This window comes from Hyperolius riggenbachi, chromosome 2, assembly GCF_040937935.1.
Source record: "Hyperolius riggenbachi isolate aHypRig1 chromosome 2, aHypRig1.pri, whole genome shotgun sequence".
In the NCBI taxonomy this organism is placed as follows: domain Eukaryota; kingdom Metazoa; phylum Chordata; class Amphibia; order Anura; family Hyperoliidae; genus Hyperolius; species Hyperolius riggenbachi.
This window is the reverse complement of record NC_090647.1, coordinates 550,495,884-550,556,831: the sequence shown is the minus strand read 5'-3', so window position 1 is coordinate 550,556,831 and position 60,948 is coordinate 550,495,884. Positions and strand designations below refer to the sequence as shown.

General features: G+C 44.9%; 2 protein-coding genes across 2 annotated transcripts; one reads left to right on the top strand and one right to left on the bottom strand.

Annotated features, from left to right (window-relative positions):
• Positions 1 to 468: 468 nt before the first annotated feature.
• LOC137547351 (zinc finger protein 665-like) lies at positions 469 to 17,831 on the bottom strand. Its single transcript, XM_068270860.1, has 5 exons — positions 17,686 to 17,831; positions 7,022 to 7,204; positions 5,789 to 5,886; positions 5,173 to 5,671; positions 469 to 3,111 (listed from the first exon to the last, which is right to left on the bottom strand). Exons 2-5 carry the CDS (start codon positions 7,050 to 7,052, stop codon positions 1,361 to 1,363), a joined length of 2,379 nt encoding a protein of 792 aa, XP_068126961.1. The 5' UTR covers positions 7,053 to 7,204; positions 17,686 to 17,831; the 3' UTR covers positions 469 to 1,360.
• Positions 12,238 to 45,199, top strand: LOC137547352 (zinc finger protein 345-like). The gene is made up of 6 exons (XM_068270861.1): positions 12,238 to 12,284; positions 32,864 to 32,980; positions 37,880 to 38,051; positions 38,168 to 38,265; positions 40,216 to 40,636; positions 43,568 to 45,199. Exons 3-6 carry the CDS (start codon positions 38,018 to 38,020, stop codon positions 44,647 to 44,649), a joined length of 1,635 nt encoding a protein of 544 aa, XP_068126962.1. The 5' UTR covers positions 12,238 to 12,284; positions 32,864 to 32,980; positions 37,880 to 38,017; the 3' UTR covers positions 44,650 to 45,199.
• Positions 45,200 to 60,948: the final 15,749 nt, after the last annotated feature.

Genomic DNA, 60,948 nt, shown 5'->3' with positions numbered 1-60,948 from the left:
AATAAACAGTTTTTGTTTTTGCAGATGAGTAAATGATGGTATCTGTGTCTGAGCTAATGACTGTCCCTCATTCCTTGTTACTAGGATCACCACATTTGAGCTTATTGTGGGACACTATCTCACTACTGTATAGTATGCAGCCTTACTACCACAGCAGCACAGCCTTGTGTTGTGTACGTATGTATACAGGCTGTTTCCTGTAACCAGGCTGGGACACTTTCTGTGAGCTGCAAGCCTGCATACTCACTCCCTCGAGAATGTACTCCAGTGTCTATGGATCCTCCTACTTCTTGAAGTCACATGATTACAATGGATGGATTCTCCCAGCAGCTACATCCAGCGGGGAGAGGAAGCGGGCTGTAGTGGAGTTTGCTAATCACCTTGAGCCCAGGAAATGGATGTTGTGTCCAGTGCTTTGCCTCTATATGCCAATTATATCCACTTACCATCAGAAATATACAAAAGGAGTCAACAGTAAAAACATAGCATTTAATTACTTCTGTTCATAAAATGTGAGAAGACATAATTAAAAGCCTATTGCATAAAATATTGTCCCAGATGAACATGAGAAAGGATGCACCTCCTGATCCGCTTTCCACGTGTGTCATGAGATCCTCAACCTTTCATCGGTTTCATGAAGTCTCTGATCTGTGAAAATAAAACTTTCTTCTAAATTATTTCCCACCCTCAGGACAGGTTAAAAGGCTTCTCATTGGTGGGAACGTTCTGGCAAACAACAAATTTAGTACATTTACGATAAAGACAAAAGAAATACAGAGAGCCCAATATAGTGTAGTATGCAAAACAAAGGGTTGGAAATGAAAAGTATATAATGTATATACTCACAAACATAGGTTACCGCCTAGGTAGCCACTGTATAGGCAGGTGAGGAGATTAGACCTGTCCTCACTCAGGATTAAAAGTCGCTCTCTGTAGCTAAGGACATAAGGGGCAACAACCCTCCACCAGGGGAGGATATTGGTAATGTAAGAGTGAACAGAGGCGCCAGCAGGATAAAAGGTACTAAAAGGCTTAAAATCCCTCAGGAGGTGGTGGTGGACTCGCCTCCCCGAAGCAGACAAGATACCGTCAGTTTTATGACAACAGGTTTATTAATATACTCCAAAAACAAACAGTGCAACGCGTTTCACGGGTATGTTCCCGCTTCCTCAGGCAATAAGCAGATAGGAGTACACAGTATAGTCTCAAGGTCACGAATAGCTCCTCTGTGAACATTTTATCCTGCTGGCGCCTCTTTTCACTCTTACAATTTAGTGAATTTGTTCTGGTGGAGTTCTTACCCTGGCAACCAGCATGAAGTATCTCACCGGTAACCGGTATGATCCCTCTGTCTAGCGTTTCACAAGGTTTGACTTGGCACTGAAGGATTTCCCACACTCTGAACAATAATAAATCCTCTCACTAGTGTGATCTGGTTGTTAAGCAACAAGCTCTGATTTGTTTGACTCCCCCCACTCAGAACAAGCACAGAGCTCTCAGCAGTGGGATTTGTAGGTTGAACAAGAAGATCTGACTCTGATTTGAATGATTTCCCATTAGTAAAAATCCTCTTAAGAGTGTGAACTTTTTGGTGTCTAACAAGGATTGACTTTATTTTGAATGATTTCCCGCACTCAGAACAAGCATAAGGTCTATCCTCGCTGTGAACACTCCGGTGTCGATCTAGGTGGGACTTTGTTACAAATGTTTTGTCGCACTCAGAGCAAGCGTGGAGCTTCTCACCGGTATGAAGCCTTTGGTGTTTAATGAGGGCCGGCTTCGAAGTGAATGTGATCCCGCACTCTGAACAAGCATAGGGCCTCTCACCAGTGTGAGTTCTCTGGTGAGCTTCAAAACTCGACTTTAATCTAAAGGATTTCCCACACTCGGAACAAACATAAGGCATCTCGCCAGTGTGAAGTCTCTGGTGTCTAACAAGATCTGCCTGTGCTTTATACAATTTCCCACACTCAGTGCAAGCATAGGCCGTCTCACAAGTATGGAGTATCTGGTGAGTAACAAGCTCCAATTCTGTTGTGAAGGAATCCCCACACTTGGAACAGTAGAGTTTTTCATGGACTCTTTGGTGTCTAAGAAGATCTGTCTTTAATCTGAAGGATTCCCCGCATTCAGAACAACTAAAAGGCCTCTCACTTCTGTGAATTCTCTTTTGGTGTCGAAAAAGGTCTGATTTTTCTCTAAATGATTTATCGCACTCAGGACAATCGTGAGGCCTCTCCCCCGAATGAACATATCCATGCTTAACAAGACCGAACTTTGCTTTAAATGATTTCCCACACTCAGAGCAAGCATAAGGCCTCTCACCACTGTGAACCCTTTGATGTTTGATAAGGGCTGACTTTGCTTTGAAGGATTTCCCACACGCAGCACAGGGATATGGCCTTTGACCAGTGTGAATTATCTTGTGAGCTTCAAAGTTTGCCTTGAATCTGAATGATTTCCCACACTCTGGACAAGTATATGGCTTTTCACCGGTATGAAGTCTATGATGCATAGTAAGTTTTGACTTTGTCTTGAATGATTTCCCACATTCTGTACAAAAATAGGGCTTCACACCAGTATGTTGTCTTTGATGAATATCAAGATATGATTTTGTGGTAAAGGAATTCCCACACTCTGAGCAAATATAAGGCCTCTCCCCAGTGTGGCGTCTTTGGTGAATAACAAGGTGTGATTTTGTTGTAAATAATTTCCCACACTCAGAACAAGCAATCTTTCTATTAACTGTTGGGTGATGATTTGACTTGGACGATTTTCCAGACTCAGGACGATGACGGGGCCTCTCGCCAATGTGAACTCTCTTCTGGTGTCTAAAAAGGTATGACTTTTCTTGAAACAGTTTCCCACACTCTGAACAAGCATAAGGTTTCTCAGCAGTGTTATCTCTCTGGTGGCTATCGAGTGACAATGGCGCCTCAGGTGTGTGCGCCTGATTAGTCAGATCTGTTGCTGTATCGGCTCTTCGAAATGACGGATGGACATCTGTAGCAACATCTTGTGATTGCTCATTAGACTCCTCACCACTAGAGGGAACCGTTCCACCAACTGGACCATGGCACTTTAAAGTCTTCTCAACATTGTGTCCCCCTGCTGGAGGGAAAATAACACTGTTACACATATTATTATTATTATTTAGTATTTATATAGTGCCGACATCTTAGGGCCCCGTTCACATCACAAACGCGGATGACCATGCGTGCGGAACGCAACACGTACGAACGCACGCCATCAACGTTTGTGTGCGTTGCGTGGCTGATCCCATCACTGAAAAGTGAATGGGACAGCCATGCGTTTTTACAAAAAATGCGTGCAGCATGCGTTCACGGACCGCACAGGTCCAGAACGCATGCAGTGTGAACATCAGACAGTGCACTCTATGCTCTGTCTGATGTCGTGCGTGTCGGCCACCTGCACGCGTTTCCAAAACGCGGCTGGAAACGCGTGCAGTGTGAACGGGGCCTTACGCAGCGCTGTACAGAGAATATAGTCTTGTCACTAACTGTCCCTCAGAGGAGCTCACAATCTAATCTCTACCATCGTTGTATGTCTATGTATGTATCATGTAGTGTATTTATTGTAGTCTAGGGCCAATTTTAGGGGGAAGCCAATTAACTTATCTGTATGTTTTTGGGATGTGGGAGGAAACCAGAGTGCCCGAAGGAAACCCACACAGACACAGGGAGAACATACAAACTCCTTGCAGATGTTGACCTGGCTGAGATTCGAACCAGGGACCCAGCGCTGCAAGGCAAGAGCGCTAATCACTACGCCACCATGCTGCCCACATATGTCTAACATATGTTACCATTTCATCTTCTGTAATCAATAGTCATGTCTGTTGGCTTAATAGTTACCAGTGTCGCGAAAGTGTCATAGAAGTGGGACAACCAGACCAGATCTGGCTCACTGATAAGCAATGTACACTAATGACATTAACAAATCATAAATTGGAGATGGATCTACCTCCACCTCAGCTGCTACAAGGAGAATGGAGATGGACCTTTCACAGGGTGTACAGTATCTATGACTTATTTGTTGGGTGCATTAGGTGATGGAATTAGAAGTTCAAAGTTCCTAATGCAAAAAAATAGACATACTTACCTATGGAGAAGGAAGGCTCTCGAAAGAGCCTTCCCTGTCTCCTCTTGGCGTTCTCATTCCAGCACTGCTCCCCATTTAAATTTGCAGCCTCCGAGAGCCCTAACTATGTATTTTTTTGCGGGGAAACCACTGCCTAATTATATTTTTTTTGTGGGGAAATGCTGCCACATAATGTGTATTTTGTGGGGAAATGCTGCCACATAATGTGTATTTTGTGGTGAAATGCTGCCACATTATGTGTATTTTGTGGGGAAACACTGCCTAACTATGTGTATTTTGTGGGGAAACACTGCCTAATCATGTGTTTTTTGGAGAAACACTTTAAATAGGCTTGGGGATGACCCGTAAAGGGGTACATGTGCTGAAAGGGTTGACAACCATTGCTCTATAGGATTCAGACCCTTCCCTCTCCATAGATAAGTATCTGAACTTTTTGTGCAGCGGCTGCAGATGGAGACTGAAGGGAAGAGGAGCGCGGTGGCTGGGGTCATGCAGTGGAGGACAGAAGACAGAAGAGGAGAGGAACGTGGCAGCAGGATCGGTAAGTGCTTCCCTGCGCACTGTTCACCAAATATTCCGGATGTAAGATGTACCCACTTATCCCCTACAGTTGTGGGGTAGAAAAAGTGCATCTTCTGAAAAATATGGTAATAATAATTCATAGACATAGGCTAAGAAAATATCTTTTTAATTAAATGCAGCCAGATAAAAATTTCCAGAACTGACACTAAGTCCAGATGGCTCTTCCTTGCAACCATGGCAACAGAACTCTGTTGACTCTGAAGTACGGCTGTCATGAGACTGTCCAGAAACTCCCACCTTGCTGCCGCTGCACAGAGCAGGAGCCTTTGCAACCCATTTCAAAACCTGCACTAATCCATTGGCACCTCTACTTACGCTCCAGTTTCTGTTAAAAGCACAGAGGCATGTTATGTTTTATATGCAATAGGGTTTCCCACTAATCCTTGTAATGTGCAGAGCTGGACATCAACATAACGTGGGGTTCCCCTTTAAACTTTTATATTGCTGTAATCAGTGATAATGACTCACCTGTGTTGATATCTGCAGGAAACTCCTCCTCTTTAATGTTCTCCATCTTTTCACCGACTCTCACGGGCCTCCAATCACTCCTCACATAGGTCTCTTCTTCTTCCTGTTTAATGGTCTGCATCAGGTCACCCTCCACACATTGCTGATCACTCCTCACATCCTCCTCTTTAATTGTCCTTATCATGTCACCTTGTGCCGGTAACTGCTGATCACTCCTCACATATGTCTCTTCTTCCTCTTTAATTGTCCTCATCGTGTCACCCCCCATCACAAACTGCTGGTGATTACTTATATACGTCTCCTCTTCTTCTTCTTTAATTGTCCTCATGATTTCACCCTCCTCCGTGGACCTCTGATCACCCCTCACATACATCTCTTCTTGCTCTTCTTTAATTGCCTCCTTCGCTATATCCTCCTCCAGAGACCTCTGACCACTTGAGATACAAATCTCTTCTTCTTCTTCTTTAACCTCAATCTTCACAGCAGTCAGTTCCTCACACTAGACCCACAAGATGAAACATACATTTTTACACACAGTCATTATGAATAAATTTACTCAGCACAGACCATACAATGTCATAGTTTGGAGTCTCTGGTGACCCTCAGTTCCACCTACCTGATAATGGTCTGGGATGGTGGGATCTTTCTGTGTACAATCACGGGAATGAAGAGGACCTGTACATCCCTCTGGTGGGTTTCTGTTACTGGATCCATCTGCAGGAAACACACACACTGTTTTAAACCTGGATCAAACAGAACTCTTCATTTTCCCGCCCCGTGCAGTCTCACCACCCACGGACATCTATGTCACTGTCAATGGTAAAATTATCTGCCCAACCACACAAGCCCGCTACCTGGGTCTCACACTGGACTCAGCCCTCTACTTTACCCCCCACATCCAACCCATTGCTAGGGCCTGCAATCACCATTTATGCAACATCTCCAAGATCTGCCGCTTCCTGACACCGGACACTGGAAACTCCTTGTCCATGCCCTCATCATCTCCCGCTTGGACTACTGCAACCCCCTCCTGTCAGGCCTCCATCAGAACCGCATCACCCCCCCCCCCAACAATCCATCATGGACACAGCAGCCATACTAATATACTCCACCCACCGTTCTGTCTGCACAACTACCCTATCCCCTACCTTCACTGGCTTCCAATATGCTTCAGAATCAGCTTCAAAATCCTGACCGACCTACATCTCTGAACTGGTCAGCAAATACACACCTGGCCGCCCACTCCGCTCCTCCACCAACCTCCTCCTAACCACCCCACGCATCTTGCACTCCCATGCACAACTGCAGGACTTCACTAGGGCTGCCCCCATCCAGTGGAACTCTCTTCTGCTTCCGATCAGGCTTGCCCCCTCCTTCAACACCTTCAAAAAAGCCCTCAAGGAGGCCTACCCTACCTCAGCGCTGCCCTAACTCTTTCTGCCAAGAACCTCTCAATGCAGCCCCCCTCCTTTCATGTCACCCCCCCCCCCCCCTTTAGATTGTAAGCCTTTGGCAAGGCCCTCTCCCCTTGTGTATCATACTTGATTGTGCACTCTACCCACAGAATAACAAGAACTTGTAATATTGGGACCACAGCTCCAGTCTATGATCTGGCATTGTGTATCCTATTGCTTATTATTAACTGTATTGTATTTTGACCCCTATTATCATTGTCTGTAATCTTATTTATTGTACAGCGCCGCGTAGTTTGTTGGTGCTATATAAATCCAATAAATAATAATGATAAATACATTGTGTATGTGGTTATCAGATGATGGGCGGGGGGGGGGGTCTAGGTGGAGCCTCCATTCTATTCTCTCCTGTACAGGTAATAAAAGTCTCCTCTTACCCGGTGATGTGAGGGGCGGCTGATTCTCCATCCTGGTGTCCTTGTAGAGTTCCTTGTGTCCTCCTGTATATTCCCCTTCCTCAAATGAGGAACAGATGCTGACACCTTGTCCTTTTAGTCACATGACTAATTGTCATCCATCCTCACTGATGTGGACATGTGATTTTTACAGGACACTCCTCTCTGTAGATGTAAAAACAAGGTAAGAATTACCAGAACTGTGATAGAATATGTTTACACCACTTCCATCCACAGATGCCATTTGTCAGATAGGGGGCGCTGTGCAGTGACATTATAAAGCTGGATAGTATTAAAGGACAACTGTAACCAGAGGGATACAGAGGCTGCCCTATTTATTTATTTATTTTTAAGCAATACCAGTTGCCTGGCTGTCCTGCTGGTTCTCTGCCTCTATTACATTTAGCAAATAGCCCCTGAACAAGCATGCAGCAAATCAGGTGTTTCTGACATTATTGTCAGATCTGACAAGATTAGCTGCATGCTTGTTTCTGGTGTGATTCAGACATTTTTGCTGCCAAATAGGACAGCAGGGCTGCCAGGCAACTGGTATTGTTTAGAAGAAAACAAAGGACAACTGAAGGGAGAGGGATCATATAGCGCAGGGGTAGGGAACCTTGGCTCTCCAGCTGTGATAAAACTACAAATCCCAGCATGCATTTGCCTTTATTAATCATGACTGTGGCTGTCAGAATCCTGCAATGCATTGTGGGACTTGTAGTTCCCCAACAGCTGGAAAGCCAAGGTCCCCTACCCCTGATATAGAGGCTGCCCTATTTATTTCATTTTAACCAGTTCACCACTGAAGGGTTTTACCCCTTGAGCACCAGAGTGATTTTCACCTTTCAGCACTCCTTCCATTCATTCGCCAATAACTTTATCACTACTCATCACAACAAAAATGATATAATTTGTTATTTTCTTTGGGTGGTACATTATGCTAAGAATTATTTTATTCTAATTGCATTTTAACAGGAAAAATAGGAAAAAATTGAAAGAAATTATTTCTCAGATTTTGACCATTATCGTTTATAAATAATAAATGCTACCATAATTAAAACCCACGTATTTTATTTGCCCATTTGTCCCGGTTATTACCCAGTTTAAATTATGTCCCTATCACAATGTATGGCGCCAATATTTTATTTGGAAATAATGGTGCATTTTTTCAGTTTTGTGTCCATCACTATCTACAAGCCCACAATTTAAAAAATAACAGTAATATACCCTCTTGACATACATATTAAAAAAAAGTTCAGTCCCTAAGATAACTTTATGTATTTTTTTTAACTGTCATTTTTTTTAACTGCAAATATTTATATTGGGTATATATGAGAGAGTGTGGGAATATACTAGTTAATTAAAAAATAAGTGTAGGTCTTTTTATTTAAAAAAAATGTATAAAGATGTAATTTTACTATTTGGCCTCAAGATGGCCTCAGTCCATTTTTTTAATGCGCCCTGCAAGCATACTATTACGCTTACAGGAAGTGAATGGTGAATGGGAAACATTTTTTTTTCTTAGAATAATCGCGGCTTCTCATAGAAGCCGCCGATCATTGCAACGGGGACTTAGATCAATGGATGGAAACTTTCCCATTCATTGATCTCTGGGCTAACGGGTGACGGCGGAAACATGCGCACGAGCGAGCAGGAGCGCACACAGCGGCGGTAGCGGCAGAGATATGTATATATCTATGCCCATGGAGCTAAGATTAAATCTGCAGGGACGTAGATATACTGTACCTAATACGTTAAGTGGTTAAGCAATACCAGTTGCCTGGCTGTCCTGCTGATCCGGACCTCTGCCTTTAAAACTTTTAGCAATAGACCCTGTACAAGCATGCAGCAGATCAGAGGTTTGGCTCAGTACTGCCCATATTCGTGTATGAGCAGCTAAGGATTTATGTGCAGGCACAACTGTAGGGTAATGCAGGAGGAGCACCTCTGTTTACAGCATAGGAGAAGGATGAGGAGACGAGCCGGTGACAGCCGGGTGCTCACCAAAACTAGCCAGTTAGAGCATTCGGCTAAAAGAGCCTGGGGAGAACACTGAATATATAATGTGTGTGTGTGTGTGTGTGTGTGTGTGTGTGTGTGTGTGTGTGTGTGTGTGTGTGTGTGTGTGTGTGTGTGTGTGTGTGTGTGTGTGTGTGTGTGTGTGTGTGTGTGTGTGTGTGTGTGTGTGTGTGTGTGTGTGTGTAGGGTGGTGCTTGTGCGAGGAAGGCGGAGCATGTCACATTGGCAGGGGTAAGTGGAAAGAACAATGGTCTCTGCCAGTGCTCAGCCTAATTGATCCTCTGGGCTGATCGCTGGCCAAGGAGTTTGGGCTGTAATACAGATGCTAGATTCCTGGCAGAGGTGGGCATTACATCTAGCGTGTGTGCAAGACTTAAAGAGAAACTGTAGTGAAAATAACATAATGAGTAATAATGCTTATTTTTTACAATATTCATTTATAGATTATTTAGTCAGTGTTTGCCCATTGTAAAATGTATCCTCTCCCTGATTTATATTATAAGATTTATCACATCTTTAGTGCTGTCAGGTGATCTCTGCACAATGATTGTTTACTGAGAGTTCTAAAGCCAGTAGAAAATATACCTGAGCTTGCAGAATGCTCTGGCAGGAGAATTCTGTATAGCTAAATAGCCTAGGCTAAACATCACTGGGAGGCAGGGACGGATCTGGGGGGGGGCAGGCGGGTCTCTTGCCCCAGGCGCAGTTTGTTGAATTCTTAAAAAGGCAGCAAAATGAATGGCAGTTCGGGCGCCAAAACCTGACCTTTAGGCGCCAACACCTGACCTTGCCCCAGGCGCAACTTGGTCTGGATGCGTCCCTGCTGGGAGGGCGTGGTTACATACCAATATCATAGTTCCCAACAGTTGTCCCTCTGTCCCTCTTTGCTCCTCATTTCCTCTTTCAGAACTGATGTACAGATCTAGGAAAATATATGTTTTTTATCTACTGAAGAATGTGATTAATTGACTGTAAACTTTATTGCCATGCTTTACATTGATATAGTTCCTATTTTCAAATGTTAATATGAAGGAAAATGCCCCCCCCCCCCCCCCCAAAAAAAAGGACCAGTGTGGTTTAAATGACGAAACAACATATTTTTCTTGAGAAATCTTTATGGTGTGTGTGATTAGGGGTGTGTCAGCGGTGTTATTGTGGGTGTGGCAGAGGTGGGGCTTAAGTGTCCCTCTTTCTTATCTCGAAAAGTTGGGAGGTGTGCCATATACAGCAATATATAGCTATAGGAAACGGTTCTGTTGCTGAAACCAGGAAAATGACCATAAAAGTGGGTATCCTGAACCATTTACTGCATTCTATGTTATGCCACTACAGGGACTCTTTAACAGTAGATTATAGAGTTGCTCTTATTTTCCCCTAAACGATGACAGAAAAGACTAGCTGCCATCTACCTTCACGCCCCTAGAGATAAACAGCAAACTCCTGAGACAAAACAGAGACTCATTACAGAAAGACAATGGAACTAGCCTGAAGGCTAGCGACGCATCTGTACGGCGTCTGCCATGAGCTGAGAGATTGTGTCCCGATACCTGCCCGGCGACATTCCTCATAGCTGTGTATCAGGCTTTAAAGGACCAGTATCGTGAAAATCGTAAGATTTCTAAAATAACGTAAATACATACAAATAAGAAATACTTTTCCTCCAGAGTAAAATGAGCTATAAATTACTTTTCTCCTATGATGCTGTCAATTACAGTAGGTAGTAAAAATCTGACAGAACCTGACAGGTTTTAGACTAGCCCAGCTCCTTATGGGGGATTTTCAGGGCTTTCCTTATTTTCAAAAGCACTTAGTGAATGGCAGTTGCTCCGCCCAAATGCCAAAAAAGTGTGCAAACAGGTAGGGGGGCAGTCTGCATCTTTATATAAATCCTTTTCAGGAATTGACCCTTTAGAAATAATAAAGGCCATGCGGAGAATCCCCCATGAAGAGATGGGCTAGTCCAAAACCTGTTGTTCTGTCAGATTTCTACTACCTACTGCAAGTGACAACATTATAGGAGAAAAGTAATTTATGGCTCATTTTACTCTGGAAGAAATGTACTTCTTATTTGTATGTGTTTACATGTATTTCACATTTTACAATTCTCGCAATAGTGGGCCTTTAACTCACTCACAGTCTGTTATTAGGGCAGGGAGTGGAGTTTGATCTGAACTGAAACTTTCACCACTGTGGGATAGTGTTGTCCGGATCATGAACGATTCGGATCTTTGATCCGAATCTATTTTATGAGTCGATCATCCGAATCATCAAAATGAGTGATTCGGATCACAAAAAGGGCGGGGCCAGGAGCGACACGCCCCCTCTCAGCGGGTAGCAGCGGGGTCCTGGAAGCAGAGCAGAGATGGATCGCTCTGTTGGAGGGGACTCAGGGGAGCCAGCCTTGCAGGGACAGGTAGAGGGGACATGGGTGCCACTGCCAGATATGTGTAGACCACACATACTGGCTATAACGTGCTGCTCATTACAGGCTGTCTGTTCCGTAGTGCTGCACAGTGAACACATTGGAAACTTTTGGCTCAGCACAGCTCAGTAACTTTGCAGGCACTGTGATTGCAGCGTAATATGATCCTCCTGCACTCGCTCTAAACAGCTGCACTACACTTCTGGGAATGGTTTCTTTCACTGTGCGACCTTTTCTTTCAAAGTGTACAGATGAGCATATAGGTGAAATATATGTAAAGCATATGACTTCAGCATGTGGGTATTACGTGCAAACATTTCTGCTCTCTGCTCGTCCCTCCTCCCTTCTCTGTCCACTCCCTGCCCTCTGTCCATCTTCTCCCCTTCTCTGTGTGTCCACCCCCCTCTCCTTCTCTTGTCCACAGACCTGTCCTGCTAGTCATTTCACCCCCCCCCCCCCCCCCCCCCCCCCCCCCGAATGCCTCCGGTAGTAAAATGATCCGAGATTCGGATCAAAGATCCGGATCTCTTCAATGATCCGATTCGAATCATCCGGATCATTGAAAAGATCCGAACTTCCCATCTCTACTGTGGGAACGGCTCTGTGACGACTACAGCACAGGAAGAGCCTGAACAGGAAGTGTACACAATCAGGTGACTCCATTCAACAGACCTAAGTCATGTGGTTGCTAGGCAACAGTACACATGATTCAGTCTCCATGTGACTGGCAGCCACCAGCCCACCAGTACAGCATTGCTGTGCCCACCTTCTGTGACTTCCTATTCAGCTTAAAGGAAACCTGAAGTGAGAGGGACATGCTGGCTGCCATATTTATTTTCTTTTAAAGGACAACTGTGAGGTTGCATTCACAGTGGGACATTATGGTCGCGTGTTATAAAGTCTTATAACGCAGCTTACCGCACTGCAATGCTAATCCTTTGGGCCGTTCACAGTGCGATATTAAGTCGCGTTGAAAAATGTTGCGTTGTGGTAACTCACTGCTTGCAGTGCATTACCTCTTAACGCAGACCCGTTACGACTTTAAAGCATACCTCCCAACATTTTAAGTGTCGAAAGCGGGACACTTAGGCCACGCCCCTGGCCACGCCCAACCCCCTAGCCACGCCCACTATTTTATTTTATTTATTTTTTATTAAAAAATTTTAATTAATTACTCCCGAAAGGGAGGGTGCCAGTGGGAGGGGGAGGAGGGTGGTGAGGGTGGCCGAGGGGGGGGAAAAGAAAACCCGATCGAGGCACCAGCCCGGGGATGCATGGATGCCGCATGGACGCTATTAAGCTTCTCCCTCCCTCCCTCCTAATGTGCCCCCAGTGTCCCCTTATGTGATTAATTAGGGGGGTTGTCAGTGGAGGGGGGGAGAATGCCCGTCACCGTGGGTGGGGAGGAGGGTGCCACTTTTAGGTGGGGGGGGGCGCCTGGGCAGAGAATGGAGGCGGAAAAACTGATCGAGGCTCCAGCCGCGGTACTGAGGGATGCGGGAGCCCGGCTTCAATACTTCCTCCCTCCCTCTGTGAATGCCCCCTAATGTATGTCCGTGTGCCCCCCTCTCCTCCCCTCCCTATAGGCAGAGTGAGCGCAGCGGAGCGGGCAGTCGGGTCCTCTTACCGCTGGCTGATGCACGCGTACTGTCTCTGGCATCCGACCTCCATGTGCTTCCTGTTTACTATGACGTCACAGGAAGCACATGGAGGTCGGATGCCAGCGGTAAGAGGACCCGACTGCCCGCTCCGCTGCGCTCACTCTGCCTATAGGGAGGGGAGGAGAGGGGGGCACACGGACATACATTAGGGGGCATTCACAGAGGGAGGGAGGGAGGAAGTAATGAAGCCGGCTCCCGCATCCCTCAGTACCGCGGCTGGAGCCTCGATCAGTTTTTCCGCCTCTATTCTCTGCCAGCCGTCGGGATTCGAGAGGGGGGGCCCGGGATAGCGGGAGGGCCCCCCCAAATCGGGAGAATCCCGATGAAAACGGGACGGTTGGGGGGTATGCTTTAAAGAGGAACTCCAGTGAAAATAATGTAGTAAAAAAGTGCTTCATTTTTTTACCATAATTATGTATAAATGATTTAGTTAGTGTTTGCTCATTTTAAAATCTTTTCTCTCCCCGATTTACATTCTGACATTTATTACACTGTGACATTTTTACTGTGGGCAGGTTATGTAGCTGCTGCTAGCTGTTCTGGCTGTTAGAGACAGCTGTAAGCAGCTATTCCCTGTCTGTGAACATTGTTGCATTGTGGCAGTTTGCCCAGAGTACCGCGGTACTCAGAGCTTCTTGTGGGAGGGGTTTCAGCACAAAATCGGTCACACAGCGCCCCCTGATGGTCTGTTTGTGAAAATCATTATATTTCTCATGTAAAAGGGGGTATCAGCTACTGATTGGGATAAAGTTCAATTCTAGGTTGGAGTTTCTCTTTAACGTCACCTTTAAACGCCCCACTGTGAATGGGAAAGGAATATGGAAGCTGCCATATTTATTTCCTTTTAAGTAATACCAGTTGCCTGGCTGTCCTGCTGATCCTCTGCCTCTAATACTTTTAGTCATAGCCCCTGAACAAGCATGCAGCAGATCAGGCGTTTCTGACATCATTGTCAGATCTGACAAGATTAGCTGCATGCTTGTTTCTGGTGTCATTCAAACATTACTGCAGACAAATAGACCAGCAGGGCTGCCAGGCAACTGGTGTTGTTTAAAAGGAAATCAATATGGCAGCCTCCATATTCTTCTCACTACAGTTGTCCTTTTAAACAATACCAGTTGCCTGGCTGTCCTGCTGATCTCTCTGGCATCAGTATTGTCTGAATCATACTAGAAACAAGCATGTGGCTAATCCAGTTAGGGCACCTGATCGGAATGCTTGTTCGGGGTCTATGGCTAAAGGTGCATACACACATACAATTTTTATTGGCCAATCACTGACCAATTTTACCACTTCCATGCATTATGAGGACCAACAGATATTGAATCCTATAAGGAGATTGTGTAGTTAAGCTCTCATGTGACTCTCAAAGTCAGGCTCGTTTCTAGAGGCAGGCAAACCGGGCGTCTGCTCGGGGCGCCAGATTCACTGAAAGCAGAAGTAAGAAAAATACTACTGCTGCACCATCTTTCTCAACCTCAGCCCAGACAATCATTCTTAAAGTGGACCTGAACTCAGAACTTCCTCTCTGCTGTAAAAGATACGCAACAGCATAATAAACTTTAAAGGAGTACTGTAGGGGGGGGGGGTCGGGGGGAAAAATAGTTGAACTTACCCGGGGCTTGTAGTGGACCGCCGCAAACATCCTGTGCCCACGCAGCCACTCACCGATACTCCGGCTTCGCCTCCGGTTCACTTCTGGAATTTCAGACTTTAATGTCTGAAAACCACTGCGCCTGCGTTGCCGTGTCCTCGCTCCCGCCACCAGGAGTGTATTGTGCAGGCCCAGTATGGTCTGCATCTGCGCCGTACGCTCCTGGTGACATCAGCGGGAGAGAGGACATGGCAACGCAGGCGCAGTGGTTTTCAGAGTTTAAAGTCTGAAATTCCAGAAGCGAACCAGAGACGGGGCCGGAGCATCGGTGAGTGGCTGCGCGGGCACAGGATGTCTGTGGGGGACCATTAGAAGCCCCGGGTAAGTTCAACTCATTTTCCCCCAATCCCCCTACAGTACTCCTTTAAAACATTTCTTTGTTACAGCTGATACAAATCCTGCAATAAATCTGCAGTGTGTCTACTTCCTGCTTTCATGGAAACAGACAAATTGTTAACATACTGTGATTACCAGTTAGGTGATCTGCCCAGGCAGTCAGCTGGCACAGCTGTGATTAGTCCCAGATGAGGGGGAATACGACAGGCTAAACTCTCTAAATACATACAGGGTGCATTTCTCTATGTTTTCCTTCTGTCCTGTGCAAGAGGTCAGGTCCGCTTTAAAGGGATATGGAGGCTGACATGTATTTCCTTTTAAATAATGCAGATTGCCTGGCTGTCCTGCTGATCCTCTGCCTCTAATACTTTAAAGGGAAACTGAAGTAAGAGGTATACGGAGGCTGCCATATATATTTCCTTTTAATCAATACCAGTTGCCTGGCAGCCCTGCTGGTCTATTTCTCTGCAGTAGTATCTGAATAACACCAGAAACAAGCATGCAGCTAGTCTTGTCAGATCTGACTTTAAAGTCTGAAACACCTGATCTGCTGCATGCTTGTTCAGGGGCTACGGCTAATAGTATTAGAGGCAGAGGATCAGCAGGGCTGCCAGGCAACTAGTATTGCTTAAAAGGAAATAAACATGGCAGCCTCCATATACCTCTCTCTTTAGTTCCCCTTTAAGCCAAAGACCCTGAACAAGCCTGCAGATCAGATGTCTATGATAATCTGACAACATGAGGTGCATGTTAGTTTCAGGTGTGTGATTTAGAATATACTGACCAGAAAGATCAGCATATGAATTTCCTTTTAAACAATGCAGATTGCCTGGCTGTCCTGCTGATCCTCTGAACAAGCATGCAGACTAGGTGATGTGAATGATGTGTGATTCAGACACTACTGATGTATGAAATATCAGCAGGACTGCCAGGCAACTAGTATTGTTTAAAAGGAGTTTAAGTACGGAAGTCCCCTGTGCTAGGTACACACCATACAATTTTCTGGCAGATTTACCTGCCAGATCGATTATTTTCAACATGTCCGATCTGAATTTCGTTTCGATTTTACGATTGTTTTACTGATCAATTTTCTAATCAATTTCCGTAGAAGTGAATGGAAATTGATCAGAAAATTTATCAGAAAAATGATTGGAAATCGAAAAATCGATCAAAATTCAGATCGCACATGTTGGAAACAATGTATGTGGCAAATTGCGCACACACCCAGCCAGCGTGCTCCTTTTCCACTGAGAGAGTTTTGCTTCAAATCGCAAAACACTAACGATTTTTAAATAGCTAGGGTTGCTGCTTTGAAATAGGAATCATGGAAAGTGTTTTCCACTATCGCGATTCGATTTTCTGTAAAGAGCAATCGTTTTTTTGGATCGATTTTACCTGTGATGGTGCTTGAATGTTAAAAGATAAATGTATAATCGCAAACGCATATACAACGTTAATGAAAAATCGCAATCGCTTGCGTTTGTGCTTGCATTAGGCGATTGCTAGTGGAAAAGAGCCGTAGCTAAACAAAAGTCGATCAAAGCCCGATATACGCCAAGCCGATTGATCCCTGTCTGACTGGCATTCGATTGGATGGTGATCCTTTCCTCCCCTTCACGCCAAACTCCTTTTTGAAAGAATTTAGCATATTCGCAGATTCAATAACAGTGATAGAACTTAGAAATCGATCAGACAAATCAATGCGTGTATTAAAGGGGAACTGAAGAGAGAGCTATATGGAGGCTGCCATGTTTATTTCCTTTTAAGCAATACCAGTTGCCTGGCAGCCCTGCTGATCCTCTGCCTCTAATACTATTAGCCATAGCCCCTGAACAAGCATGCAGCAGATCAGGTGTTTCCGACTTTAAAGTCAGATCTGACAAGACTAGCTGCATGCCTGTTTCTGGTGTTATTCAGATACTACTGCAGAGAAATAGACCAGCAGGGCTGCCAGGCAACTGGTATTGATTAAAAGGAAATAAATATGGCAACCTCCGTATACCTCTTACTTCAGTTCCCCTTTAAGGTGCACATTAACGATATAATATTTTCCTCAGATGTGATCATTCGATCAGATTTGCAGGATCATAAGTCGTCAGAAGGTAATTATCATTTGTTCTTTAAATCCAACATTGTGATCGACAAAATTCTGTACTCAATCGACCATAGAATCCTTTTAGGCCTGGGATCCACCAAAAAAGCGCAAAGTGCTATTGCAATCGCTAGTGATTTGTGATAGCGTTTTGCAATCGATTTTGGGAGCGATTCCCCTGCTCCTATGCAATACATTAGAATGGAAACGCTCACAGAATGCTGCATATCCTGCGATTGCGATTTCCCCAATTGCAATCGCTCTAGTGGAATCTGTCCCACCCATATACATTGGCAGAGCGTTTAGTGTAATCGCTAGCGATTGAAAGCACTCCCTAAACGCTCAAAAAAACGCTCTAGTCGGTTCCAGGCTGTGTGGTCTTCTGTACGATTGTTAAAATCTGATGGAATGATCGCATCTGAGGAAAATATTGTACAGATAGGAACCTGGAGGCAGACTTACAGTGACAGACGATGGACGAGTCCTGGATGTTTCTGTGGTAATCACAGAGCTGCTTCTTCCTGTGTCCTCCAGCAGGCAGACTCCATCTTAGCTTCCCTTCCCAGCAGCCAGCACGCACACACACAGTCACGGCTTGGCCCTGCCAGAGCAGCCCCTCCCCCCCCTCACGCCACAACAACAGGCGACGAGGTGCGCGCGCGCACAGCTGAACTATTGTTCTCTGCCCAGCTATTCAGGCTGTCAGCAGGGAGTGGCTCCAGCCCTGGGCAGGACGGAACAAAGACTCTCGCCTGAACTGGAACATTCCGGAAGCAGAGACGGACAGCTGTATACACGTTAGATTCTCAGCAAAGGATTATCCAGCGTGTGGGGTGGAGGAGGGGGGCGTTGTCCTGAGCCAAGATAAAAATAAAGCAGCAACAGGCTTAAGGTGGCCACTAACGATCCAATTTCTAGCGAAAAATCGTTTGAGCGATCAGATAATTCTAATCGGAAGAGAAATCTTTCAGTACAGCATCAACAAACCAATCTTTGCTTCCTATCTATCATAACCAACAAGAAAAAACTAACTTTGGTTCGACAAAAATCCAATCGGACGACTTTTTTTTATAATCGTTCGTAATCAATTGTGCCCATCAACTGAGATTATTTACAATCAATCTAATCAGAATTTCTGATCGCTCTAATGATTTTTCGCTAGAAATTGGACCGCTAGTGATCCATTTCTGGCGAAATATCGTTCGAGCAATCAGATAATTCTGATCGGAAGAAAAATTTTTCACTACATCATCAACGAAACAATCTTTGCTTCCCATCTATCACAACCAACAAGAGAAAACAAACTTTGGTTCGACGAAAATCCAATCGGACAACTGTTTTTATAATCGTTTGTAATCGATTGTGCCCCTTAACTGAGATTATTTACAATAAATCCGATCCGAATCTCTGATTGCTTGAACGATTTTTCGCTAGAAATTGGACCGTTAGTAGCCACTTTATGCTAAGTGCAGACTTAAGTAATCGTTCATAACAGCATCTTAATGATCCAATCGTGTAAAGAATTTTAGCAAATGATCATTAAATATAACAACGAACGATATCTGTAAAAGGAAATTATGGGCTGAATTGGATTAAATGGAACGACGATCGTTACAAAACAAAAGTGTGTGTAGTTCTTTACCGATAACGATCGTCACAAGGGAATGTAAGCATACGTCAGAAAGTAACATTTCTACTACTTCCTGTTTAGCGCAACTTCCTTCTGATCTTTTTATTGCTAATGTTTACTATTTGAACTATAGTTTGTATTAGACTTAAAGTGGACCTGAACTCAGAACTTCTCTCTTCTCTAAAAGATACACAGCAGCATAATAACCTTTAAACAAAAAACTGTAACGATTGGTGTCAACACGCAGAGAGAATCTAATTATTGGTGATCTGCAGAATCACCAGTAATGCAGATATACACCAGATTATGGATGATCTGCAGAATCACCAATAATCCAGGTATGTCTAACCTCTGGACACCTGAGATGTGAGTGTTTGGTGTAACAGTAGCACTTTGAGTGAGAACCACCAGAGGAGCTGGAGGTTAGAAGACTGTGGGTGAATCCCTATAGGCTAAAGGCTCCCTAGGAGAGGGGCCTAAGCTCGGTTGCAGGATGCCCTGCTGCTAAGATGAACAGACTTGCCCTAACTGGATGTGAGATCCTAGCTCTCTACACCCTAGAGGCGGGCAAGGAAATACAAGTACACAGTGCTAGTCTTGGGTGTGAGGTCCGTAGTCACAACACCCTGGAACTAGTCTATCTCATAACATAGAAATGATACAGTATCCTAGACTCGGGTGTGAGGTCCGTAGTCACAACACCCTGGAACTAGTCTATAGCATAACATAGCATTGACACAGTATCCTAGACTTGGGTGTGAGGTCCGTAGTCACAACACCCTGGAACTAGTCTATAGCATAACATTGAGACAGTAATCTAGCTCAGTGTGAATTCCCAGGTCCTTCCTGGTTCTAACACACTGTAGGATCTGACTAAGGTCTGTGTGCTAACACATGAAGCATTCGCAACGGCAGACAACGTGAGACTGAGGGACGAGTGCTTATATAGTGCAGCCATTCTTAGACTGTTAATCGCAGGGTTTTCAAACTTGCCGCACTTGGTCACTAGGTGAATGAGATTAAGATTCAAGAAAGTGGGTGGAGCCTACAACAGCCAATCAAAATTCACCTATTGATTTTCAAGGGGAATATTTAAACTGCTGTTATTCTTTCACTGTTAATGGCAGAGGCTTCAAACTTGCTACAGTCGGTCATTGGGTGACTAGGGTTCAAATTCACTAAAGGGGTGGAGCCACAAACAGCCAATCAGATTTCCTTTGTGGATTAACTGCTTCCATTCCCACATTTTTGATGCCAGGATCCTGAAAGCTCACAAACTTGGTCATTGAGCGACTGTGTGTTCAGTTTACGAAAAAGTGGGTGGAGCCAAAAACAAATTTTACTGGGAAAATAGAAACTGCAGCCCTTCTTACACCGTTAATGACAGGGATCTCAAACTTTGCACGGTTGGTCACTGGGTGGATGAGATTAAGATTTTGGAAGTTGGGTGGAGCCTACAACAGCCAATAAAAATTCACCTTTTGATTTTCAAAGGGAATATTTAGGCTGCTACCATTCTTATACTGTTAATAGCAGATGCATCAAACCTGATACAGTTAGTCACTCGGTGACTAGGGTTCAAATTAAAAAAGGGTCGGAGCCACAAACAGCCAATCAGATTTGTTTATTTTTCTTTTGATACCAAGGACCCCAAAGCTGATAAACTATGTCAAGGTTAGAAAAAGTGGGCGGCGCCACCAACTTAATTTTTTACATGGCAGGGTTCCCAAACTTGACACAACTGGCCACTGGGTGACTGGGATGAATATTCAGAAATGTTGGTGGAGCCTACAACAGCCACTCAAAATTCACCAATTAAATTTCAAGGGGAATATTTACATTGCTACCATTCTTACACTGTTAATGGCAGAGGCCTCAAACCTGATACAGTCAGTCATTGGGTGACTGGGGTCCAAATTCACTAAAGGGGGTGGAGCCACAAACAGCCAATGAGATTTGGTAGATTGATTTCAGCCATTCTGTTATTGGCAAGGTTCTCAAACTTGACACAGTTAGCCACTGGGTGACTGTGACTAATATTCAGGAAAGTGGGTGGAGCCTACAGCAGGCAATCAAAATTCACCTTTTGTTTTTCAAGGGGAATATTTACATTTCTGCCATTCATACACTCTTAATGGCAGATGCCTTAAATCTGGTACAGTGAGTCACTGGGAAACTGGGGTTTAAATTCTGAAAAGGGAGCGGGCAAAAAACAGACAATCAGATTTGTTTAATTTCAATGGTAAAATGCAACTTATTGATGCCAAATACCCCAAAGCTCATAAACGTGGTCATTGAGTGACTGTATGTCAAGGTTAGATAACGTGGGCGGAGCCAAAAACAACTAACTTTTTAAACTGCAGCTATTCTTACACTGTTAATGTCAGGGTTCTCAAACTTGACACAGTTAGTCACTGGGTGACTGGGATTAATATTCAGAAAAAGTAAGTGGAGCCTACAAGAGCCAATCAAAATTCACTTATTGATTTTCAAGGGGAATATTGGAACAGCTGTCATTCTTACACGGTGAATGGTAGAGGCCTCAAACCTGCTACAGTCGGTCGTTAAGTGACTGGGGTTCAAATTAACTAAAGGGGCGGAGCCACAAACAGCCAGATTTCTGAACTGGATAAAGTGCTTTCATTAGCACAATTTTGATGGCAGGAACCGGAAAGCTCACAAACTTAGTCAATGAGTAGTGACTGTGTGTCAAGGTTACAAAAAGTGGGTGGAGTCAAAAACTGTTTTTTTTGGGGGGGGGGGGGGGGGGATTGTAAACTGCAGCCCTTCTTCACTGTTAATGGCAGGGTTCTCAAACTTTGCACAGTTGGTTACTGGGTGACTGGGATTAATATTTAGAACAGTGGGTGGAGCCTAAAAAAGCCAATCAAAATTCACCTGTTGATTTTCAAGGGGCATATTAAAATAGCTGCCATTCTTGCACTGTTAATGGCACAAGCCTCATACCTGGTACAGTTGCTCATTGGGTCACTGGGTTCAAATTCAGAAAAGGGGACAGAGCCACAAACAGTCAATCAGATTTGTTTCATTTCATGGGAAAATACAAATTATTGATGCCAAGGACCTCAAAACTCACAAACTTGGTCATTGGGTAATTGTGCATTAGGGTTAGAAAAAGTGGGCGGAGCCAACACCAGTCAAACACATACATGGTCAACGCCGGGTCATCAGTGGGTGGAGGCAAATACAAATTTTACTAGGAAAATGTAAACTGCAGCCATTCTTACACTGTTAATGGCAGGGTTCTTAAACTTTGCACAGTTGGTCACTGGGTGACTGGGATTATTATTTAGAAAAGTGGGTGGAGCCTACAAGAGTGAATCAAACTTCACCTATTGCTTTTCAAGGGGAATATTTAATTACTACCATTCTTGCACTGTTAATGGCACATACCTCAAACCTGGTACAGTTGGTCATTGGGTGACTGGGATTAAATTCAGAAAAGGGGGTGGAGCCACAAACATCCAATCAGATTTTTTCATTTCAATGCAAATTATTGATGCCAAAGCTCACAAACTTGGTCATTGAGTAATTGTGTGTTAGGGTTAGAAAAAGTGGGCTGGGCCAACACCCGGGCAACGCCGGGCAATCAGCTAGTATTAAATAATATGAACAGTGGGCAGTTAAGGGCAAGGCTTCTGCTCTTCATAACACATACTCTCATTGGTGCCTTTCCATCTACTACAGACAGAGGCCCCTGGATGACCACTGCTAGTGACATCCTCAGCTAGTCCTTTGTAGTCAGAGAACTGACCCCCTGCAGTTTGTTGCTCCCTGCCAGATAAGCTGTGTCACCTCTGGCAATGGAACTAAGGAAAGATTACAGCAGCTTCTCTATATGGTGGGTGGCAGCTGTGACATTCTGATTCTGCCCTCTGGGTCTACTTCAATGAAAAGCTAATGTCTTCAATTTGTATGCAAAGTTTAATGCAAATTAGTAGCTTGGAATGCAGCCAATCAAATGGTGGAGCCGCAGTCACATCTAATCAATTCTATTTCAGAGGACTATGATGGAAATTAGATTTTTGGAGGGGATGTGAAAGTCAGAGAAGTTTAAAGTCCCATCTCCCTGTCTTTTTTTTTCTTCTAACCCTGCTCTCCTTAACTAACTTAAAAGTTTACCTGTGAGACTATAAAAGGGAACAATTACATACTTGGCAAGACACAGACCATTATAACGTGTTTTGCTCCTGGCGGACCACAAAGCGCCAGAGCTGCAGCCACTACAGTGCGCTCAGGCATTCAAAGTGTTATGGAGTGTTGCCCAAGGTCTCTTTACTAAATAGATTCTGGCTTACTGAACAGAAAGAGACAAGTTTCAAACTTTGGTTTCCTGCAGCAGAGACAAAGCCCTTGACCATTGCACTATCCAGCCAGTAGAGGGCTTCCCCACCATTCTTCACTCCCCCGAGCCAGCGATGGGACCCTCTGAGCATATTCGACAAAGGCTTGTGAACGGCCACGCCTGCACAGTAGCATGGATCCACTCATACACAGCTTATTCCTCCATGCACAAACGGGAGCGTGCTACTGCGCAGGCGTCACCAAACGGGAGTGTGCTACTGTGCAGGCGTCACCAAATGGGAGTGTGCTACTGTGCAGGCGTCACCAAACGGGAGTGTGCTACTGCGCAGGCGTCACCAAACGGAAGTTTGCTACTGCGCAGGCGTCTCTGGATCACCAAGGGGCATCCCTCAACTGACACAGGTTTGCTTTAAAGAGACACTTAACGAAGAATGCCAGTGAAAATAACATAATAAAAAAAGTGCTTCATTTTTACAATAATAATATATAAAAGATTTAGCCAGTGCTTGCCCATTGTAAAATCTTTCCACTCCCTGATTTACATTCTGACATTTATCACATGGTGACATTTTTACTGCTGGCAGGTGATGTCAGTGGAAGGAGATGCTGCTTGCTTTTTTTTTTGGCAGTTGCAAACAGCTGTAAACAGCTATTTCCCACAATGCAACAAGGTTCACAGACAGGAAACTGCCGGGACCATGGTCCTCACAGTTTCCTGTGGGAGGGGTTTCACCACAATATCAGCCATACAGACTCCCCTATTGATCCGTTTGAGAAAAGGAAAAGATTTCTCATTAGAAAGGGGGTATCAGCTACTGATTGAGATGAAGTTCAATTCTTAGTTACGGTTTGCAGCTGTCTGCAAGCCAGATAACTAGAGAGTAAGGTGTTGGAAGCCCTGGGGCACCTGTTAGTCTAATAGCAATCAGTGTGTGACGGCTGGGGTGGGTAGGAGGGATGGAGGGGCGCACTTTGGTGTCTCAACCTTGGCTGCTGGAGGACCTTGTTCCGGCTCTGCCTCAGCCTGTCTCTGAATCTGCAGCAGGGGCGTAGCAATAGGGGGTGCAGAGGTTTGCGACTGCATCAGGGCCCTTGGGCCAGAGGGGCCATCCCTCAACTGCAGTATTAGCTCTCTATTGGTCCTGTGCTCATAATAATCACTTCTATAGATACTTTGAATAGTAACAAACAAACACAGAACATTTATATTGCGCTTTTCTCCTGCGCCAGAGCTGCAGCCACTAGGACGCGCTCTATAGGCAGTAGCAATGTTAGGGAGACTTGCCTAAGGTCTCCTACTGAATAGGTGCAGGCTTACTGAACAGGCAGAGCCGAGATTTGAACCCTGGTCTCCTGTGTCAGAGGCAGAGCCACTAGTAGTAATCATCAACAAACTGCTCCCCATCCCCTTCTTGCACCTCTGACACTGTAGTTGCCATTGGCAGGTTTTGCTGCCCCATATCAATTGTTATGTATAGAGTGCTTGGGGGCCCCCAATATAAAACTTGCATCAGGGCCCACAGCTCCTTAGCTACACCACTGATCTGCAGTTGTCCGGATCATGAATGATTCGGAGCTTTGATCCGAATCTCTTTTGTGAGTCGAATCATCCAAATCATCAAAATGAGTGAATCGGATCGCAAAGGGGGCGGGGCCAGGAGCAGCATGCCCCCCTCTCTCAGCGGGCAGCGGGGTCATGGCAGCAGAGCAGAGATGGATCGCTCTGTTGGATGGGAGCCAGCCTTGCAGGGACAGGTAGATGAGGGAGAGGGGACATCGGTGCCACTGCCAGATATGTGTAGAGCACACATACTGGCTATAATGTGCTGCTTATTTTCGGCTGTCTGTTCTTTAGTTGTGCACAGTGAACAAATTGGAAACTTTTGGCTCAGAAGCACAGCTCAGTAACTTTGTAGACAGTGTGCTGGGCTAGAAGGGCAGGCACTGTGATTGCTGTGCAATATGATCATCCTGCACTGCTCTAAACAGCTGCACTTCACTTCTGGGAATGCTTTGGGGAATGCTTTCTTTCACTGTGCGACGTTTGCATTCAAAGTATACAGATGAGCATATAGGTGAAATATATGTAAAGCATATGATTGCAGCATGTGGGTATTGTGTGCAAACAAACATTTCTGCTCTCTGCTCGTCCCTCCTCCCTTCTCTGTCCACTCCCTGCCTGTCTCTGTCCACCATCCCCCCTTCTCTGTGTGTCCACCCCCTTCCCCTTCTCTGTCCACCGCAGGGAAAGTCCTGTCTTGTTAGTCATTTCACACACACCCAATGCTTCCCTACTAAAATGATCCGAGATTCGGATCAAAGATCCGGATCTTTTCAATGATCCGATTCGAATCATTGAAAAGATCCGAACTTCCCATCTCTAATCTGCAGTCACTAGCTACTTGTACTGAAGATGCCTTAAAGGATACCCCAACTGAAATGTGACATAATGAGATAGACATGTGTATGTACAGTGCCCAGCACACAGATAACTATGCTGTGTTCCCTTTTTTTCTTTCTCTGCCTGAAAGCGTTAAATATCAGGTATGTAAGTGGCTGACTCAGTCCTGACTCAGACAGGAAGTGACTACAGTGTGACCCTCACTGATAAGAAATTCCAACTATAAAACACTTTCCTAGCAGAAAATGGCTTCTGAGAGCAAGAAAGAGGTAAAAAAAAGGGAATTTCTTATCAGTGAGGGTCACACTGTAGTCACTTCCTGTCTGAGTCAGGACTGAGTCAGCCACTTACATACCTGATATTTAACGCTTTCAGGCAGAGAAAGAAAAAAAGGAACACAGCATAGTTATCTGTGTGCTAGGCACTGTACATACACATGTCTATCTCATTATGTCACATTTCAGTTGTGGTATCCTTTAAAACAGTTTCTCTTTGAATCATTGAGCCAAAGAAATGTTCAGAGCAAATCAGTCCCAAAAGCCACTGTAATCTGACCCCTGAGTGAGCTGGTGCCTGGGAGGAGTTTGTTCTCTCACTCACTCTTTACAGCTCAGCAGCTGCAGTTCCTGATAGAGATGGGAAGTTCGGATCTTTTCAATGATCCGGATGATTCGAATCGGATCATTGAAGAGATCCGGATCTTTGATCCGAATCTCGGATCATTTTACTACCGGAAGCATTCGGGGGTGAAATGAACAGCAGGACAGGTCTGTGGACAGGAGAAGGGGAGGGGAGTGGACACACAGAGAAGGGGAGAAGATGGACAGAGGGCAGCCAGGGAGTGGACAGAGGAGGGACGAGCAGAGAGCAGAAATGTTTGCACGTAATACCCACATGCTGCAATCATATGCATTACATATATTTCACCTATATGTTCATCTGTACACTTTGAAAGAAAAGGTCGCACAGTGAAAGAAAGCATTCCCAGAAGATAAGTGCAGCTGTTTAGTGCCGAGAGCAGGAGGATTATATTGCCTTTCAATCACACTGTCTGCAAAGTTACTGAGCTGTGCTGAGCCAAAAGCTTCCAATGTGATCACTGTGCAGCACTACGGAACAGACAGCCTATAATGGGCAGCACGTTATAGCCAGTATGTGTGCTCTACACATATCTGGCAGTGGCACCAATGTCCCCTCTCTCTCTCATCTACCTGTCCCCCCTCCAACAGAGAGATTCATCTCTGCTCTGCTTCCAAGACCCCGCTGCCCGCTGAGATGGGGCGTGTCGCTCCTGGCCCCGCCCCCTTTGCGATCCGAATCACTCATTTTGATGATTCGGATGATCGACTCATAAAATAGATTCGGATCAAAGATCCGAATCGTTCATGATCCGGACAACACTAGTTCCTGATAGTGGTGGGAAGTCCGCTCTTTTCAATAAATTGATTCATTTGATTCAAATCATTAAAAAGAACCGAATCATTTGATTCATTTCACTGGGGAGGGTGTGGCTAGCAGTAACTCGACTCACAGGAAAGAACCGGCTCAAATAAACCAATCACTCATGAACCGGACATCACTAGTTCCTGATTCATCCATTGAACTGAATCGAGTCTCACTCCACTCACAAGGAAGAACCAGTTCAAATGAACAAATCATTCATAAACAGGAAAACAGTAGTATTCAGGGGAGGAGGGGGAGGAGACTGCTGGGGAAACAGAAGTGGTGTCTACAGGCACCGCATTTATATATATATACCCTCCTATATAGAGTACATGATGTCCCCAGAGGTGGCCTGACACCCCTTCCCCCACACTGTCTCTCCTCAGCTGCTTCAAGACAGCCCCCCCCCCCCCCCCCCCCCCCCGCACACTGGGAGTCATTGTCACTGCTGTGGTGTTTGACAATACATCTCAGTGGTAAATTATACAAATCCAAATCCAAATCCAAAAAAGCTTTATTGGCAGGACCAAATACATTTAGCATTGCCAAAGCAAAATAGAACATTAACGTGGGGGGGGGGGGGGGGGGGGGGTTGTGGGAATAAGGGAAGGACATGGGTATACAGTCCATAGGAGGATGTACGGGATGGTATGGGGGGGATGGGGTATATAGTCCATAGGGGAGGGGGGTATAGGCATACAGTCCATAGGGGAGGGGAGTATGGGGTTATACAGTCCATGTGTTATCATGTTCCTCTCAGTTGGTGGCAGGCCGTGACATATCGGGCAGCTATTTGCACAGTTTCTTCCTCTTCCCCCAGTATGATATAGAGTTTCCTCTCCTCATCTGTGGAGGTGAAATCTGCAATGTGGGCGGAGAGTCTTTGGAAATGGGCGGTCCTCAACGGTGTATATTTGCTGCAGTGTAGCAGGAAGTGGGCCTCATCCTCCAGGACCCCCTGGTCACATTGCCTGCACAGTCTCTCCTCCCGGGGCTTCCATGTCTGTCTGTGTCGTCCTGTCTCTATCTCCAGGTTGTGGGCGCTCAGACGGTACAGGCTCAAGGCCTGTCTATCTTTGTGGTGGTGTATCCTCTCCAGATATGGGGCCATTGTGTACTCCCTCTGTAGTGATTGGTAGATAGTGAGTTTCTGGGAGTTCTTTATGTCACTTCTCCATTCCTCTATGTATCGGTCCTTGCAGCTTTCTATCATTCCTTTTATTTGGGCTTTTGTCAGCCTGTGTTGGTGGTCTTGGCTGGGCTGGCTCTTGACGTTTTGTTTCAGAGAGCGTGGTATGGCCTCCCCACCCTGGCTCAGTGAGGCTTTATGGTGGTAAGTGCTGGGGTTGCTGCTCTGTATATGCGCCCAATATGAGAGCGCCCTCTGCTGGATGGTCAGCCATAGTGGGAATCTGCCTAGCTCTGCCCGGCAAGCTGAGTTCGAAGTGCTGCGATGGACTTGGAGAAGATACTTGCAGAACTCTAGATGGAAGATTTCTGTTGGGCTGGAGTCCCATTTTGATTGGTCAGGGTAGGTGACCGGGCCCCATACCTCACTGCTATAGAGCAGGATTGGGGTGATGATGCTGTTGAATATCTTTACCCAGACTCTCACCGGTGGTTTTAGGTGGTAAAGTTGCCTTCTGATGGCATAAAACGTTCTGCAGGCTTTTTCCTTCAGGGCCTCTACTGCTGGTTTAAAGCTCCCAGTTTGGTTAATTTCCAGCCCCAGGTAGGTGTAACTGTTTGTGGTCTCCAGTGGGCAGCCATTTAATATAAATGAGGAGGTGGGCATTTTTAGATTTTTTCTCTGGAACACCATCACTTTTGTCTTCTTTGGGTTGATGGGCAGTGCCCATGTGGTGCAGAAACTCTCCAGTACTGCCAGGCTGTCCTGTAGGCCGCTTTCTGTTGGGGAGAGCAGCAGGAGATCATCTGCATACAGCAGGAACTTCACCTCGTGGTCATGCAAGAGGAGGCCTGGTGCTGGGGAGGATTCCAGGGCTACAGCCAGTTGGTTAATAAATATGTTAAAGAGCGTTGGGCTCAAACTGCAGCCCTGCCTGACTCCTCGACCCTGCTTGAAGAACGCGCTTCTCTTCCCGTCCACTTTCACACTGCATTGGTTCCCAGTATATGAACTCTTGATGACATCATAGATTCTACCTCCTATTCCGCTCTCTAGGAGTTTTAGGAAAAGGCCTGGGTGCCACACCGAGTCAAACGCCTTCTTAAAATCCACAAAGCAAGCGTGTATTTTGCCGCGTGAGCTGTGGACATGGGTCTTGATAAGGCTGTGCAGTGTGTAGATGTGGTCGGTTGTGCGGTGGTTTGGCATGAACCCAGCTTGGCTTTTGCTGAGTACGTCCTGCTGTGTGAGGAAGGAGAGGATCCTTTTATTGATGATGCTGTTAAACAGTTTCCCCAGTGTACTGCTGACACAGATTCCTCTGTAGTTTGCTGGATCATATCTGTCCCCATTCTTGTAGATGGGTGTTATGAGGCCTTCACTCCAGGCCTGAGGAAAGGAGCCCGCACTCAGGATAAGGTTGAAAAGTCTTGCGAGTGCCTCATGTATGTCCGGGGGGCTGTATTTGATCATCTCTGGCAGGATGCCATCGGTACCGCTAGCCTTCTTACATTTTATCAGCTTTGTTCTTTCTCTTATTTCCTCCATCGTGATTGGTGTATCCAGGGGGTTTTGAAAGTCCTTGATTGTCTCCTCCATGTCCTTCAGCTTTGCGGCTATTTGTTTCTGTTCCGGGGTTTGGGCATTTTCTGGGATGTCTTTGTAGAGGTCCCTGAAGTAGTGGAGCCAGATGTGGCCATTTTGGATGTGGAGAGGGCTTTTCTTGGGCTTTGTCCCAATGTGGTTCCAGGTCTCCCAGAATGAGTTGTCTTGGAGGGAGTCCTCCAGCTGTTGGAGTTTGTGGGAGATGTGGCTCTGTTTTTTCCGCCTGAGGGTGTCTTTGTATTGTCTCTGTAGGTGGTCATGGGCTTCCCTTAGGTCCTGGTTGTTGGGGTCTCTGTGCTTTTGGTTAGAGGCTGCCCTTAGAGAATTACGTAGAGCCTTGCATTCACTGTCAAACCATTTTTGGGACTGTTTATTTGTGGATCTCTTAAAGTTGGTCTGCTTGAGGCCGGCGAGTACTGCCATGTTATATAAGATGTTGCTGAAGTCCTTCACTGCATGGTTGACACCTTGTTTGTTCAGTTCATATAGGTTGGTATGAAAGTTTGTCAGCAGTTCTTGGATTTTGGCAGTGTTGGTCATGTTGGTGAATTTGATGGCAGACTCTTTGGGCCATTTGAAGGATGGTGGCAGCTTGTAGAGACCGTTCTGGTGAGGTTGCTGTGTGGTTGGTTTATCGGTGGATTTCAGGTACAGCAGGATTTGGTTGTGGTCTGACAGGTGTGTTTCAGGGGTGACTATGAGGGCATTGATGTTTATGGGGTCTGTGTCTGTGACAGCATAATCTACCACACTGCTGCCTACATGTGAGTTCATAGTAAATCTCCCAAGAGAGTCACCCCTGGTTCGCCCATTCATTATGTATAGGCCGAGGCTCCGGCACAGGTTCAACAGGGATTTCCCACTTTTGTTTACTGTCTTGTCATAGCTGTTTCTTGCTGTCTGCATTGGTTCCTGGTAGTAGCTCTCTCCTCCAAGTATGTATGTGTTTCCCTCAGAGGTCAGATAGTCCTTCTCTGTGCCTGTTCTCGCATTGAGGTCTCCATAGATGAGCACTCTGCCCTGAGACTGGAAGTGGCTGGCTTCTCTTTGTAGGACCTCATAGATGTCAGGTTTGTAGTAAGGGGACTCTGTTGGGGGGATGTATGCTGCACACAGGTACATGTCAGACTGAGAGGTGAGGATGGAGCTGTTTATTTTGATCCAGATGTGGCTGTCTCCTCGTTTGATTGCTTTGATGTGCTCTGTGAGCTCCTCCTTATACCAGATTAGTATGCCTCCTGAACGGCGGCCCTGTTTAATGTTCCTGTTTTTCTGGGCAGATATGGAGAATTCCCGGTACCCCATGGGTACGAAAGATTCATCCTCTGCCCGGGTCCATGTCTCCAGGAGGATTTGGATATCAATGTTTTCAAGTCTCTTTTTAAAGTCTGGATCATTTGTTTTGGATCCAAAAGCTGAGGCGTTCAGCCCTTGGATGTTCCAGCTACTGATGATAAGGGATGTCATTTTGAGTCGGTTTACCTTGTAATGAGCAGAAATTTTCATAGGACTCAGTATTTTCAGGGGGAGGGTGGACACTGTTGTGGGTGTCACCTCAATCTGCTTTGTATATTGATAAGCAAAGTTCTGATTTCCGCCATGATGCTACCCTCTGTCGCTTTGTGTTGCCATTGTGGGGCAGGCGGTTTCCTACATGTTTTCCATGCTTGTGGGCTCTCTCTCTGGTGTTGGGACATTGTGGTTTGCTGTCTGATTGTTGAGTTGGGGCTTTCTTGGAGTCTCTGGGGTCTACTTAGCACCATGTCCTTTAGTTCCTTTGCTAGGCGGCTGACTCCTTGTTTGTCAAGGTGCTTGTTGTTGTACAGATGGTCGGTTGTGATTGTGGTGTGCTGTGCCAGTTGTATGTCTGGTGAGGATCTGAGACTGGAGGCCAGCTCTGCATTGATCTGTGTAATTGTCTGGTGAGGAATGTCTCTTCTTGGGAGCAGGGAAGAGAGGATAATCTTTGTGCTGGGGAATTTCTGCTGTGCCCTTTTAACCAGTTGTGACAGTTTGTATGTGATGGTTTCTTGGTCTGTGGTGTTTTCTTGTATAATGTCATTGGTGCCGGTGTGCAGGATGAGATGTTTTGGGTCGGTGAAATAAGGCTCATTAATGACCTGTGTTACTTGTTCAATAGTTGAAGTGATGATTTTGATGGCATGCATCCCTGGAAAGAGTCTTCTTATGTCCAGGTATTTTCCATTAGAGTCTATAACCAGCACAATGTCAGGACTGCGATGTTTATAGGAGCGATTTGCTTGGCGTTTAGGCTTGGGCTGTGGGTTGTTGGATGAGGCTGTGTTGGCAGTATTTGGAGAGGGGGCTGGATGGCTGTGATTGTCACTAGTCTCTTGGGTGATTATTGTATCCTGTGTGATGTGCGGAGCACTGTCTTTGGTCGGCATAGGTTTTGTGGGGGCCTTTGTGCTTTTTGTTGTCTCCTCTAACTTTTGTGGCTGTTTTAATATTTTTAATTTCCTGATCTCCTCTTTAAGTTGTGAGTTTTCCTCCTGTAGTTTTTGTAGGGAAATGTTGATATCATGCAAGGCTGCAGTGTGCTCAGCTTTCATCCTGGCTATTTCTTCTCTCAGTTGATCATTTGCATTTTTCACACCTTGGCTGCTTTTCCTTTCTTCCCTGAAAAGGGTGAAGTCCCTTTCTAATTGGGACAGACTTTCTCTGAGAGTCTCCAGGGAGGGGTGTGAGAAGCCTGGTGTCTGGTCTCTGGAGGGGGGCTGTTGTTTTGGAGATTGGTCTTCAGCCTTCTCTCTAGGAGCAGTCCTTGCAGATGATTTACGACCATTGTTTGTGTTGACAGAGTTTGTCTGGTTTTCTTTAAAGTTAATTGCAAGTCTTTCAATATCAGGATAACTCTTTTCGAAAATATTTAAGTAACGTTCTGCCCCCTGGATCAAGACACTGCCATTGTGGTATACAGTTACTGTAAGTGTAGTAACCTCTGGGTCCTCCTTGTCTTTTATTCTGATTTGTCTCCCATTCGTGATGCCATTTTTTTTAATGCTTTTTTCAAATTTTTCACAGATGGCAGTATGCCAAGCTTGGGTGTCATGTGTAAAAAATATCAGGTTTGTTCTTACTCTAGGGTTAGAGGAATAGTCAGCAAACAGGGTCTCTGGCATACATCTGTGTGGGCTTGAGGACCTTTGTGACGTCACGGAGGCATGTGACCACCGCCCACGTGACCTAGATGTGGAGGAAGGTACGTGTTCTGAAGGGACTATTATTATTATTATTATTATTATTACTGTATAGCTGTTGTTATTTTTAAATGTGAAAATATATCTACTGTTGGTGGCCAGCTAATGATTTCATTTTTTGGTCCAATCTTACCAAATCTGTGTAGTACAAGGGTAACCTGAGTGAATATATTGAATGGGTAGTTCAGAGAGTCCCTTATATATTATATAGAAATGGTAAGATTGGACAACTAATCTAAAAACGTAAACGCCAGCGTTTTGTGAGTGATTTTTTTTTTTAGCGTTTTGTGATTTCCCTATACCCTCCATTGAGGCAAAATTGCCCTAAAAATGGTACAGGCAGCGCTTTGGTGAGCGGATCGGAATTGAACCGCTCAGAGGTGAACTTTTTTATAGGGAATCATTGCACAAGCGATTTTGCCGATCGCCGGCACTTAAAAAAAAAAAAAAAGACAAACACCCTTCGGCTCCCTGCACACTATGATTCCGATTTGCAATTCCGATTTTCCCTGAATGCTATCAACAGAAAAACTGAGGAAATAACGCAGCATGCAGTAACGATTAAAAATCGGAATCGAAATTCCGATTTTTAATCGGTGTTTACATGCGATTCCGATTTTTAATCGTTACTGCATGCTGCGTTTTTTCCTCCGTTTTTCTGTTGATTGCATTTAGGGAAAATCGGAATTGCAAATCGGATTTGCAGTCTGCAGGGAGCCTTAGGGTGAGCAAGCCCTGACCAAGCAGTTTGGGGATCGTTATTGGGCAACTTAAAGTGAACCTTAAGTGTAAAAAATAAATTGAGTTTTACTCACCTGGGGCTTACCTCAGCCCCCTGCAGCTGATCGGTGCCCACGACGAGTCGCTCTGATGCTCCGGGTCCCGCTGGCGGCCACTTCCTGTTTCGCCGTCAGGACCCGTCAGGCTGGGGAACGCGGCTGTTTCTACGCGTTCCAAGCCAAAATAGCACCCCTATGCGGCCATATGGCCGCATAGAGGTGCTATTTTGGCTGGGAACGCGTAGTATCAGCCGCGTTCCCCAGCCTGACGCCGAAACCGGAAGTGGCCGCCAGCAGGACCCGGAGCATCAGAGCGACTCGTCGTGGGCACCAATCAGCTGCAAGGGGCTGAGGTAAGCCCCAGGTGAGTAAAACTCAAATTTATTTTTTACACTTAAGGTTCACTTTAAAGCTCCTTTTCCACTTGGTGCGATCCACTTCAAAAAGTGGATCGCTGCTTGTTTTCCAATCGCTACAGCACCGTGATTTACATTTAAATCGCTGTGCCTCTGTTCCTTTTGATTTTTTTTTGTGCATCACAATCTCCAGACTGCAAGATCATTGGTGCGATTGCGCTTTATTCCCAACGGTTTACAGTCAAATTGCAGTGAGTAAAAATTGATGGTTGTGCAATTGCATCGCAGCACCATTTTGCGATTGTAAGTGGAAAAGCAGCCTTAAAGGAGCCAACCATCAAAAAAAAGCTCTCCCCACTCTACTTACCCAGGGCTTCCCCCAGCCCCTTGCAGCTGACATGTCCTACGCTGACAGCTCCGCTCGCAGCTGCCAGCCTCGGGACTCCGGGCGGTGAAGAGGCCGACCTCCTGTAGTGCACATGCACCGCTGTCAATCAAGTCCATGTTGTCCGCGGTGTACTGCATAGGCACAGTAGTTCTGCGCCTGCGCAGTACACCGCGGACAATGTGTGCTTGATAGCGGCGCTCGCGCAGTAGAGTCGACCTCGAGGTTGCTCTCTGCACCGGTGGGGACCCAGGGCCAACAGCTGAGCGCGGAGCTGCAGTGAGGGACAAATCAGCTGCAAGGGGCGGGATGAAGCCCTGGGTAAGTAGAGTGGGGGGAACTTTTTTTGACTGATGACTCCTTTAAAATGAACCTTAAGTGAAAAAAATAAATTGAGTTTTACTCACCTGGGGCTTACCTCAGCCCCCTGCAGCTGATCGGAGACCACGATGAGTCGCTCTGATGCTCAGGGTCCCACCGGCGGCCACTTCCGGCCGCATAGGGGTGCTATTTTGGCTGGGAACACGTAGAATCAGCCAGCTTGACGGGTCCTGATGGCGAAACCGAAAGTGGCCGCCGGCGGGACCCGGAGCATCAGAGCGACTCGTCGTGGGCTCCGATCAGCTGCAGGGGGCTGATCATCTTTTGTGGTGCTGTACAGAGTAATCTCCAGACAGTAGAGGAGACCATCCTACCTGATCATAGCCCTGGGACCTGCATCCATGGGCTGCATCCTGTCAGGCAATGAGCGCGCAGGAGCGGAGCCTTGGCCATTGCCGTGCATGTATGTGGGATTGCAAGCGTTGCTTTGGTTGTAGTGCTCATTTTTGAAGCGGGCAGGCCTAATTGTCTAGTCGGTATATCATTTTTAGTTTTTCCACATCACATTTTGCCAGCAGCAAGCTTTTATCCAACAATGCCCAGTGAGGCACCCGTTTAAAATGGCGCAAGATAGCTGTAGTAGAATATCTGTGAATTCACCCATACTATGAGCTAACCTCTCCCTATTTTCACACAGAACAGAACTTGGTGGGTGCCTAACCTTAACTCGTGTCCCCACCCCGTGGGTACCTAACCTTAAAGAGGAACTCCAGCCTAAACAAACATACTGTCATTAAGTTGCATTAGTTATGTTAATTAACATAGATAGGTAATATAATCTCTTACCCACCCTGTTTTAAAAGAACAGGCAAATGTTTGTGATTTCATGGGGGCAGCCATCTTTTTGGTTGAAAGGAGGTGACAGGGAGCATGAGACACAGTTACAACTGTCCTGTGTCCTGATCACCCCTCCCAGTTGCTAGGCAACCAAAACAACAACATAGGAAATCCCATCATGCTTTGCAATGGAGGAAAAATGCCCGGGTAGTCTTCTATGAATGGGCGGAGCTTAAGGGCAACTGAAGTAAGAGGTATACGGAGGCTGCCATATTTATTTCCTTTTAATCAATACCAGTTTCCTGGCAGCCCTGCTGGTCTATCACCAGAAACAAGCATGCAGCTAGTCTTGTCAGATCCGACATTAATGTCAGAAACACCTGATCTGCTGCATGCTTGTTCAGGGGCTATGGCAAATAGTATTAGAGGCAGAGGTTCAGCAGGAGGGCCTGGCAACTGGCATTGCTTAGATGGAAATAACTATGGCAACCTTCATATACCTCTCACTTCAGTTGTCCTTTAGCTTCTGCAGAGCTAATAATTCGGATTAGGTAATAAAAACAAAGTTCTGATGCTGTGAAACTGTTAAAGAAACACCAAGCCTTTTCAGTGCTGCTGAGTAGATTTTTAGTCTGGAGGTTCACTTTAAGATAATTTCTGCCATGTCCGATCGCCGGATCGTTTCGCCACTCGATTCTGGATTGAACCGAATGGAAAAAGATAAGGAAAACGAGCGGAACATAGGAGGATTGACTGCGGAATCAAGCGGCGAAACGGTGGAGCGGGAGAATCGAGCATCAAAATCGAGCCGTGTATGCCCAGCATTAGGGGGACTCAGAGCTGAAAAAATAAAAAGATTTTATACATACCTGGGGCTTCGGAGGACGGCGGCGTGGGAGCAAACCAGGCGGATGGGGCTGGAGGAAGCCCCAGGTATGTATAAAATCTTTTTAATTTTGAGCTCTGGTACACCTTAACCTTGTATCCACAGTTTGCATAGCAGTCAGCCCCAGCGTCCACTATTGTAGTGGGTGCCCTTTTAAACAGGATGTGTCTCGTGCCCATTTAAACTCCCCCATGGATTTGGCCCTTCGAGGACTAGAGTTGGACAGCCCTGATCCAGATGAAAGTACTGCCGTCTCCTAGAAGCCAATTTAGCCGCACCATTGCACAACACCGTTAGCTTTGCTTTGTGGTATATTAAAGGGACACTTAAGCCAGGAATAAAAAATCAGTTTTACTTGCCTGGGGCTTCTACCAGCCCCCTCCAGCCATCCCGTGCCCTCGCAGTCACTCACAGAGCCTCCGGTCCCCACTGCCAGCTAGTTTCATTTTCACTGACAGGCCCTGACAGGGAGTCGGCTGGCTTTCTGCACCTGCGCAGGCCTGGCCACGTGTATCCTACGTCACGTTCCAGTCCGCCATAGCGTCCTGCACAGGCGCAGGATGCTATTGTGGACGGGAACATGAGGAAAAATACACCTGGCCAGGCCTGTCGGGCCTGTCAGCGAAAACGAAACTAGCTGGAGGCGAGGGACTGGAGGCTCCATGAGTGACTGCGAGGGTACGGGGCAGCTACAGGGGGCTGGTAGAAGCCCCAGGAAAGTAAAACTGATTTTTTATTCCTGGCTTAAAGAGAGTCTGAAGTGAGAATAAATCTCGCTTCAGACCTCATAGATAGCAGGGGCACGTGTGCCCCTGCTAAACCGCCGCTATCGCGCCGCTAAACAGGGGTCCCTTCACCCCCAAATCCCCTCGGGGCAGCGGCTAACTGCCGCAGGGCTAACCGCCGCAGCCCTGCCCCACACGCGTCTGTCAGCGCGTATCTCCGCCTCTCCCCCGCCCCTCTCAGTCTTCTTTCACTGAGAGGGGCGGGGGAGAGGCGGCGATGCGCCGCTGATAGATGCGACTGAAGGCAGGGCAGCAGCCGTTAGCCCTGCCTCCAGGAGCGACCAAGTCTGCGACCAAGTGACGCAGTGGGGGGTTTGGGGGTGAAGGGAACCCCGTTTAGCGGCGCTATAGCTATGAGCTCTGAAGCGAGATTTATTCTCGCTTCAGAGTCTCTTTAAGTGTCACTTTAAAGACTTCTTTATGAAGAGTGGCATTCTAGCCAGACTTTCTTCTCAACACCCATCCTCTTGTAGCGTGTATATGTGATATCTGACCTATGCATTCATCAATGTACTGTCTAATTCTCACTTTATGTATACTTCCTCTGTACAGATCACATGACCACCTCAGTGAGTATAGGTGAGTGACAGCTGGAGGTCACATGACTGAGAGGACAAGACAGGGCGTGTCCATCAATTTCTCCATGGAGGAGGGGAATATATAGGACACCAGGAGCTTTATAAGGACACCATGATGGAGAATCAGCTGCTCCTCACATCACCGTGTAAGAGTAGACTTTTATTCCTTGTAGAGAGAAATATCGAGGATCGACCTAGACCCCCCAGTATCTTATAAACACGTGGAAACTATGTATTCAGTCAGTGTGTGTTTTTCCTGCAGATGGATGCAGTAACATAAACCCACCAGAGAAATGTACAGGTCCTCTTTATTTCCAGGATTGTACACCGGAAGATCCCACCATCCCCCACCATTATCAGGTAGGTGGGACTGAGGGTCTCCAGAGACCCCAAACTCTATGTATGTATCTTCTGTGTTGCTTAACCTGTTGGGGACCACGTGTAGTAAATCCTACACCGCACTTGTGTGGCTGCCTAACCCTGATGCGGCGTAGGATTTACGCCATCTGCCATTTCAGCTCCCGACGCGATCGTGCGCACCCGAGAGGGGAGAATAAGCTGTCATACGACATCTGACATCTCCCCTCAGTGATCAGGAGCCATCGCGATTGGCTTGTGATCACTACGATCGCTGGCAGATCCTAGTGATCACCATTAGAGCTGCGGTGGGAGGGGTTTCCACTCACCTTCCTGACGTTCCCCCGTCGATCGTTGCTCCCCTCCACTCTGGCCGGCATCCCTACTGAATCTGTGTTAAGTGTCGGGTCCCGGCTTGATGACGTCATCAACCTGCGATCCGGAACTTAACGGCACTGTGAGTGGGGATGCCGGCCAGAGCGGAGGGGGCTAGAGCTGCTCATCGCTGGAGCCTGGGAGGTGAGTAAAGGCAGCTAGCAATACGGGGGACACCTGGCTACATTAGGGACACCATGCCTAGGTAGGTATACTGGGGATCCAGCTGCATCCCCCCGCATGTAAAATGGCCTGGTCCTTAAGCGGGGTTAGGCAGGCAGTCCCCAAAGGGTTAAAGGAAAATTGTAGTGAGAGTTATATGGAGGCTGCCATATTAATTTCCGTTTAAGTAATACCAGTTACCTGCCAGCTCTGCTGAGCTATCTGCCTGCAGAATCACACCAGAAACATGCATGCAGCTCATCTTGTCAGATCTGAGAATGTCAAAAACATCTGATCTGCTGCATGCTTGTTCAGGGGCTATGGCTAAAAGTATTAGAAGCAGAGAATCAGCAGGACAGCCAGGCAACTGGTATTGCTTAAAAAGAAATCAATATGGCAGCCTCTATATCCCTCTCACTACAGTTCTCCTTTAAAGAGAATCTGCAATACAAGAAGTGTCCCTGGGGGTACTTATCTCGGAGGGGGGACCTCTGGATCCTTATAAGGCTTCCCACGTCCTCCTGCGCAGCACCGATCCAGCGTTGGGACCCCAGACAGCAGCAGACCGCAATATTTACCTTCAGGATCCAGCACAGACGCAGTACCATCTTCCCCCTCGGGCTCCGGGGGAAATAAACAAGCCCGATCGAGCTCAATTTACAGTGCAGGCACAGATGTCTCTCGCAGTAGAGCAGACCCGATCGGGCTCAGCTATTTCCACTGGAGGCCGAGGGGGAAGTTGGTACTGCGCCTGCGCTGGATTGCAAAGGTAAATATCCCTGCAGGCGCTAGTGCTCCTGCATGCATTCATCAACAAGCTTGTTGGCAGATTTTCGGGGGGGTAACCAGCGCTGGATCGGGGCTTCTTTGGAGGATGGGGGAAGCCTTATTAGGATCCAGAGGGTTCCCCCTCCTGAGGTAAGTAGTCCCCCCATTAGCACTTTTTTTTTATTACAGATTCTCTTTAAAGGGACCCAGAGCAGTAAGAAAAAAAATAAATCAAGCCTTACCTGGGGCTTCCTCCAAGCCCCCGGCGACCTCTTGGTCCCCTCAGAAGTCCCCTGGTGGCTCCGGTAATCCTGGGACTTCAGCTGAAGTTGCGCATACGTGCCCCTGGCGCACACCCTGGGCGTTCTCTGAAGGCTGAACAGCGCATGCACAGGACTCCAACAATGACCGGCCCTATGATGTGAGTGTGCGCACACGCACAACTTCAGCCGAAGTCACCGGATTACTGGAGCCGCCAGCGGGACCACAGAAGGGACCAAAAGGATGCCGGGGTACCTCACAGGAAGGGAGCCCCGGGTAAGTCCAGATTTCATTTTTTTTTCTTACTGCTCAGGGTGCATTTAACTTTATATTGACTTTATTCATACAGACTGTATGTAAAATGCGTGTTTCATCTTGTGGGTTTAGTGTGAGGAACTGGCTGGCATGAAAATTGTGGTTAAAGAAGAAGATGAAGAAGAAGACATGGATGTGAGGAGTGATCAGTACTCTACAGAGGTGGGCGAACTGAGGACACTCAAAGAGGAAGAAGAAAACACATATCTGAGGAGTGACCAGCAGTCTATGGTGGAGGGTGATATGATAGCAACCATTAAAGTGGAGGAAGAGGAGACGTATAGGAAGAATGATCAGCTGTCTGCAGAAGTGGGTGAAATGAGGACAGTCAAAGAGGAAGACAAGGAGATGGATAATCAGCAACCTATGGAGGATGACGTGACCATTAAACAGGAAGAAGAAGAGACCAATGAGAGGAGTGACTGGATGTGTGTGAGGGTCGGTGAAATGATGGAAAACATAAAAGAGGAGGAATTTCCTGCAGATAGCACAGGTGAGCATTAGCGGGTTGTAGGCCTGAACGATTTTAGGAAAAAATTGAGTTGAGAGATTTCTGTCCGAAATCACAATTTTTATTCGATTCACGTTTACTTCACATCAATCATTGTTTCCCCTCCTCCCCCCTGCCCCGTGCAACCCTGTCCCTGTCTCTCTTTGTGCCCCCCTTTGTGTGCGTCCTCTCTGTGTCTCTCTCTTGCCCTCTTTTTGTCTTTGTGCCCCTTTTGTCTCTCTGTGCCCACTCTGGGCATTCAACAATTTCTGCTCAGTGTCTCTCTGTGTCCCTTTTGTCTCTCTGTTACCCCTCTGGGTCTCTCTCTGTGCCCGCTCTCTCTCTCTCTGTACCCGCCGTGTGCCTTTCTCTGTGCCTGCCCTGTGTCTCTCTGTGTCTTTCTCTGTGCCTCTTTTGTCTCTCTGTGCCCCCTCTGTCCCCCAAGCTGCAGCAGTGCTGGACATACTTCTAGCACAAGTCCATCGACGTCCGTCTATCCACTTCGACTCCTGCAGGCTCTAATGCACGGCATGCTTCCTGTATGTCATGTGACATACAAGAACCAGGAAGTATGCCGTGCACAAGAGCCATTAGATGGCGATAGAGGACAGACAGCGTTGGTCTCGTGTCGGAAGGTATGTCCAACACTGCTGATGCTGCGGGCCACACGTGCCAAGACTTGGGGGAAGTTTGAAGCCGCTTCTTCAAACTTCCGCTATTCGGAAATGACGTCATTGCAGAAATTGCCACTTTGACGATTCCGAAATTGTCATCTTGGTGATTGCGATTTAGGTTTAACCACTTCACCCCAAAGCGGTTTTTAACCTAACAGACGAGCGGTTTTCACCTTTTAGTGCTCATCCCTTTCATTTGCCAATAGCTTAAAGTGAACCAGAGACAAAGCACCCTCATGTATTTTACTATATATCAGTGGGGACATTAGAGAAAACACCTAACCTGTTCTCTGTTTCATCCTTCACTGCTCAGCCTGCTTCTGATCAGCCCTGATAAAATCCCCGACTAAACATGCAGTCTGGCTTTGCTATAATGACTCAGCTATAATAATTCCTGAGCAGAGCCAGCAGGGGGCAGGCTTGGGCTTGAAAAGACATTAGAGAACACAGACTCAGCTATAATGATTCCTGAGCAAAGCCAGACTGAATGCTCAGTCGGAGATTTTATCAGGGCTGATCAGTGAAGGATGAAACAGAGAGCGGGGTAGGTGTTTTCTCTAATGTCCCCACTGATATATATGGTAAAATACACAAGGGTGCTTTGTCTCTGGTTCACTTTAATCACTACTAATCCCAATGAAATTATCTATATCTTGTTTTTTTCACCACCAATTGGGCTTTTTGAGGTTGATATTTGTTTTCAGTAATTACTTTATTTTCTATGCATTTTAAAGGGAAAAACAAGGAAAAATGAAACCATACACTATTTCTCCAATTTCATCCCCAATAGTTTTAATATAAACACTGCGACTGTAAGTAAAACCAACACATTTTATCTGCCTAGCCTGGTTATCACAAGATTTTAATTACGTCCCTAGTACCAAGTATGGTGACAATACATTATTTGGAAATAAAGGTGTATTTTTACTATGGTGGTGTTTTTTTTCTCTCACTTATCTCACAAGCACGCCTGCAGGAATGCACTTGCATGCGCGGGAGCGTGCACTTGCACAGCCGCAGCAGCACTGTTTGACTTATTAAAACGTCCTGGAGCCGTTAAGAGGCTCTAGCAGGACGTTTTTAAAAGTCTTCTTGTCATTAAAGAGACTCTGTAACACATTTTTCAGCCTTAGTTCTTCTATCCTATAAGTTCCTATGCCTATTCTAATGTGCTCTGGCTTACTGCAGCCTTTCCTAATTGCACTGTCTCTGTAATTAATCTTATCTGCTTTCCTCTGTCGGCACAGTCGGGCTAAGGCTTGAATGTGTGGAATGTGCAGGGCTGCTTGTGATTGGATAGAAGCGATACACACCCTCTGCAGGCCCCCTGCACACTCTGTATGACTCACACACTCTGTTTATGTGAGCCTATCACAAGCTGGTTAGTTTGTTTGTAAACACTGCCTAAAACTGGCAATTACAAGCCAGGATTACAGCAGAGAGTGGCAGAAACAGCACAGAGGGGCACAGGAGAAAATAAGGAATAGAATGGTATGCTTTTTAGTGTAAGAATATTAGAGTACAGATTCTCTTTAAGTGGTTAAATTTGATTTATCTTTCAAGCTTAGCGGGATGTAAAATTCATTTAAAGTGTACCTGAGAAAAGAAAAGGATATAAATTCCTGGGGCTTCCTCCAGCCCCCTTCAGGCACTTCACTCCCTCGCTGCCCCCCTGGGCAGCCTCAATCCTCTGACAGCCTGTATGGTGACCCCCCTGATGATCCGTTTGAGAAAAGGAAAAGATTTCTCATGGGAAAGGGGGTATCAGCTACTGATTGGGATGGAGTTCAATTCTTGGTTACGGTTTCTCTTTAAGTGACAAGACCATATACTCTGTACAGCGCTGCAGAATATGTCAGCTCTATATAAATACTAAATAATAATAGCAGCCCCTGAACAAGCATGCAGATCAGGTGCTCTGACTGAAGTCAGACTGGATTAGCTGCATGCTTGTTTCAGGTGTGTGATTCAGCCACTATTGCAGCCAAAGAGATCAGCAGGACAGCCAGGCAACTGGTATTGCTTAAAAGAAAATAAATATGGCAGCCTCCATATACCTCTTACTTCACTTCCCTTTAAAGGTCCATCTTCGTTGCTCAGATTGATACCATATTCCTAATACATGAGGAGGAGATACTGTTGATAGTCTAAAAGTTCCATCTGCATTCCCTAATGTAGCATCAGTGACACTGCTTACTGTTATGCCAACATATATGACTTGACTGCGTAACTGTGCGTAACTGTACCATTTTTTCTCCAGGAGGGGGACACGATGTCAGGAAGACCTCCGGGGAACATCTTTTGTCGTTCCGAGAAAAGGCCGAGCTTGGCAAACAAACCTATTCTAGTTCTGAGTGTGGGGAATTGTTCCTATCTAAGCCAGATCTTCTGAGAGGGCAGAGAGTTCGTGAAAAGCTCTATTGTTCTGAGTGTGGGAAGTCATTTAGAACAAAATCTTACCTCCTTATTCACCAGAGAGTGCACACTGGGGAGAGGCCATACGCTTGTTCCGAGTGTGGGAAATCATTCAAATCGAATACAGATCTTACTAAACACAAGAGAATTCATAGCGAAGAGAAGCCCTATGCTTGTTCTGATTGTGGGAAATCGGTCAGAACAAAGTCAGAACTTGTTACACATCTCAGAGTTCACACAGGGGAGAGGCCCTACGAGTGTTCTGAGTGTGGGGGAAAATTCAAAGTAAGGTCTGCACTTGTTAAACATCAAAGTGTTCACACTGGTGAGAAGCCATTTGCCTGTTCTGAGTGTGGGAAATCCTTCAGAACACATGTATACCTTGTGACTCACCGGAGATTTCACACCAGTGAGAGGCCCTATGCCTGTTCTGAGTGCGGACTATCGTTCAAAACAAAATCACCCTTTCTTAGACACCAGAGAGTTCACACCGGCGAGAAGCCCCATGTTTGCTCCGAGTGTGGGAAATCGTTCACATCAAAATCAGAGCTTGTTAGACACCAGAGAGTTCATACTGGTGAGAGGCCCTATGCTTGCTCTGAATGTGGAAAATCGTTCAGCTCAAAGTCAGAACTTGTTATTCACCAGAGAGTCCACACTGGGGAGAGACCTTGCTCTTGTTCAGAGTGTGGGAAATCCTTTAAATTAAAGTCGGAACTTGTCAAACACCAAAGAATTCACACTGGGGAGAGACCCTATACTTGTTCTGAGTGTGGGAAATCATTCAGAGAGAAGACAACCCTTGTGAAACATCAGAGCGTCCACACTGTGGAGACCCCCTATGCTTGTCCTAAGTGTGATAAATCATTCAAAGCAAAGTCAAGCCTTGTAAAGCACCAGAGTGTTCATACCGGTGAGACCCCATAAACTTGTGCTGAGTGTGGGTAAACTTTCAGAACAAAGTCACACCTCGTTTTTCCTCAGAGAGTCCACACTGGTGAAAGGCCCTACACATCTCCTGAGTGTGGGAAATTGTTCAGATCAAAGTCAGATCTTCTAAAACACCAGAGACTTCACACAGACGAGAGGCCCTATGCTTGTTCCGAGTGTGGGAAACCATTCCGATTAAAGGCAATCTTATGAAACACAAATGTTAACAGTAGTGATACACCTTATACTTATTGTGCATCAGAGTGTCCACAACTGTGTCGTCCCTTTTTTTTAATGCTCTCTACAATAAAAGCTATAGCCGCACCAGAGGGTGTAAGGACATAGTAAATCAGTAGATGGCGTCACTCCGCGAATGAATCAGCCGAATTGTCCTTTTCACAGAACAACTTCTATGATAAGCTTGTTAAGAAAAAGCTGTGAAGGTGTTGCAGCTACAAAAATGAGTTTAACATTATTAAAGGGAACTTAAAGTGAGAGGGATATGAAGGCTGAAATTATTTCATCTTAAAGGACACCCGAGGTAAAAATAAACAAATGAAATAAACGATTGTATCTGTCTCCCTTCTCCTAACAACGACTTTTTAAGATATTCCACAGTTTTATTTTATGTTTAAATCTACTTTTCAAGTTTTAACTTTTTTATTGTTTTTGCTCAATGACACATTCATTGAAGTATGACAGAGCTAAAATCTATGAACTAGTGACCCTTTTTATCTCTTTCCTGCTCTCAGAAGTCATTTTCTGCTAGGAAGGTGTTTTATAGTTGGAATTTATCAGTGAGGGTCTTCTGCCACTCACTACCGCGCTTCCTCCTTCCGGCTTGAAAGAGGAAGCACAGTAGTGAGTCATGCAACACGGCTTTCATTATGCCTATGAAGCGTAATGGAACGCCGACGTCCTGAAGACTTCTGGTAAGTTAACCCCTCCTATCCCGCGGTCAAACCTGAAGTCATCAGACTTCATTAGAATTCTGAATTCAAGTCAGTCTGAACTCCAAAGCCCATGATGGTCTGCCGTCTCTATGACAGCAGAGCTCTGTGAGCCGGTCAGGAGCTGCTTTCATTGGTTCCTGACCCTGTGATCAATGTGAGTCAGTGAGATCGGCTTACAATGATGACAGTGTGAGGAGCCAATGAAACTGGCCCGTGACCAGCTCACGAAACTCTAATGCCATAGAGACGGCAGGGTGAGTGGGCTGCGGCGAGTGCAGAGCAGCACAATTGGCGGGAACGCGTGTGGGGTCGATGTTGAAATCTACTTCCTGTCAGAAATAAGCGGCCACAAGCAGAAAATAGATTTCAGCTAGCGCAGTCGGGATAAGGTTAAGGATAGGTTTGGAAAACCCTGATCTAGAGCACAGTATATAAAATGTGAATGCTAGTCAGGGTACTATCAGCATGGTGATGTATGTTCTTCCTGTGTCTGTGTGGGTTTCCTCTGGGTACTCCGGTTTCCTCACACATCCCAAAAACATACAGATAAGTTAATTGGCTTCCCCCTAAATTGGCCCTAGACTATGATGGACATGTGACAATGGTGGGATTTAGATTATAAGTTCCCCCCAGGGGATACTTACCTCCGAATCCTAATGAGGCTTCCCCCATCCTCCTCACCCTCTGGGATCCAGGGCTGGCAGCCCCCCACACACCGGGGAGGTAAATATTTACCTCCCGCGATCCAGCACAGACGCAGTAGCGAGCTTTAGTGGAAATATCTGAGGCTAATCGGGTCCGCTCTACTGCGCAGCACTCCTGTTGGCCATTAATACATTATACATTACGTGCCGTAGCAGGACAGGTCCTCTCCAGTTTACAATTGCCGTGCAGCCAGCCAATCACTATGCAGTTTCCATCTCTGTCACGTTAATGGAGACTAAAGCTGCATGGTGATTGGCTCGCTGCACGGTACTTGCAAACTGAAGCGGAAGTCAAGAGGACCTGTCCATCCACCGGGGGCAGATATTGTATAACGCTCCTCTTTTGACCATCTGCATTATGTAAAGGCTCGGCCTCCCCCAGCTCCCTGTCTGTCCCCCTGTTCCCTGTGATGGGGAGGGGGGGGGGGGTGGCTGACACATTTCTTTAGGGGAAGGGGGCGGCCCAATGTAAGTTACCCCCATGAGGGGAGACCTGTGGGGAGGTGACTTTCCCTACAGTCAGGCAGGGTTCACAAGTTAAAAAATGATTGCGATTCGAATACACGCAGATGCGTGTCTGTGTTTTAATATTTTTGTGGTTTTGTTTACATCTTGTGAAAACATTTTGTGTCCATAATATGCCTCATTTCATTACTAGCTGAGCATGTAGCAGACTATTGACCCCAGCGTCTGTAGTGATCAGATCCAATCGCTTGGCCGACAGTTCAGGGGCCCCAGTGCTGTACAGATACATCACTAGGCAACAGCAAAGTCATGTGACTGTACAGCAGTGGGGCCCCTAGCTGTCACCGTAGCAACTGCATCAGATCGTTATGGGCGACAGTCATTTAAGGTTTGTTCGCAAACAGGTACAGGTACACGGGGGGTTAATAGGCTAGGTAGGGGTTAACACGTCAAAGCAAAAGAAAAAATATTATTTTTACAAATTTTTATTATCTGACACTGACTTTACTTTTTTTTTTACTGTTTTTATTTCTTACTCTAACTTTCAGGTCCCTTTCACACAGTGAGACGTTGCGTTAGAGGGGGCGTTAAGGTCGCATAACGTTCCCCTAACGCAACGCATGGTGGTGCTAAACTCGGACGCTACATAGAGACGCGTTATGCGTCTCTTGGTGCGCCGTTTTCGTTAGATACCGGTAGAACGAAAACGGCGCATGCGTCCAAAGACTGTGGAGACCACGTGATCGGAACACTCCGCATCACGTGGTCCCGCCAGCCAATCGCCGCACAGAGCAGCCGCTCCAGGAAGTAAACACGTGATGTCACACAGTGCAGTGAATATTAATTAGCCATGTGGCTAGGGACAATAGCGGACTCTTCCCTCCTCCTCTCCTGCACTGAGCATGTGCAAACAGTCTAACGCGGCTAAAACCACATATAACGCACAGCATGCTGCAGTTTCCCAGAACGTGCAGCGTTACAATGTAACACAACCTGGGCACTGTGAACAGCACATTGATTTTTCATTACTGTGAGTTGGGCTGCGTTACAGGCTGCTCTAACGTGCGCCTGTGAACAGGTGTGCACGTGTATGGTGCCGGGGGCATGCGAGACCGCAGCGGCAGCAGCTTCCAATGTAGGAATGTCAATTCTGCATCTAAGGGGGGCGTGGCCAGCTGCAGAGGGAGATGGCTGTGTAAGTCTATAGCTCTCTGCTAAAACTGCCCTGTAAAGCGACTCACAGCAACAAAGAGGACCCCTTTTTCCAGCATACCTACTAATTAACACCTGCTGAACAAGATGGACTAAGATTTAACAGCTTTTAACAAAGGGAAACTGCTTAATTCAAGGAAAGCTGCTGAAGTCTCCCATGGATTATAAAATCAAGATGGCTGCCGGTTTTCACAGAAAATAGCAAATTACAGCAAAAATACTCCACAAAACTGAGATCTGAAAAGCTCCACAGAAGCATCACAGCAAGACTGACACAGTGGACCCCTTCAAGAAAGAAAACAATCAAAATTCAGCAAAACGAAGGTAAATTTCAGAATCCAATATGGCCGCCGCTAATGCAGGCCCTGGAGCTCCCATCTAGCCCCTGTATATCCCCCCTGCCATCCCCTAGAGCCCTGGGAAGCCCCCTCACATCTCCCCCACCTCTGCCCTGCTCCACCGTCTGAGCGGTGTGTAGAACGGGCAGGCAGCGGCAAGCTACGAGATTCAGCAGCGGAGAAGCTGACCTCCGAACTTCCCGGCCGTACGCGTACGTTTTTACGCATTGCCATAGACTTCCATAGCGGTACGCGTACATCTGTTTGACGCTATACGGCTTGCCCATAGCGGCCGGTTTTACGCATTGCCATAGACTTCCATAGCGGTACGCGTACACCTGTTTGACGCTATACGGATTATCCAAAGCGACCTTTTTTACGCATTCCCATAGACTGCCATAGTTGTATGCGTACATCTGTTTGACGCCATACGGATTACTTCTATAGGCCAACGCGTAATTTTTTGACGCATTCCCCCTATCACTTTACATAGAGGAAAGCGTATTTCTGTTAACATATCTCTGATTGAACATATCAAAGACTAAAGAATCAACGAAAATGACAGAACATGCAGAATACACGGAAAGAGAATGGCAAACACAGAGACAAAGAACAGGAAAAAGGTACAACTCCCCAGCATTAAGGAAATTATCGCCACTATATGTGGGAGAAAAACAAAGCCCCAGACATCAACATGATCAATCCGAACAGGGAAACTATTCCTACCATACACCTTCTCCTCAGCTTTTAAGGAACAGATATGCTCCACTTACTCCTTATACTAGAGGTCACCAAGCACAATATTCCGAGGACAGCGATGAGGAAGAATTTCAACAGCAAAGGAAGATGAAAAAATCCCGTGAGAGAAGCCCTTTAAAAACAGGACTTACCACACTTCCTGAAGCAAAAGAGGATACTCAGAATACTCACATAACCCAAGATCTAATCAAAACTCCACCAAACGCAACTACTGCTCTTACCAATCCCACCTCTGACCTCTTAACAACAATTGAACCAACAGACGAACCTATGTCACAAAAATTTTTCATAAACTATTTTACAAACTTTATGACGCAATTTAGAACAGCGATACAGAAAGATATAGGAGAAGTGAGAAGTGACATGCATGCTTTAATAGGTCATGTGGCACAGATAGCAGAAAAGACAGATGCCAGAATAGAGACATTGGAGAAAAAAATGGAGGAAATGTATATTGCTCACAACAACCTGGTAGATTCCCATAAAGAAGTACTAGAACAGAACAAAGAACTATCAGCTCAAAATAAGTGGATGAAGGAAAAGATAATCGATAGCGAAGACAGAAACAGACGGAATAATATAAAATTAAGAGGAGTGCCGGAATCTGTTGGTAAAGATGACTTGAAAGACTACGTTAAAGACGTTCTCAAAACCACTTATCCTGAATTGAAAGAAAATGAGCTGATCATCGACAGGGCTCACCGCCTGCCCAAACCTCCACATATTTCCAGACAACTGCCACGGGACGTGATCACACGAATCCATTTTTTCCACGCAAAAGAAAAACTCCTCTCAGCTACAAGAGGAGGGAAAAAGCTTCCTCAACCCTATCAAGACCTGGTACTATACCAGGACCTTTCACAAGCAACACTTCAGGCAAGAAGGACATTTGCTCAGATAACAGCAACTCTGAGATATAGAAAAATTGAATACTCATGGGGATTCCCTATAAAGCTTTTAATAATTGACAATGGAGTAACCTACGTTGCCAAAACCCCCAAGGAAGCTTCAGACATCTTGGCTAGATGGGAAATACCCATTCTAGCCCCTAAAGACCGCAGGGACAGACCAATACACCAGGACAAGCCAAGGTACCAAGTATCACTGTCCAAACAACTTTCTTCCCCAAGACGACCTGATAAGACTGATCCTCCACAGAACATGGATACTTCCAAACCATCCGATCAGCAGGAGGGAAATAACCAAGCTGGGGCTTCCTCTGACATTTGAAAGAAATGGGCATTTAGCCACTAACTCTTTCCCCCCAAACAACCCCCTTGAACCTCAGGGCACATTCTATTGTCCCCTTGGAGGAAAAGGGTTTGGTTGAGACCCTTACCAGCGAGTTACACCAGGTAAGATACACTCTTTGAACTGAACTTAGTTCTCACACTGGTGGACGCTAGCCGCTGGGCTTGAAGATCTGAAGATATCTTCATTTACACCTTTTGTTGTGGGTGAATTTCTTTCCTTTTAGGTATACTGTTTTATCTAGAACCGTTATTCTAGAATTATTTCTACCTTATTTTGTTATAGAAACTTAATCTGAACTAAAGCAAATAGGTTTGATCAATCTGGTGGCATTTGGTAGAACCGGATGCCAACATGTCACCAGAGCTGCTCTCTCCTTTACTACTGATACTTTTGAGTTACAGAAGACTGTTACTACAAATGTTAATATTGACTTTATTAGTTATGTATGCATTTCCTGCAAAACATAATCTCCAGATCCGAAGAAAGAAGAAGAAGTTGGAATATATATGGTATACACTAATATATCCTTTTTTATTACAGGAACTATATATGAGTATTTTAACATGTGGTTCATATATCCTTTGTAAGCTCACTTGGTTGATCCGTACAAAACCAGACCTGCTCCAAAATAAATTAGATGTAATGAAGCTCTTATATACACACAATGGCCCAAAACTTTAACCTATTGACACTGAATGTGAGAGGAATGAATTCCGCAAGGAAAAGATATTTATTATACAAACTAGCAAAAGAAGAAAAATCAGATGTAGTATGTCTACAGGAGACACACTTGAACGCAATAGGAGCTACCAAATTTAAATTGCAAGGTTTCTCAAAAATATACCATGCTACACTCACAGACAAAAAGAAATGGGGAGCTTGTATAGCTATAAAAGACACGCTAGGTTTCGAAGTGTCTGATTCATTCTCAAGTGTTGATGGTAGAATGGTGGTTGTTGTGGGGAAAATAGATCAACAAGATTTCACTATAGCGAATATTTATTCCCCAAACAAACACCAGTCAAGATTTCTCAATAAAAAAATAAAAAAAATCATGCAACTTAAAAAAGGCTCCCTAATTATAGCAGGTGATCTTAATGCCATAATTGACCCCACTATAGATTGTAATAATATCAAAAGTAAAAACCCTACTTCAATTCAAGCCAATTTAATATCCAACGAGCTATATGATACTTGGAGGTGTCAACACCCTCAGAGTAAACAATTTACATTCCATTCCCCAACCCACCAATGTTTCACTAGAATAGACTATATACTAACTGATAGATTTACTTTACCCCTCATCACAAAAATAGAAATTGGAATCAGAAGTTGGTCAGACCATGCCCCCATTACTGCAAAAATTAATCTTCAAAATCCACCAACAAATAGAATCCCATGGAAAATGAATAAACTAATTCTACAATCAAAATATACTTCCCCAATCATTAAAGACAACTTAACTGAATACTTTAAACTAAATGATACCCATGACATTTCTAGATCCATACTATGGAACGCCCACAAGGCATATATGAGAGGAGTATTTATAAAACAAGGAGCGATTTTAAAGAAAAAATTCAAAAAGAACACTGATGAACTTACGAAAGAAATTAGAACACTGGAAAGAGATATATTTATTAATAAAAAAACCAACCTTATTCCCAAATTAGAACTTACCCGACAGAACTTAGCAGACACACTCTATGAACACTATGATAAGTGGCAAACAATCCTAAAACAAAATTGGTATTACGAAAAAAACAAGGCTGGAAAAGCCATGGCCCTTAAAATTAAAGGGAAACGAATCAGACAGAGGATTCATAAAATTAAAAACCCAAATACAAACATAATGACACACCACCCGAACGATATAGTAGATTCATTAGCCCAATATTACAAAAAATTATATAATCTAAGAGATGACCCTTCCACATACTCACCAACTCACCAAGACATTAATAAATATTTAGAAAACATAAATCTCCCTCAACTAACAGAATCTGAACAAAAACAAATAAATGCCCCATTTTATCAACAGGAAGTTGAACAAGCAATTAAAAGACTAAAGAGAGATAAAGCACCGGGAGCGGATGGCTTCTTGAATGACTACTATAAGAAACATATGGATATTCTAGCCAAACCATTGGTAGATTTCTTTAATGAGGCAGCCACTCTCGGAGCCTTCCCTAAAGAATCCCTTGAAGCTATAGTCACTACAATCCCCAAAGAAGGGAAAGATCCCACAGATCCTGCCAGTTACAGGCCGATATCATTGCTTAATACGGACCTCAAAATATATGCATCGATAATAGCAAATAGGCTAACACCACTGGTCCCACAACTAGTGAACATGGACCAGGTTGGTTTTGTGAAGGGAAGAGGGGCTGAGGATGGAACGAGAAAAGTCCTAACCTTACTACATAGTATAGGGCTCTGTCGGACGCCTTCTCTTTTTGTCTCATTGGATGCGGAGAAGGCGTTCGACAGAGTCAACTGGAAATATATGTCGAGTGTTCTGGACAAATTTGGATGCGTTGGTAAAATGCATAAGGCGATAATGGCACTATACAACAACCCATCAGCCAGAGTAATTTCTTCAGCCACGATATCAGACTCATTTAGTATTACAAACGGAACTCGACAGGGATGCCCCCTGTCGCCTTTAATCTTTGCTCTTGTCATGGAACCACTAGCTCAGAAGATAAGGGACAACACTAAGATATCTGGAATATTGGTTGAAGGTAGAGAAACCAAAATGGGATTGTATGCTGATGATGTGCTTTTGTATCTCAGGAATCCAATGACATCACTAAGAAACCTCAGGACTGAACTTGAGGAATTTTCAAGGGTTTCATATTATAAGTTAAATGATAACAAAACTGTAGTGATGCCATGCAATATCCAGCCATTCTTCATCAAAAAACTCAAAGAGTTATGTCCATATAACTGGGATGAGAAACAACTAAAATATCTAGGTATTTATCTCACACCACATATTTCCCAACTGTACAGCGCCAATTTTGAACCATGGATACAAAAACTAAAAATTAAATTAGAGAATTTAGGGAAATTTGAATTTTCATGGCTCGGCAGATCCGCAGCCTTCAAAATGCTTATACTCCCCCAATTATTATACTTATTTAGGACAATACCAATAAAAATTCCCCAAAAATTCTTTAACGCCACTCAAAAACTAATTAATAAATTCATATTAATGCATAAAAAATCCAGATTTTCGAGTAAAATTCTCATCACACATACAACAGACCTGGGCTTAGGTGTTCCAGATCTAAATAAATACTACAAAGCAGCAATCCTGGAACAAGCCAGAGCAATCTGGAACAATAATATCCATAAACAATGGGTACAATATGAAAAATCACAACTTGTCTGTAATGATTTCAAAGCTCTAATCGAATCCAGATTAAACTGGGATATACCACCGAAAATTTTAAACCCCATTACAGCCAACACACTAAAGATTTTGAAAGAATTAACTAAGCTTTGCAAACAAGACCCTTTGGCCAAATCTATTAAAGCACCCCTGATTAATCTAAATATGGTCATCAAGAATCTAGAGATAAGTAACTGGATTGACAAAGGTATTAATCTAGTAGAGGATCTATATAAACTAGAAGAATTTAAATCTTTTGAAGACTTGATAGACGAATATGATATACCTGTCTATGACCAACTAAAATATAATAAAATTAAGAAATTCCTGACTACCCATCAAACAAATGATACTTTTCTGTCTCCACAAATCAAAAAACTATTTGACCCTCAACAATATGGGCTAAAGGGAATATCACTATTTTATAAGATACAAATTAAACTAACGGAAAAAAAGTCACATTGGCAATTTCAAAAATGGCAACACTCTTTGGGTGAAGTAATAGAACAAGATGACTGGATAAATGCATGCAAGTCGTTGAGACAATCTTCTCATTGTGTTTCTCATTTTGAAAATCTACTCAAAATGACATGGCTCTGGTACTACACTCCTGACAAAATTGTGAAGTTTAACCCCAGTGCATCTCCCCTGTGTTGGAGAGGCTGCAACGAAACTGGTACCCTACTGCACCTTTTCTGGCACTGTCCTAAAATTGCCAAATTGTGGAATAAAATAGAGAACTTGCTCAAAAAATTACCTGTATCGTTGAGCACGATACCTCCTAGTCTAGCACTATTACACATTGGGTCTATAGACTTGCCTTTGAAAGAGAGACTGATCATTAACCATGTACTAGTAGTCACTAGAATAACAATTGCGGATAATTGGAACTCAACAACTATTCCAACAATACAAGAAATTTTAAGAAGAGTCGAATTTAATATGTTAGCAGAAAGATCGAGAGCAATCAAAATGGGAAATGCCCATTCCTTTCAGGATAAGGCAAGTCTATGGCCTATGCTATATCCAAAAACCAAGATATTAGATCTATGAACATTCTCACACTCTCTCACATTTGGTGGCCAGAATGTCTCAACTAAAAGAGCACATCTGGTACAATACGGATCCCTGTAAATATATACACTTATATAGTTGTAACATATATACACAAAGGTATACCTCTGACTCATCGGAACTAATAAACATTCTAATATACTGGAGAACTCTAGATACTTTAGTTTAATTAGATAGTTGTGTTTAGTTTAGAATGGTTTGATTGTTATTAAACATATTGGAATCAAGACTCACTCAGACATTGATGACATACCTTTCACTCAACAATATATATATACATATATCAGAAACTTAACTGTTATTGACTCTGAATAACCTAAATCTATGAATCAAACTACTACTGCAATATATAATATGACAGAGAACGGACTTTGGAGTCTCAGCAGGAGGGCTAAAAACCCCCATTCTCCAAAGACCATACTCTCTAGGTAGTCTACAAGAAAACACTGCAGTAGAAAACTATTCATATACACCCATATAACTCCAAAGAAGATCTGATATAGTTTGAAATATCTTCCATTTTCTGCAATAATAATAAAAATGACAATGCTTTTATGTTATTAAAGTTTACTATAAAGAAATACTTGAAATGTAATTATTAAAACAGAGACATTACTGCTATGTATATGTTTACCTGTTAATACTTTAGTAACATCGTCATCAATATGACACCTTTACTAATGTCATGTAATAATCTTGAAAATTCCAATAAAAATTATTGAAATTCAATTCTGCATCTAAGATCCCACAGGGAAATTTTCTTTTTTTTTTTTTTTTAATAATGTAGAATCTACATCCTGGAATCAAGCAGTTAAAAATGTAAAAAAAAAAAAAAACAATGACCTGGCTTAATAGAAAAGTTCAAGTTTGATGGAGTTTTTTGGAGATCAGTAGAACAGCGACTTTGAGTGACAGATTATTATTTTTAAAACCTCAAATACTGTATGCTCTGTTTACAGACAATGCAGTACTTTACGACTTTATACATCTGTGTAGCACTAGGTGGCAGCAGAGCAGCATGTTTCAGCCCTGTAGTCAGTTGTGCTGTTATAAATATACATGAATTGTGTCTCATTCCTCTAAAGCGGACCTGAACTCAGACCTTAGGCCCCGTTCATATCTAAAATCACTAAACGCTAGCGATTAGCGTTTCAGCGGGTCATTTTTCCGTGAATTAGCGTGGAAGAATCACTGGACAAAGTAGCGTTTTGGGAGCGAGCGCGATTAGCGGTTCTATACATGCTAATCGCAAATGCTCCAGAATCGCCGCCAAAACGCTGCAGGTAACGCGTTTGTGATTATCGCTAATCGTGAAATGCCCGCGATCATGGCAGTGAGAACATTGCCATAGGGGGATAGGACTAATGGTTTTTAAATCCGCTAGTGGTTTGCGGTTAGCGGGAATTGCGCAATTCCTGCTTAGGTGTGAACGGGCCCCTAGGGCTGATTCACACAGACGTTTTGCTGGCATTAAACACAGCGTTTTAAAACTAACTTTTTGGGATCTACCGCCCTCCCATGCAAGTGAGTGGGAGCGTGTAGTGAATGGGAGTGTGTAGTACAAGCTTTTGCAGGCTTTCATGAAAGCATGTCAGGTGATCCCGGTGTCTTGTCTCGTCTCAAAAGCAACATGCAGCTTCTAGAAGGCATTTGAAAGCCAGCAAAAGCCATTAAAAGCCCAGCCTTTCCCTACACTTCATGCAAAAGCCCAGAAAACGCAACGCTTTTTTTTTTACATTTTGAATTTGACATTTGAAGCCTAGCATGTGCAGCTGGGAGGGGTTATCAGGACACAGGACAGTTGGAACTGTGTCTCCTGCTCCTTGTCACCTCATTTCAACCAAAAAGATGGCTGCCTCCATGACAAAGATGGCAGCCCCCATGAATCACAAACATTTGCCTGTTCTTTTAAAACCGGGTGGGTAAAAAATTATATTACCTATCTATTCTAATTAACATAACTAATGTAACTTAATGACAGTATGTTTGTTTAGGCTGAAGTTCCCCTTTAAAAAGAACAAACAAAAAAAACACAGACGCTGAGCAGAAGCTCGGCAGAAGCCTGGGTGAACCAGCTTTGCTCTGAAAGATAAGCAACAGCATACTAACCTTTGTTACAGCTGATTCACATCCTGCAATCTGCAGTGTGTCTACTGGCTTTCATAGAAGCAGACACAAGGTTAACATCCTGTGTTTACAAATTAGCTTCTCCAGGCAGCCAGCTGATACAGCTGAGAGGTTAAATTACAACTTGTGATTAGCCACAGGTGAGGGAGAATAAGACAGGCTAATCTCTTTAAATACATATAAGGTGCATTTCTCTCTGTTTTTCTTCTGTCTTGTGCAAGAGATCCAGTGACGGTCCACTTTAAAATGTACCTGTAGTGGGAAAAAAAGGGGTACGTGCTTCAGGAGGGGGAAGCCTCTGGATCCTAAAGAGGCTTCCCCCATCCTCCTCCGTGCCTCCGTTCCAGTGCTGGGACCCCAGAAAAAGATCTTGTTGGAGGCTCGCACAAGCGCACTAGCACCGCCCCCACTCGGCTTTCTTCGGAAAAAGACAGGCCGTATCGGGCCCGCACTGGAATCATCTGATTCATTTCTGACTAATCAGAGCTTGAAGCCTTGTTCACCAGCGCTATTGCGAGTGCAGAGCGATTTATAGGGTTTTTTTGCAGTGCTTTTACAAGCGCTTTTCTAAGCGATTTTGTGGAGTAATGTTTTTTTTTCACTTCCTGACATCAGACATCAGTCAGGAAGTGAGCTCTTTGACCTGGAAATGAATAAATAGAATGATTTTTTAAATTGCCAGCGCTAAAATCTCTCTTTGTGTGATCAGGCCCTTACTCACAGTACAAACCCCTTTTTCTAAGAATTGATAGGCAGACAGAAGCCGCTATCTATGTGAAGCAAATCACACAGGAGACCTGGAGGATGACAACAAGCACATGTACTCTGCAGAAGGCTGGGGTGGGATCTCATGGGGGGGGGGGGGTATCCATTGTCTCAGGCCCACATACTTGTCCCGCAGGCTGCAGTCATTGTGCTTTTTGTACACTTCCTGTATAACCAGGCACTCCAGAAACTTTTTGAATTACCTTTCATATTCAAATGGAGCAGCTGATGAGTTCTGTGATAGCCAGGAGAGCCCACCTGTCCGGCAATCCTTCCAGCATCTCTGGTTGGCTGGGAGCAAACGTAACATAACGTGAAAGGCTGCGTTTTATGTCATGTTTAGGCTTCTTACACACTAAGACGTTGCGTTAGGTGCTACGTTAAGGTCGCATAACGTGCACCTAACTCAACGCATGGTGGTGGTGGCAGAGGACGTTAGCAAAGAGCCGCGTTAAGCGGCTCTTTGATGCGTCCGTGATGCGTACTATAGTACGCATGCGCTGGTGGAGACCACGTGAGCAGAGCACTTCGCATCACGTGGTCCCGCCAGTGACTTCAGCACAGTGCAGTGAATATTAATTAGCCATGTGGCTAATCACTGCGCCTGTGCAAGCAAGCTAACGCGACAAAGCCGATCTAACGCCGTAGCATGCTGCACTCTAAGATTGACGTGCAGCATTACAATGTAACGCAACGTGGGCACTGTGAACATCCCATTGCAGTTACATTGCTGTGAGTTGGGCTGCGTTACAGGCTGCTCTAACGTGCGCCTGTAACGTCCCACTGTGAAAGCAGCCTTAATGTTAATGCTGTGTGTGTTTTTGGTGTGTTTGTGTTAGCGTTTTTTTTTACTGTAGATGCGTTTTAATGCATTTGTGGTTCACATATACAAAATGCATATGCGTTTTTCATGCGTTTTTCCTTTGCATTTTATGCAAATCATGAGGTAGACAACAGGAAGCGGAAATACATCATAAAACAATTTTTTTTTTAAACGCATAGAAAAATGCATGAAAAACGCATACCATTGTGTTTCCATTGGCTTTCATTATGTGCGTTTTTGATGCGTCTATGAATATTATGCAACAAAACTAGCATTTTTAAAAACGCAGGTTTAAAAAGGCATATAAAAACGCATATGCGTTTTTTTTTATTCGCATATTTTTTCCCCTGCGGCCCATACACTTCCATTAGCGGCAAAGACGTTTTCCACAACGCTTGCATTTCTGCTATGTATGTTTGGGAGGTAAAATTCTGGCAGACGGGGGCATGACTACAAATCCCAGGACCCTCCAGGGAAAGTTTGATGTCCCCACCCCCATTATTTTAAATTTTTTAAAGTACTGCTAACATATTACGCAGCACTGTACACAAAATAGGGGAGACATTACAGCATTGAACAATACAGAATACAGGGATAAGTATAGCAGACAAGTCACTGAGTCCATATGGAGGTGGAGAAGAGCACATAGGGAGGAGGGCCCTGCCAAATAGGCTTACAATCTAAGGGGTGGGGGAGAAGACGCATAAGGGGGTGGTGAGGTGTAAGTTCAAGGGAGGGGGGTGGAGCTATGAAGATGGCTGGTAAGCAATGGTGAACAGATGGGTCTTTAAAGTTACCCAGAGATGAAATAAAGTAAAGCTTTGATACTTATCCGGGGCTTCCTCCCGCCCCATAAACACGTCTAAGTCCCACGCTGTCCTCCCGCGGTCTGATGTTCAGCCGTGATGAGCCCCAGTAACAGGCTCAGTGACGTCATTCCGGGTCTTTCATTTTCTGAAAAAATTATCAGAAAAATCCATCACTCCCGAACTAATTTTTTTTTTTTTAAAAAATGGGAAATTCGATCAGATTTCTCAATCGAATGGCAAAAAAACGTTTTAATTTTTCTTTGCAATCAATAGTTTTTATCAAATGGCTGTACAATTGGATCATTTTATTGCATTGTGTGTAAAGAGAACCTGAATTGACTAAAATTATTTAAAATAAACACATGAGGTACCTGCAAATGAATATTACGTACTTACCTCACCGTCAGTTCCTCTCAGAAGCTCACCATTTTCTTCTTAGAACGATTCCTTCCTGTTCTGACAAGATTTTGTTGGAACTGAAATATATCAGTTGCTGCCAGTTACATAGTTGCTGTCAGTTATAACTGAAAGGACAACTGATAAGCAAGGTAATGTCCATCTTTCCCTATGGCTCAAGTGGGCGATGTTACAGTTTAACAGTGTGCTGACCAGGAAGCTGTTATGGGGTAATGGCCATTTTCAAAATGGAGGACGGAGAATTCCATTGATCACAGTGGACAGACAGGATGCAGGAGTGGAGAAAGAGATTGAAGAGCAGACTACACGGGAGGTAAGTATGACCTGTGTATGGCCTGGGGCACACCAGAGGAGTTTTTCTGAGCGTTTTGAGTTTTTAAATCTGCTGCTAATGTTATCCTATGTGTCTGTGCACACTGGAGCAATGAGGTTTTGTAAAAAACCCCATAGCATTACATTGGGAAGAGCTTTTGGAACCTCTAAAAGCTCTTCCCAATGTAATGCTATGGGTTTTTTTACAAAACCTCATTGCTCCAGTGTGCACAGACACATAGGATAACATTAGCAGCAGATTGAAAAACTCAAAACGCTCAGAAAAACTCCTCTGGTGTGCCCCAGGCCTATGTGTAGTTTGAGTTTTATTTTTCAGTTCAGGCTTTAAGCGAGATTGGGGCCAGTTCTTAGTGAGACAACATTTTGTTTACTTGTCCCCAACCCTAACGAATGGGCGGGGCCAGGAATAGAAATTTGAGGAGTTGAGAAGCTATTTTCTGCCTCTTGCGCAAAGCATCTGCTTTACTCTGCTGTGCACACTGCATGTGGTTGCATAACATTATAAAGTTATACTTTGCTGAATACCGTGCCAGGAATCCAGGAGTGCTGAAACAATCAAGAAATAATGACAAGCATAAAACAATTATGATAGTTATTAGCATTTTAAGAGCACCTGTCACGTCCTAGTCTTGCTAACCAGGTCACAAAATTTTATGCTGATCAGGACTGGAGCGCCCAGGTAGGTGCTGACAAGTGACTGAGCCCTCTAGATGTCACAGCATGCCCTGTGTGATCTTTGCCAAAAACTAAAACCCCGGTACACAGATCCAATTTTAACTGGCCATTCATTGGCCAACAATTGGTCAGAACTGGTCTGTGACTGGATGTGTGTGTGCACCTATAGACTACAGTTGCATCCCATCCCT

Coding starts and splice junctions, on each gene's coding strand:
- LOC137547352 (XM_068270861.1), top strand. CDS start 38,018: ATGATGGAGAATCAGCTGCTCCTCACATCACCGT. Junction 38,052..38,167: donor GCTGCTCCTCACATCACCGT/GTAAGAGTAGAC, acceptor TTTTTCCTGCAG/ATGGATGCAGTAACATAAAC. Junction 38,266..40,215: donor CCATCCCCCACCATTATCAG/GTAGGTGGGACT, acceptor TTGTGGGTTTAG/TGTGAGGAACTGGCTGGCAT.
- LOC137547351 (XM_068270860.1), bottom strand. CDS start 7,052: ATGGAGAATCAGCCGCCCCTCACATCACCGG. Junction 5,887..7,021: donor GCCGCCCCTCACATCACCGG/GTAAGAGGAGAC, acceptor TGTTTCCTGCAG/ATGGATCCAGTAACAGAAAC. Junction 3,112..5,172: donor TCCTGCAGATATCAACACAG/GTGAGTCATTAT, acceptor TTTTCCCTCCAG/CAGGGGGACACAATGTTGAG.